Source organism: Colius striatus, chromosome 3 (assembly GCF_028858725.1).
Source record: "Colius striatus isolate bColStr4 chromosome 3, bColStr4.1.hap1, whole genome shotgun sequence".
In the NCBI taxonomy this organism is placed as follows: Eukaryota; Metazoa; Chordata; class Aves; order Coliiformes; family Coliidae; genus Colius; species Colius striatus.
The window spans coordinates 60,556,122-60,628,210 of NC_084761.1; the positions used below are offsets into that span (position 1 = coordinate 60,556,122).

At 36.0% G+C, this 72,089-nt stretch overlaps 1 protein-coding gene across 4 annotated transcripts; it reads right to left on the reverse strand.

Annotated features, from left to right (window-relative positions):
* Positions 1–18,571: 18,571 nt before the first annotated feature.
* Positions 18,572–45,779, reverse strand: HPGD (15-hydroxyprostaglandin dehydrogenase). 4 transcript variants are annotated; one of them, XM_010204510.2, is made up of 7 exons: positions 45,587–45,779; positions 45,292–45,415; positions 41,187–41,293; positions 31,273–31,369; positions 22,261–22,337; positions 20,155–20,318; positions 18,583–19,243 (listed from the first exon to the last, which is right to left on the reverse strand). In XM_010204510.2, exons 1-7 carry the CDS (start codon positions 45,677–45,679, stop codon positions 19,108–19,110), a joined length of 798 nt encoding a protein of 265 aa, XP_010202812.2. In that variant the 5' UTR covers positions 45,680–45,779; the 3' UTR covers positions 18,583–19,107. The 4 variants fall into 4 exon arrangements, with proteins under 4 accessions (XP_061850337.1, XP_061850336.1, XP_061850338.1 ...); XM_061994352.1 differs by having other exon boundaries at positions 18,578–19,243; positions 45,292–45,779; XM_061994354.1 differs by lacking the exons at positions 45,292–45,415; positions 45,587–45,779 and having other exon boundaries at positions 18,581–19,243; positions 31,273–31,397; positions 41,187–41,274.
* Between the last annotated feature and the right edge of the window lie 26,310 nt (positions 45,780–72,089).

Sequence of the window (72,089 nt, forward strand, 5' to 3'; positions counted from 1 at the left end):
AGAACATATTTTCATCATAACTTTTTATTATCTTTGGAAGCTGAAACTTTTTCACAATAAATTGGATTTATGTGACCTCAGATATCAGAGAATAACATTTTTGAAGGTTTTGATGGGGAAAGTTAAATGAGTTTACAAAGTATGGTGTTCTCATACAGCTTATTTAAAAGTATTTTAGTCTGATTTTTCTTTGCAATTTGCCCAGTGGGAAATTCAACACTTGCATTAAAAAAGCTCCTTTTTGAATTTTCTTTTTCAGTTCCCATTTGGTGTTACTTTGAAGAAGACAAGACCTCTTACAGGTAGAGTACCAGAGCTCTGGAAAAGAAGGAAATAATTCTTTTGATAGGTTTCACAGCATGTCTTAAAAATTAAAAGGATTTTATGAAGGTCAGAATGACTTTTGCAAATTGTGTTGTCTGATACTGAGAAGCACAACTAGACTTCATTAAAGGCCTGTTGATAGTCACCGATAGTAGACAGCCATTGATAAAGTAGAGAATACAAGGGAAACTACTTTGATATAGCTAGTACTTACAGCTAGTAGAAAGTTGCACAATAATTTATTCAGAATTTTAATCATGACCAAATGCACTGCATAATTTGAACCTCATTGATCTATGTTGAAGGAGATCATAGAATAGAAACTGTACAATTTGTTTCTGTTTGCTACCATTGGCAATCCTGCGGTAGAAGTGTGTGTGTCTCACTATGTGTGTATGGAAAAAAAATGATCTTCTATTGTTAGGCAATAAAATTGAACAAGAGATGGGATCTTGTGCTGTGATGAAGAAATTAGATTTTTTTTTTTAAATACATCAAGTGGTCAAGAATTTTTATGTATGATCAAAACCAAAAGACTCAAGAACAAGCTTCTACTTTGTAGAAGTAGCAAGATTATTAATATTTTTTACAGTTATTTTGAGGATAGGTATCTTTTAGGCATGAATCAATTTCAGATGATGGAGAAAACTTTCCATATTGACAGCAATATCTCATTACTGTTGCCTACTTTCTTTTGCTAGTGATAGTGACTGCTATCAGAGATGGTATATGGAAGCTTGACAATTCCTCTGTACTCTCATATATGTTCAATGTTTACATAAAGCAGAGGGAAGTACCTTCATCCAACATTACTGTAGTTGTAATGGAGAAGAAAACAGATCCAAAAAGACTAAATGTAAAATCTGTGTGCCAGAGAAGTACATCATAAGACACGCAAGAGGAACTGCATATATTTCAGACATGTAACATTTAAACTAATTTTTCTTTCCTCACCCTGTAGGCTGAAGGAACAGAAATATGTTCCTATGCGACCTGATCTAGGTGAACCTGCTTCTGCAGGGGAGGTTGGACTAGATGATCTCTAAAAATCCCTTCCAACCCCTACCATTCTATGATTCTATGACTATGCTGTCCTGTGTTCTGGGCTTTCAGAACAGTTTTGCTTTCTGTTTTTTTTTCTATATAACAAACAGAACACCATAAACCAGCTACCGAATGTTCACACATCCACCTGACTCTAGTTAGTTCTGGGGTTCGGGATCTACCCTGTTTGCAGTGACTGAAACTGACAGATTTTTCTGGTTTATTTACTTTGTTTCTAACACTGTAAACTAATTATCTTACTTTACATTTCTTTCTTTTTTCTTTAGGTGGAAGTGTTTTAGGAAAAAGAACAAGATTAGGGTAATTATTATACTAGGTGTTCCCAAAAAGCTCAGCAAACAAAAGGAAGCCAAGATTGAGACAGATAAGGAATTACATTACGAACATAGCCCAGGGCTATTGTGACTTGTGTCCATAAATGCAGGAAGTAATTTTCATCCTGAATCCTTTTTAAATATAGGAACAAAATAAAGATCTGTATGGTATGTGGGAGACACTAAAAGGTCATAGAAATGTCTGGGCAACAGGATGGAGATATCCCCATATTTAGGCACAAGAGCTCTTAAAAGGCTGAATGATTTTTGTTTGCATGTATACCAGTTTGTAATCCCTAACTTAATTTTTTTGACATTTCTGCTAATACACTAGTATCTGAGAAGGAATTTCATAACTTCATAACAGCATTTCCTTTCTTAACCATCAAATAATGCAGTAGAATGTCCATGTTCTCATGCTCTGAACAGGATATTCACAGAACTGCTTTGAAAAACTCTTCACTTCTGTTTCCATTATGTCTTTACAAGAAGTACATGCAGAAGCTTTAGGCATTTTAATAATTAACTGGAGATCTGTCTAGATTGATTAAAAACCCCAGACAAACACCATGTATATGAAACAAATTAACCCTACTGAGATAATAAAACAATTTAATCTCCAGAAGTTTACCTTCTTCTTTAGTACAGATCAAATAGAGTATATATTTTCTTCTACGTGTGTTATTTTCTATGATTAGCTTTTTTCCAGCTTTTATTTACATTTCAACCAACAGTACTTTCATTGTTTTCTCAGGAAACTTTATTAATATTTATGTGTGTATACTATACACATGTATATTATGTATAAATATATTCTTTATAAAGACTTTCTTGGTGATAAAGTTTAGCTAAGTATATTGTCATGGGATTTTTGGCTCAACCACATGTTTTTCAAGTTGTATTTCATAGTCGATTCATGCAAATTCAAATTGGTATCATGTTCAGAAAAAAAAGTTTCTTACTTATCTAGCCATCTCATTTTCAAGTTTTGTATTTCCTGCAGTTCACCGTTTTTTCCTGAAATTTTATCTGTAAATATTCTTTACTACTGATTCTGCATATCAGTTAATTCTTCTCCAAATCTGTTTGTCATAAATACTGAGGGCAAACCAATTTCTTTCATTTTAGATTCAGACGAGCAGCTTCCAAAACAAACAGAAATGAAGTTTTGGTGGGATAAACAGAGTTTGTGCATTACAGGAACTCTTCCTTTAAAATGTAATCTGCAAATTGATGCTCTTATAACAGAAAATTACAACACTGGGAGTGAAATAGTCACCTGCGTTGTAGCTGGGAATGGAATTGGAGTTGCTGGTAGTCTTTCAGGTTGTTTCGTATCTCAGTATATCCCAGTGTTTCCCATGTTTTGCTTCCCTCCACTGATGAAAGGCTTACTAGGTGTAAAGTGTGGCATTTGTTTTGGATAAAAAAGATATATCAAGTGGTTAAAGATAGCTACCAGAAGGTTTTTTCAGTGCTCTATATTCATCAAGCACCCATATTAATTTTGCCATACAAAATTCTGTCTCCATGAAAGAAAATTGTAAAAGCCTGTAGACTTTTTGAGGGTACGATGTAATTTTTATCCCTTATTGAAGTCCTGTTGTATAGGTCATAGTCATTCTTTACTACACAATCAAGCATACAATATAAAGAAGCTGCTTTAATGTGAGAATGGGAGCTATAATAAAACTTGAGATAGCAGTACAGAATGTGATTGCAAGACTGGACTTTATATTATGTATTTCTTTTTGCTTAAATTTCTCTCCATCTAGATTCTCAGCAGGATTATGAAAAGTGCAGAGAAAAATTATGAAGTAATCAACATTCCAGAAATCATACTGTGGACTCTGGAGGAAAGCATGCAGGTAAATTAAGTAATGCATATTTCATTTAATTAGTGGTTAGAAATTATGTTGATCAGAATATAAACAAGTTTCTGCCTCAAGGGAAACATAATGTTTAATTTTAAGTTGAAGCACACACATCTTAAAAACTAAACTTAGATTTGTTGAAAGGTTTTAAAACTTACATTCATAACACTTCATCTCAATATTTTTTTCCATGATTTATAAATATTTTTTCCAAAGAAAAAAGCTGAAGGAATTAATGTGTGTTTTACAAGCATTTTTGTGGCAATTTACTAATATTTTACCCCTACCGAGTTCTTTGAAGAAAATTTATTTCATGTCTTGATGTCAAAATGAGATAAGGTAGCTTATAACACAGCCTTAAGTCGAGATTGACTATTGCTATCTATAACAATGTAAATTTAAAGTTGAGATAGTCAAGGTCTTGCAGAAGTAGTAGAGAGTCTTCTAAAACTAGCTCAAGATGCTACCTTTTGGGAAAGTTGCCACAGGATTGTAAAATCATTGCTGCAAGTTTCATCACATTTCTTGAGAAAGGGCTTGGTATTTTGTTGGGAGTTTTTTGGTTTGTTTTTTTCCTTTTCTCTAAGCCCCTTTTCTTACAAGAGACTCACCCACATAACCTATATTCAGCAAAATTAATGTTTCTGAGAGAAATGTTCTTGGTGTTTTGAGAAAGATTTTTTTTTTTGTTTTCTTTTGTTGTGGTCTTAATCATATAAAAGTTTAGAGGCTATGTCAAAACAAGAGCTGATTAAGAGATTTAAAACTGAAAACAATGTGTAATGTTTCTGTTGTATCTTTTTGTGTTTGAAATTTCAGTTCTATTTATTAGGGCTTTCATTATTCACTCTCTACTTTCTAGTTTGGTTTTTAAATCCCTTTGTAAATCTCAGCCAGAAACGCCTGAGTACTGTTAACTTTTCGAAGTTCTTCAGTATGGGCAGTTTGAGAAAGAGGTTTAGCATCCAGGTCAGTGGTTTGGTAGACCCAGGAAAGAGTGAAAGTCTTGAACAAGCTGATTGATGAAGGAGGCACTTGAGTGTGGTCTAGAAAAAACAGGAGACAGAATGAGGTTCAGAATGACCTGCCTCTGTAAAAACAATCCATTTTTCATGTTCTGTCTTTTGCTGAGAAGAACTTGTTGGAAAAAGAGGAAAAATAGGGCAATGTGCTTCTGCCTATACACCACTTAGTACTTAATCAGTTTTCTCTGTTCCACTCCCCTCTTTGCTCCAAGAACAAGGCCATGTCTGCAATCCTTCTTGTGACAGAAAGGGAGGTCTTTGAATGATCTTTTTTTTTTTTTTTCCAGCAAACGTTTCTACATAAATTAGGGCTACTAATTTTACACAGTACTACTACTACTGAGAATCATGTTCATATAGAAATGTCTCAAGTAGGAATTTCAGAAGGCATTTTACTTGCAACGCTTTTCTCCATCTTGTCTTGCTATTTGGGTTATACATCTTTGATATTTTTCTGTAGCATTGGATGGTGCAATGTTTCTAGTGAGAGGGGACATTCCCATTTTTGAAGAAAATGGTTTAATAGCACCTCAGAAATCATAAATTGTTTGGAAACTAAGGACACATGGAATCATGTGATTTAGAGCATACAATTGTAGAGAAATGAAAGAGATTTTTATAAGAAATTAGCAACAAACAGCTAAAAGGCAGAGAAAAAAACTGAAGAGAGAAGAGAAAAAAAAGGGAAAATTATAAAGGTACAATTGAATTAAAAAAAAGAAAAATTCAGCAGCTCTACATTGGCAAGTGCCTTCTGTGGTTTGGAACTTAGATATTTTTAAAAGTTAATCCAACAGGCTTTTCTCATCAGGCCAAGTGTAAGAAAGAAAAACAGAATATGCAAGCCTGGTCATATACTTATAAACATCTTCCTGCTTGTTCAGGATGTGGTCTTTGCTAGTCATCCTCATGCCTTCACGATCTCATACCAATGCTGATGCCTATGCTCCCTAGTGGTATGAACAGTTTCAACCTCTGACAGTTGAGTAACACATATTATGAGGTACAAAAGACTTTGGAGAAGCTCTTGGATTACTTGTGCCACTTTATCAGCAGCTGACTTGTTCCCAGAAACAGCTCATTGAGAAAGCCTGTAACATGATCACATGGGATGAATGTCTGGCAGCGAAGGAATAGGGGCAGCCTGCGTGGGTGCAGTCGGGCTACTGATTCCACTTTCTTTTCCCTGTAAACCAGTTAAGCCTTATCTTTGTATTTAACCACCAACTCCAAAGCTGTAGCTTTTCAATAAGCTTATTTGTATTACTCTTGTATTATGCAAGAAACAGAGGGCTGCATACATTTGTTCCATTATTTTTCTCATAGAGCCTCTGTAGTAATAGTGATAATTTGTAAATGGGAAGAAAACCAACAAGCACAGATGAGCATACCTAAAGTACATTTCCTTTTTTGAAAACTTATAATTACAGAGTCTGTGGTACAGGTCACACGTTACATATCACTTGTTAACTACACATCGCCACATAAGATAATAGAAACATTGCAATTCAGCCTTATTCTGAAGCTTCATCCATAATAATGAAATGGGACCTTCAAAAACCTACCTAGCTACTTTAGGTGTTTACAAGAGAGTAAGGAAGCTCAGAAGCTCTGGTGTGCTTTGTTATGTAAGTTTTAAAAAATATTAATAGAAAGAAGTGATCTTTCAACTCTTTCCCCAACGATTCCTTCTAAAATATATTGTACATTGAAGCCTAATATGTTTGCAGTATAATATATGTATGACAAGTAGTGTTCATGAAAAAGTGGAAATTATATTTCAATATTAGTTGCTAGTTGAAAAAAATGGTACCCCTACAAACTAGGTTAGTCGCATCACTTAGTTATGCAGGGTCAAATGAGTTTCAATCCGTAGAATCAAAGAATTGCAAAATCTTAAGGGTTGGAAGGGACCTTGAAAGATCATCTAGTCCAACCCCTCTGCCAGAGCAGGAGCACCTAGAGTAGGTCATACAGGAGCTCCTCCAGGTGGGTTTTAAATGTCCCCAGAGAAGGTAACTCAAGAATCCATCTGGGCTGCCTGTTCCAGTGCTCCGTCACCTAGATAGGGAAGAAATTATTCCTTGTATTTCTTTGGAACCTCTTGTGTTCCAGCTAATACCCATTGCCCCTTGTCCTGTCACTGGACATCATTGAGAAGAGCCTGGCTCCATCCTCCTGACACCTGCCCTTTACATTTTTGTAAACAATAATGAGATCACTCCTCAGTCTCCTCTTGTCCAAGCTGAAGAGCCCCAGCTCCCTCAGCCGCTCATCATAAGGGAGATGCTCCACTTCATCATCTTTGTGGCCCTGCACTGAACTCTCTTCAGCAGCTTCTTGTCCTTCTTGAACTGAGGGGCTCAAAACTGCACACAATATTCCAGATGTGGTCTCACAAGGGCAGAGTAGAGGAGGAGGAGAACCTCTCTCAACCTCCTGACCACAGCCTTTCTAATACACCCAAGGACGTCATTAGCCTTCTCAGCCATGAGGACACATTGCTGGCTCATGCTCATCCTGCTACCCACCAAGACCCCCAGATCCCTTTCCCCTACACTACTCTCTAAGACTTCATTCCCCAATCTGTACAGGTACATGGAATTATTCTATACTTGCCCTTGTTGAGTTTCATTAGATTTTTCCCTGCTGAACTCTCGCCTGTCCAGATCTTGTTGAATAGCAGAAAACTTGCTGACAGCATCCTCTGTCAAGATCATTAATGAATATGTGGAACATTACTGGTCTCAACACCAACCCCTGAAGGACTCTACTAGATACAGGTCTCCAACTAAACCCTGCCTCATTGGTCACAACTTTCTGCCTTCTTCCCTTCAACCAGTTGACAATCCACCTCACTACCTAATCATCTAGCCCACTCCTTCTCAGTTTTGTTGCGAGGATGCTGTGGGAAATGGTGTCAAATGGTTTACGGAAATCAAGATAAACCACATCCACTGCACCACCACCGTCTATCCATCCAATTACATCTTCATAAAAAGGCTAACAGGTTGGTTCCAAGCAGGTCATGGATTCTTTAGAAGAAATAATATGAGCTCAGCTCAGTAATGCTGGAAATACTTTCTATGATGTAATAGGATACATTATCTTTGAAATACAGTGCTTTGCCCTGAGCTCCCTACCTGTCAGGGAAGATAATGAAGTGCATGTAATACTCCTAGTCTCAAACAGACCAAACAAGTTTAGTATTGTATGTATTACTGACAGTAACATTTTCATATGAAGTATTTTTTATCTTTTTTTTCGATAAAAAGGGACTTCTACCTTTCCTCTTCATGCTAAAAAATACTCAAAACCTTTTGAAAGTGATGCTAGCACAGCCAGCAATCTCTTTTGAGAAATGAGAGATTACAGGGAAAATAGAGGTATGAGAATATTTTACTGATTAAGAATACAACCTTTTTATGTGAGAAAGCCTAAAGTAATCCCATTTAATTTGTCATCCATCTGGAAAATTGTCTGCTTCTGCAAAGTAAAAAAATACTATATCTCAGTAAATGCTGCAGAAGGGGCCTATGAGTGTGTTTCCTCCTTAGCTTTACAGTCTGTTTTGCAGCTTGGTTTCTAAACTTGCAGCTGTGCTTTTTGCCCTGATTTGCAAACTGAAGAATTAGGACTAACCAAGAATGCACTTGTTGCATGTTCCAGGTCAGCTGATCAATTCCTGCTGATGTGTGGGCCAACAGAGGAGGAGGAAGGCAGGTATAATAATGTCTCCAGACCTTCACTTGATGTTGGAAGGATATACAATCATTCCGATTATTCTACTTTATTCCACTGTGCCAAGTCTAGAGTTTCCTTAATGTAGCAGCACACTGCTGCCTAGGAAGTCCTTTGAAATGTTAGATACCTTCTCTTCACAGCTGATTCCAGACCACGTTAGGGAAAAAGGCCCTCCTTTTCTCAGACTGGATTAGATGTGTACTTTCCATTCATCAGGGGTAACTCAGAAACGATGGCGTTCTGCTTAGTGTCCTCAGGCTGCTAGCAGTGCTGAGTTTGTTTCTCCACCATAAACAGAAGTTTCTCTTCCTTCAACTGGATGTGCACATGGAAGTGAAGTGGGACCTGTACTGTTTCAGGCAGTGGCCAACCTTAAAACCATTTTCAGGTTTTTGTGATGTGCTGTGTTTTTCTTTCTTTCCTGTTACACTACAGTTAGCACTGTTGTTGTCGGTTACTTGATACACAATAAAGTCCTGCAGCCCATTCTTTGGTGTATAGTTCCTAAACCTTTGGATCTGGTATGGGAAGTGGAACTTTGCAGCTACACTCAGTGACTCCAAGAGAAACCAAGAACTTTGCATTCAGAAAAGCATTTTGCCCTTTTCTTCCTTTTGACCCAAATCCTAGAATTTCCTTTATTTTAGGAAGGAAATTCCTGTCAATCCCTTCTACAGTGTGTCTGTATGCCATTGCTTGCCACCTTCTGTCATAAACAATTTGTCTGCAGGTTTGAGTTCAGCCTTGTCATGGGGTCCTGTGGTGGTGTCCAAATTAGTAGTTCCAGAAGCACCATAGTGTGGCACATGTAGATACTGTGTACAGAACCATAGAACAGGCCAGGTTGGAAAGGACCTTGAGAGATCCTTAGTATCCTCTTGGGCAGGAGTGTTGATCTGCTTGAGGGCAGGAGGGTTCTATAGAGGGTCCTGGAGAGGCTGGATCAATGGACTGAGGCAAATTGTATGAGGTTCAAGAAGGCCCAGTGCTGGATCCTGCACCTGGGTCACAACAACTCCATGCAGTGCTACAGGCTTGGGGCAGAGTGGCTGGAAAGCTGCCCAGGGGAAAAGGACCTGGAGATGTTTTTTGACAGTGGCTGGATGTGAGCCAGCAGTGTGCCCAGGTGGCCAAGAAGGCCAATGGCATCCTGGCTTGTATCAGGAGTACTGTAGCCACCAGGACTAGGGAAGTGATTTGCCCACTGTACTTGGTGCTGGTGAGGCTGCACCTTGAATGCTGTGTCCAGTTCTGGGCCTCTCACTACAAGAAGGACATTGAGGTACTGGAGAGTTTCTCAGAGATGGGCAATGAAACTGATGAAGGATCTGGAGAACAAGTCTCATGAGCAGTGGCTGAGGGAGCTGGGAATGTTTAGCCTGCAGAAGAGGAGGCTGAGAGGAGACATGATTACTCTCTACAACTGCCTGAAAGGAAGTTGTGGCAAGGTGAGTGTTTGTCTTTTCTACCAAGTTACAAGTGACAGGATGAGAGGAGATGGGCTCAAGCTGTACCAGGGAAGTTTAGATTGGATATTATGAAAAAAATATTTACTGAAAGGGCTGTTAAGTGTTGGATAAGGCTGCCCAGGGCAGTGGTTAATTCACCATCCCTGAGGTATTTAAAAGATGTGTAGATGTGTCACTTAGGGACATAGTTTAGTGGCAGTGAATGTGACAGTGTTAGGTTTGCAATTAGGCTTGATAATCTTAAAGGTCTTCCAACCTAAATGATTCTATGGAGATTATCTGGTCCAATCTCATCTAGGCTCCCTTTCCTATGAAATACTATCTAGATGATTTAGAACATTATAAAGTTCTCTGTCCCAAAGGAGATTGCTCTAACAAGTCTTTCCTGCAGCTTGGTTAGATTTTTGTCTGTCTCCTTACACTTTATTCTCTTCACTGGAACTGAATCATGTTCCTCTCCCGTAGGAATTTTGACACTTTATTTCTCAGACTCTGAACTGATCTCCAGCCAGTGGGTGACAAATTCCTCTTCAGTTTCTAATCTGGTGAATGTGTTTCACCAGAATTCAAATGAAACTAACCCTATAGCAGTCTAATTCCAAATATGTAGGGAAACACTGTGATTCTGTGTCTGCTCAGGTGACACAAGCTACCTTAGCACTTAATGATTACCTTTACTTCATCTTCTCATCATTGGCCATAAGAAACCCTACCTCAAAGTGTAAAAACATGAAATTGTAGGTGTGGAAAGGTCAAACATGAAAAACAATTATGTAATTTAATTTCAGCCTGGCACTGACATGAATTTAAAAACAATGCTTTCTTAGATAAGGAAGAATTGACTGGATGTAGAGAGGCCCCAGTCTTCAACTATCAAATGTTCTATCTGACTCTAACCGGCATCTTTTAGAACAGGAAACCAGAAAAATCTGTTTCCTCCAGATCATGCTGATGTAATGATATACAAGGTAATTAATATTCTGGATTTCAATCTGGCCCACTGGAATCCTCAAAGGCAAAATGAGAGAAGAAAACAAACAAAACACTTCCTTTCTTTTCCAGAGAAAGATAAAGAGGAATAGCTAAGCAAGCCCTGACAAGCTTTAAAATCTGGTAGGAATTGGATTGTATCATACCATCTAAAAATGATGTCGAAGTCATCAAACTGATAAGAGTTGGTTGTTCCACTAAAAAATTCCTCTGTTTTAGGAGGAAAAAAATAATGGTTGGTGATAAGAAACTCTTTTAATCCAGAACTGAAATGCTGACTTAAACTAAAAGCTGATGGTTTGAAAAGCCTAGACATTACATGATGCAAGGCAAATTGCCTGTCAATACATTTATTGTTTCTTGTTCTCGAATCTTTTAGTTAGGAAACAGCTCCAGGAGGTATGAAATGTGAGAGGAAAACAGTGGAACAAATTTATGAATGGTGGAGACAAATTATTTAGTATTGCATCCAACTTTAGCATAAAAAGCAAACAAATACGCTTGAAGCTTAGTATCCTTTCTCTTATTTGGTTAAGTACATGGAGACAGAACATGCTTTATCTCTCTGCATAGAGGTGGCTATTGGTGTGTAGTAGGCTGAAATTGATGGTACTTGTCATTAATTGATCAAATTTGGTCTTTTGGTATAGCACCAAGTTTTGCTATCAGAAAGGGCACAATTTGCTAGTGTATTTTAAAACCGTTCTTTTAAAGAAAAGGCATGATTTATGGCAAGAGATTTGCATTTTACCAAATTCAAGTTTTCCTCCCTTCTTTGGCCACCAAGAGAATGGTGCAAGATGTAAAAAAGTTATACTGCTCTCCACTGGATTTAATGAATACAGTTTTAAAACTATTTTTTTTAAAGGTTTATCACTCAATTTCCTTTTATTTTTTTTGTTTTGAAAATATCTGAGTAGAGTTATGTTTCCAACAACAGATATGCAAACCCCTAAAATGCTGCCAAGGAATACAAGTCAGACAAGCGGGCATGTCACAGGCTGACTTAGTGACTCAAGTCTTGGCAGCTGCCCTATAAACAAAGCTACTGAATTGGTTTGAATCTGTCTAATCATAGAACTTCTTATGCAGCTCACTTTCAAAGATTTGCTTTAAAGAATTACTAGAGAGTGAAAACTTGATTAAAATGCATGAATTACTAATGAGTTGAAAAATTAGAGTAGGCTTAAAAAATCCAATTATAATAGTTGAATATTAGTCTCTGAGTTTTAATCAGACATGAATACATGCTAAATCAAAAGCAAAGATGCACATTCTCATTCTGTATTAACTGTAATTTGCATTTCTGTTTTTCAGCTGGGACTCCAAATCCTGTGCTAAACACCACTGTCAGAACTGCTGATCACCTATACAAACTGATTTTGAGTATCAGGCAAGTACTGAGCATTCAGTGATTTAGGTTGTATTGCAGATGGTTAGGGGCCTGTTCATACATACTGAGTGTTAAAATATACAATAAGTAACATCATGCAAGGGGGAAAAAATGTAAAGTAAATAATTAGAAATGAGTAACTATGATTTGGCAGATCAGAACTTCCTCTAAGTTTTACTGTTATAGAGGTACCTAAATTACAAAAGAGGGTAGTCAAGCTGCTTATTAACTGTGATTTGACAATTTATAAAAGCGTAAAATGTATTTATATTTTGGTGTTTAGTAGCAATATATGTTAGGTATTATAACAAATAAGGCACTAGATTTGCCTCAGCAGGTGGAATTTTAGAGATATATAATATGTCAAAGGATATACACCAGTTAATCTATGAGTCTTCAAATTAAAGAGCAAATCTAATTTTGATCTGCTTCAGGAACTGAGAAGAAAAGTGAAATTGCAAATTAGACTTAGACTGGGTAAAACCAGCTCAATGAAATGTAGTTTTTCCATATTTAAGCATATTCTGTGAACTTCATGGAACAGGTTTGTCAGATGGAAATGTCTGGAAAAAAGTGCTCTGCAACTTTTGGAAAAGTTAATAGCATCAGGTACATGCATAGATAGTGTATGTTGCTCTAGAAAAAAAGATAATTTATATTATATGTGTAATCTCTCAGTTTGAAGATATATAGATATGTATACGTGAAGATGTGTGTGTGCATGTGTGTGTGCATATATATGTAAAAAAATACATGTCACATACAGAGGATGTAAAAATGAAAGTATAGCAGTCTCTATGTGAAGTCAGTATGTATTCTTCCTCTAGAAAAATGTGAGTATTAGATAAAGTACTGGTGTAACCTTGGACATATGTGAATACCTAGTTGCATTTTTCTCTAGTCTTGCAATAATATATACCAGGGAAAGTAACTTGCTTAAATCAAAATAGCAGCAATAGTTTTGATAAGTGTAATTGCCAGGAGGATTTTGTACAAGGAAGCTGATTCACTTTTGTAACAGCTGTTCCAGAATAAGTGACAGAGGTTTCAGTATTCCCTGCCCATCTGTGGGTGTTTCTTGAGAATTGCTGCATTTGTTTGTATGTGAGGTTAACTGTAGTGTTAATTAAAGAAATACATCTTCAAGGTCAAAAGATTCTAAAGTGTTAGTTGTTCATCTGAATAGAAGGGCTAGATGAGCTAAAATGCAACTATTTTTCAGAAGAGTTTTATGTTTGTATGTTCCAAAAATATCTTTATTTCCTCTTCTGTGGGGTTTGTTTGCAGCTGTGAGAAAGTACACTCAAAGTTGTCTTTTTTTTTTTTTTTTTTTTTTTTCTGAAAGAAGGCAGAAGTGTGCTTATTCTCATGTCCTATGGTAAAGAGTTCAAAGCTGTGTAACAGAGCCATATTTCCTATTTTTTTTGTTTAATTTCTCAAGATTATGACTGCTAAGGAAAGCTTTCATTGCAAAGAGAAAAATGCTGCTGAGATACATTGATCCATTTCCTTAGAGTGGAGCATCATGTGAGCTAATAAACTGGCCTTACAATTTGTCTGAAATCAATGAAATGAGTGATGTTTTAAGTTAGTATGTTCTCGGTGACTGCTTCAGAGGTGTAGCCATTTTTCGTTGTAGCTGGAGTATAGATCGCTGCTGAAATGCTTGTGTTTAAGGCAGTCTAACAAAAAGATGCAGAGAAGGAGGTGACAAGGTCTGGGTGATAGATAAGGGATTAGATAGATCTTTTGCATCCTTCTTCGATGTCACTACAATAAATCTCTCCTTCATGATGCTAAATCTAGGACCTTAAACCATCTCCAAATCCAGGATCAGATATCAGATCTGTCATCAGATAATCATCATGTCCTTACTCTCTGATCAAAAGCAAGAAAACTGGAAAAGCAAATAAATGGAGGGAGGATTCATAGCCAGCAAAAGAAAGAGGAACAAGCTTATGTTTGAGAAAGGAAATGCTTCTTAACATGTCATGTGATTACCTAGCAGAATAGTGCTTGAGAATTTAAACAAGCCTGAGATCTTATCAAGAATCGGGGTTATGTTATCAGCAGAAATAAAGTCTTTTTTTCTCTTGGCATCTGGTTGCCTTTGACTGGGAATTACAGTGGTCAGAGGAGGGCCTTAGTTAAAATAGTCTAGAGATTAAAAATCTGTCTCCTATCAGGTTTGGTGGTTGTTGTCAGAGTTAAATACAAGTACTGCTCTTCACTGTGAGGGTGATGGAGCACAGGAACGGGCTGCCCAGATGGGTTGTGGAGTCTCTCTCTGGAGACATTCAAAACCCACCTGGAGGAGTTCCTGTGTGACCTACTCTAGGTGGTACTGCTCTGACAGAGAAATTGGACTAAATGATCTTTTGAGGTCCCTTCCAACCCTTAAGATTCTGTGATTTTGTGTGGCCTCTCTTATGGGTGAAAACAGTAGGACCAGTAATCCTCTAATGACAGTGAAAGCTGAAAAAGTGCAATTCTGTAGCAAGAAAATAATTCATACCTCTGCAGTGGTAATAATCTCTGAAAGGTTTGCTCAACAGTGAAGTAGCACAGTTTCACAGAATCACAGGATGGTAGGGATTGGAAGGGACTTTTAGAGATCATCTAGTCCAACCTCCCTGCAGAGGCAGGTTCACCTACACCAGGTTGCATAGGAACATGTCCAGGCGGGTCTTGAAGACCTCCAAGAAAGGAGACTCCACAACCCCTCAGGGCAGCCTGTGCCACTGCTCCATCACTCTCACAGTGAAATAGTTTTTTTCTTATATTTAAGTGGAACTTTTTGTGTTCCAGCTTCATCCCATTACCCCTTGTCCTGTTACTAGCTACAATAGGAAAAAGGGATGTCCCAACCTCCTGACACCCACCCTTTAGATATTTGTAAATGGTAAAAGGAGTTGAATATGTAACTCTTGCTAATGCTTCATTGCTTAAAGAATGATTGCTCAAAATGGTTTTTTTTTATGAAGGTTATTTTTTTTTCCTGGGAAAATCCTAATTTTATCCTCTGAATCATAGAGAATAGTGTATTAGGCTATCTCTATGCAAGTCAGAAAATGTTAATGTTTAAATTTGGTTAACAATTCATAATACTCGCCTTCCACATAAACAATGGTATTAAATTATCCATTTAAAAAATGTTTTAGGTTTAGCCTTTTTGCACATTATTTTCACTTGACATCTTCTCTTCCTGTTTACTATCCCATTCAGAGTAAGAGCATAACTCTTCTTGTTTACCGTCTCAGTTCAAATTATAAATTTGACCTGACATTAAGCTGTTCCTTTTTGTACTGGAGGGGAAAAAAAAAAAGTCATATGGTATTATAGTTCACTTTCATGAGCCATCTGGACTTCTGGAGCTAGAGCTGAAAACTGTCAGCATCTCTTGATGCAAAGCAAATAGACTTAGCTAAAAGGGAAATTCAAGCTGGAGAATCATCCTGTAGAAAATTTAGACAGTTCAGCACTGGAGGAAGGAAATGATTATTTGTCAGAAGAGTCCCATCCTGCTCAAAAGCCATAGCATTGGATTTCTAATGCTGTTCCTTTAGAGATTACGTTCATATTCAAGTTTTCAGTGGAAACCAGATTTTGGTTTTACTAAAGTTTATTTTTGGTTTACTGTTTGCAAAGCTTGTGTTCCAAGCAAGAGGAAGAAGTCTAGTCTCTCATATTAGGACTTAAGAAAACTACAAGGAGAACTTGTTACTGCATAGACCACTCTCTCAATAATAAAACTAATACACATGATTTTATGATACACATAACAAAAGTGAATTCCAAGTCCTACTAAACTGTACAGGATATAATATGTTATCCATATAATTATGTGTTGACTGTGTCTCTGTACCTTTTTGAAAAGGTATCCTTGAATAAAGGCATCAAAGAATACAAATAATGTTGTCATGTCATAAAATGGCTCAAATACTTAATGATTTGGGGTTTCATGTAGGATCATAAGCACTGAAAAAATTGAGTTCACTGATAATATTTATTTTTCACCCTTAAAAGATTCCTATTTGAAACTGTAAAGACCCACTGAAAAGTAAACTTGTGTCACATAGAGATGAATGTTCATTATAAATAATGTTCATTACATGAGCCTAGATTATTAGTTGTCATTGTGTGTTCTTGGCAATTAGAGTATCTTATTTGAAATATTTTTTTTTGTTTTGGCTATGTTTCTCTATGAAACTGGAACAGTCAACATAAAAGCAATGATCTCTCATGCAAAATAAATTAAGTCTTGGAATTATGTCAGGACTTTTAACTGAAGACAAAGTTTCAAAACAAACTTTGTGAAAAAGGAAACTCACTTTCTCCCTTTAACTCATCTTTCTACCTACTTCTTCTCTGGGTGTTTCCGTCTGTAAATCAAACACATGCTTTTTTTCTTGCTTTCTGGAAGATTTCCAAAGGTTGAGGGGAAGTCTTACAGGAAACCTTTCCAAAACATATTTAGGACTTGTTCTTCCTGTGTAGATAAAGCCCTCAGATGTGTTTTAATGCAGATTAAATGAAACTGAAAAACTGTAATATTTGGTTTGGGGCTTTTTTTTTTTTAATTAAAAGGTAGAAATTTTATGGCTATTTTTCCTGTTAGAATTTGTATGAAGAGTTTTACTTCGTTGTTGCTTCCTTACTTCTTTCAGTCAGTTCCAGATGTGCTAATAAAGTGAGATTTATCTTAGTATAAATGTTTATTTGATCAAAGAGCATGTATTGCATTCTGAGACTTCCTTATAAGATTATCAGATGGAAGTGGGTGCCATATCTGCCTTTCATGAAGTTTTCTATATGTCTTTGATTTGAAAATGTCTGGTTTTGAGTTGCAAAAATAATCCAGAAGAAAAGACCTATACATACAAGGAAGATGGGGCTTTAATTCTTTCCCAGATAGGCTTAGTTTTTCCAAGTGTCATGGAATCTAAGTGTATATTCTATTAGTCCAGTTTTTTCTTGTGTGACTATTAATATACCACATAAATGGAATCCATTCTGACAATACTGCCAATTCACAGAATTACAGTTTCGTACCAGTGCAATACCACAAGGTAATTGTGCAATGTCTAAAGTGATTGGCCCTAATTAACTTCAAATTTCTTCCTCCAAGGAGCATACATCAGACTTCCAGCCTTTTATTACTCTAACTATTAAATTATTTATTCTTTCATTGATCCGTTAGAAAACTCAAACCTGTCCATTTAACAGATTTATTTTTTGGGGGGCAGCAAGGAATAGAGATGAACAAAAGTAGTCAAGGCAACAACATATCAACAATCATATCATCATTTACTGTATTCCCATAGTTATTTGAAGTATGTTATTAAGAGAAGCTACTGAGTTACTAACTTAGTGTGGTGTTTGCTACTTAAATGCTTTGCATATACTCTCATTATTATTAAAGCTCTTGTTTATGAACTACATTCAAATACTGCTTAACAAGGAGAGAAGCAGAAGCACATGATTATCGCTATTAAAATCTAACTAAAGCAGCATACTGACTTTAAGTTTACATCACTTTTTTTACACTAATCTGCCATGTATTATGAAATGCTCTGATACTAAAGAGGCAAAGGCAGAAATTAATGAAATCAAAGCAGATAGTTGTTAGTGTAGAAGGGCATACAGATGCTTTCAGGGATACTGATGGGGTTAGCATCATGTGTGCATTCAAAAATAGTATTAACATAGCTAAAAATCAATGCTGTGGAAGAATAAGGAGTAATTCAAGGTATGTGTCTCTGCATCTTCTACCCACAACCATTACTCCCTGACTTCTGCAGAAGGTAAATATTAGTGTTTTTGCTCTTTCAGTTACAATGCTGAAAAAACCAATGCTTAGCGAAATTAAAGTAGGTGGTTTTAAGGAGGGTAAATATTAACTTTTCCCAGCTTTCTCAGAAGTTATTAAATCTCTTTATGGTATGAGCATAATAAATTACCATGTAAAAATTAATTTTTGTCAGGCATCTATCCCAAGGAATAACAAGGTTTGTTTCATAAATGTAGGTGGGGATTGACTTGGATTCAGAAAGTCTAACTGGTATTCAGAAGGCAGAAAACTAATTTTCAATTTTCACTGCCACCATATGACATGCTCCCTCTAAGAATATACTTTATGATACCAAAATTGACATGTATAAAACAAGAAAAAAATCAAACTAATCAGGATTTGAGGTTTAATCAGTCAAGGCAAGAAAGAAGGTTTAAAGGTTTAGAAAATGATATTTAATGAATAAGTACATATTTCAGTCAATGCCAAAGTATTCATCCTTGTATATACAGAAGGGAAAATTCATATATATATATGTGTGTATATATATATATATATATATATATATATATATATAAAAGAAGACAAAAACATTTCTGAACTATTTTATAAATAGCTAAAATCCAAGAAGATAAAAATCTGTACTTTCTTGTGTCATAAGCAACATATTCAGTTGCATATATAAACGAGGAAAGAGAATTTTGCCTCTTCTTCATTTTTACATTTCACAAGAAAAAGTAAATTCTCAACTCCTTACAGGTTATTTGTGTTCTAGATTCCTGAACTGAATTCCTGGTCTGAAGAATCTGAGATGTAAATAAGTAGACGCTTATGACAGTAAAAGTTATTTGAAGTCAAGTCCAACAAAATACATTTGGGGTACATAGATCAGAACTACCAGAAGGAAAAACTGACCCCTAATATTACATGATCAAAAAGCTTCAGAGCAGTGTATTTATTCTTCTGAATAGATTTTATAGTCCATCTCTTTGTTACTAGGATGCAAAAGTTTGAACATTGTCACTGCTCTTGATACAAGACTAACCTTTTATTCCCCAAATTATTCTTGTTGAAACTGTTTACACATATGAAAACAAAAAATAATTAGCATAAACTAATTATCTCTTTGATGTAAAAGGTGTTTGGTTATATTCTTGAAAATGAATCCCTTGAGATGCTGTAATCTTCATAACTTCTCCGTTTAGAGTATCATCTTCGATTATTGTTATCAGGCCCTGAGCAATTATTGATGGGCTGAAAAAAAACCCCAAATCTGTCATTTGTTTCAGAATCATGATATAATAAAACATGTGAAAAGTACAAGTAAAGAAACTATGTAAATGTGTATTTCCTGAAAGGGGAGCAAATTGCTGTTTGAACAAATGTGTTTTCAAAACAACCAGGGGTGGTATGAGTGTTCTAAAAGAGAAATTCAGTCTCCTCAATCAGGATATACAACATAAAGCAGCAACTGTACAGTTCATCATTTGTTTGCTTCAGTTACTGGTAAATCCCTGTGGACATCCAGCTGACATTAGGCTTCCTATCAAAGTTTTCTCTGTCAGGGCAATGGACAGAAGTAATCCTTACACAGTTCTCTGCAGCTCTTTGCTGTTGATTTATTCTGATTCTGTAGTGGGACTGACATAGAAATTAGCATAAGGAGAATTTGGTGACATCTACTTTGTCATGGTTTATAGCTGGCTTTGTTTTTTCTTTGATCTGCTCCACCATTGTTGCTACTGTGCTCTTATGAACTTGGTCCAGTTTTGTCTGTTCCTGATCTGCTTTATATCTTGGTTCACTTTCAAGTTTTGTGGAAATTCAATACAAATGATATGCTCTGTATCTCAAAAGAAGTTTGATTAAACAAATGTATGGAAGAATACTGAAGGTTATTAAAACTAAACCCACCATCTTTAACTTGGGAATTTGATTTGCACTTTGCTGGGAAATGGGAACACATGAAGTGAAATATCACTGTGTAGGTGATACTCTTAAAATAGCCTTAGATATCTGCCATTTGTTCCTTGTATATAGAATAACACATTTAATCAACTTTTATCTGAGGCAACATTTCCCTTTAATTTTGGTCAAAGTGCCATGGTATGTGCTTGATCTTCATTAAAAAAGGGTAAAATCCCACCGCATCTGATTTGACTTACTCCATCACGCCGTAGAATTGCATCATACTTTTTATCTCATCCTTATATGAATAATATTGTCCCATATTCTCTTCTTTATCTATTGACTGAAGAATTGGTGTGTTGACAAAGCCTGGACAAATTGTGTTGAGTCTCACACCGTAGTTTTCCATACTAGCAGCTAACTAGAAAAGAGAAAAAAGTAGGCATTCATCATAAACATTGCAAAACAATATTGTGTAGGTAAATTTTCAAACAATGAGATTTACCACTAAGTACTTTTCAGCCTGGCCTAGTAAGCAAATTTCATTACTACTAATTGTTTTGTTTCAGCAACTAAGTTTGAGGCATGTTTTCTCTAGCCATCATACTAGATTACCAGAAAAAAAAAATCTATTTTGCTGAGAGAACAATTCTACAAAGAATCAACATTTCTCTTCTCATGCAGATGTTTATTCCTAATATTTTTTTAGTACTGCTCTTGGCTTGTCATTAACAACATTCTAGAGTGATGATCTAACTCTCATAAGCAAAACTACGCAAACAAAAATATCTCTCAAATGTATGTTTCCAAACTTATAATAAATTTCTTATTAAAAGAGAACTATCTGAAATAAAATCAAGATTTAACTCTAAGATTGCTTTAACTTTCCTCATGTAAACAGCGTGACGATTTGGTCTCTACCCCAAAGACTGTAATGTTAAATATTTCCAGCTGCTCTATTGTCCATCTGAAGGGATGAATCTATCACCGAGTGTCTCCACAGCAAAGTCCCAATGAACTCCAGGAAAGAAACAGGAGCTTTTTATGAAGCAGTTCAGGAACATGATGAAAGCAAGCAGCACAAATTGTTCTGAAAATGGTAGCGGTTCTTTGTTTGTGATGCTACCAATACATGCGTATAGCAATGATCAGCATCCAGGCATATGTTAAATGCTGGGTGAACTTTCTTAGTGATGGCAAAGAACTTATAAACTATACAAGACATACAAGATGTAGACAAGAATAAGCATAACTGTTCAACACAGAGTTCTATTTATTTTAACATTTGACAGAAATCCTTTCTGGTGTTATGTAAATCAGGTGTCATCTTTGTTATATAGTAGCCTGCCCTTTTGCAGAAGTAAACAACCAAAGTATTAGGATGTTTTTGATTCCTACATCCCCAACATTATCCTGTAGTAAATTTCCTGGTAAGTATAGTGATTAGCTATGTTTATTACTATTCTTCTCTTCCGCATTCTCATGTTCTAGAGAGACAGCATTTCCTCTAATTTTCTATCAGACCCTTTATTTTTGAACTTACATGGCAATGTTTTCATGAGAAAACAAAAATGGAAAAGCAGGCATCAGATCCATACTGTGACTACTATGTTATTATGCAACACTTAGCCATACAAGAAGTTATTTGTGTGGGGGCTGGGAGTGTAAAATATGGATAAACTATCCATATAATCATTTCACGTGCTTTATTCTGGAAATTAGATTGAAAATATCATATGAATACTCTCTTTACGCTTAGCCTATGAAAATGAAACCGTATATGCTCCCTGCAAGTTATTTTATCCTTGTAGTAACTCATTCAAGTTACCTGGAAAGTTTTGGAGTCAGAGGTTAAGATGATCATATAACATCTAACATGCCCCTCCTTGAATGTGTCATTTTATATTTTCAGCATGTTAAGAGTTGGTAAGAATAAATAACAGTAAACATTTTTTGTGTTCAAGTCACTTTTTGTAGACTTTAGTGCTTAATGATCATAAAAACAAAAGTCTTCAACCTGACTTTCAAATAAGGAAACCAAATTCTTAAATGACTGGGAAGGAGTTGTGAGAAATGTTTTTAAATTTTGGATGAGAAGTTAACTTTTGGGCTCCCTCCACTGTCCTTAAATTACTTTGCAATATCTTTTTTCCATGCTTCCAGAACGTGAAATCTCTCATAAACACACACATGCCTACTTATTCAGTTTTTGTTTTCCCTTTGTGAAAAGGGGGAACCTCCATTGCTTCAGATACTTTGTTTTCTCTAAGAAAATTAGTTTTGGTTCAGTGGCAGTAGAGAGGGACCATGAGAAACTTAGCAGCAAGGAGCTGCTGATACTGTTTTCAAAAACACATACTTACTGCTATTGACCGTGTGAATCCAATTACACCATGCTTTGTAGCACAGTACACAGGTTGGAATGCAGCAGGCATGAGTCCTTTAAAATAAAAAGGTAGCTGGATAAAGATGCGGGGAACTCCTATTTATGATTATCTTAAACACACATAAGGGTCTATAATGTAAAAAATAAGTGATGGATTTATAGAGATGCAATAAAATAATTAGTAAAAATTTGCAAATAATATTTTGCAATTGGAGGTAGGCTGGGAAAAGACACGAGATGGATAAGAACATGAGGAGGTGAAAGAAGGGTAATAAAAAAGTATAACTTTTAAGAGGAAAGGTAATATCTATGAAGTATGGCTTAAAATAGAGGACAGGATCTGAAAGAAAATACTCCAGGATGAGAATTTTGACCTGCTTTCTATGAATATGTGAAGTATTCAAAGTATATAAAGGATGTAAAGTATTTTAGATAAACTTTGATTGCTGCTACCCTAGCTGCTGAGTGTGCTGCACAGCTGACTGTAGTGCAGTCAGCCAATAAATATGTCTGCCCATGCAATATTGTTACTGCTTATTTTTTTGACAGTGTGGTTAGTACTGTAACAAATACTTTGCATAGTAGTTGTGCTGAAAGGAATAACTACAAAAAAAAAGTAATTCAAACTTGATGTATCATCTGAGGCCTTGTAAAATTTATTTTGCTTTCAATACTACTCTGGTAACATTTTATAAGTGATAATTTTTTAAAAGAGTTTTAAATAGAGAAGGCATTTTGCAGGAAGCAAATTGCTAAAGCATTGCAAAGTCAATGCAGGACTAAGTAAAGAGAGAGTATAGAGATAAGTGAGCAATCACTGTGAATATATAAGATGAAGACCTCTGTGAGCAAAATAAATGAAAGGAGAGATGTGTATAGAAAAGCTTTTTGAAGCACTTTCTATATTGAGTTAGAGTGGCAGAAAAAGATTTCTTGGTATGGTACCTTCTACAGTGGGCCCTGTTCTTGGAATGAAAAGCCAGATTGAAGATTTTCAGAAGGGAACAGGAGAAAGAGGTTAACATCCTGGGTAATATCATTGCAATCTTTAGTTAGAAGAAGAAGTTAGGAGAAGAAAAAATAAAAATTACTCTTAACATTATGAACCTTTACGGTGGAAGAGCATAAAATCACTATTTATAGTAGAGAAAGAAGAGAGAACAGAGGTTTTGAAGGAAAATTAAGAACTTAATTCCAGTAAGACAGAGTTTGATGACAAAAACCTGGTGAAGAAGATATGCCTGACCATCAGAGTACATATATATATATCTGCCCATTATGACAGCATTTCCACTTTTGAATGAGATCTGAACTGGACCACATAGATACTGTAGTTCTACTAGAAAGCTAGGATTTTGTGAATAGCAAACCACAGCCTGTCCTAGAGAGTAACATTTGTTTGTATTCCTGAATAAGGTGTTGTAAAACTAGATAGTGATTTTGATACTTAGTGTTTGATTCTAGTGGAAATCATTGTAGTTAATATCTCAGATATGGTTTTTATTTTTTCATATTTCATATCTTTAAGAAGGGGTGTAACATCTCAGTGGAGATGAAGTATATACTACCCAGCTTTAAGTATGGATTTGCCAGAAAAATAATGTGCACAGAGACTTGCATGGGCTTATTGCTCTGGAATCCATTTTGTCTGAAAGAAAAAATGAGATTTCTCAGATGGCATGAAGCTCTAATTAACAGCCCCACAGCTTCAAGCTTGGTTTAAATGTTGTATTGGTGACGTAGTGAAAGCAACACTGTTATTGGTATTGTTCACTGGTGTGAAATAAAGAACTTAATCTAGTGGCTGGTTGTTCTTTTAAACTTGTATTTATCTGCTTAGCTTGGATTCATGTGTTATGCTTCTGGTTGAGAACTTGCTTTATGAAAAATGGCTTTTGTGTAGTCTCTTGTGGGTTGTGGTTGCAACACAGGCTTACTATTCCTCTGGTGAGTTTTGAGGATCATCACCATTTTTCAAATATTTGGAAACACTGGAATATTAGCACATTAGAAATACTTTTATACATTTTAAAAAACTAAAAACCAAAAACCCATCCTGAGTAGTTTGACATGTTTTAAAGAAAAAAAATCCCAATAAGACTGCGAGTAACAGGCACACAAAAGACAAAATCTACCAGGAAACACAGCAGAGGAATTCTGAGGTCAATTTTTTTTAAACACAAGAAGACAAATTACTTGTTACTAGCAAGAGAAGAGAAACAAAGTAAAGAAACAAACAAAGGAAGGGCCAAGCTCGCAATAATGAAGTGGAATAAGGTTCAAAGACTTACTTAAATATCAAAAAACAGCAGGAACAAGAAGTCAGGAAGGAATACTTTTTGAATCAAAGCATTAAACCCAGTTCTCTTCTAATGGAAATTATAATTTTTTGCTAAAAACCAAAGAAGTAATCAATTGACTCACTTTCAGCCAAAGCAGTGACACAAAGACTAGTCCTTGCATCCCTTTCTCAAAACAATGACATTCTTGTCTCATTTTTGTACCCGAGTTCAGTACAGTGTGAGATTTCCAGCTCTGAGACACTTCAGGAGGAATCAAACCTCGGCTTGCTAGCAGTATGTCCTAGGGACTCTGCTAGCAAGTATTTTGGGATGAACCACTGTGTGACACTGAGCCTCCTCTGCCTGAGTGTTTATTCAACAAATGAGAGAAGAATTCAGAGCATATTGTTTAGGGCATACCTTTGTTAGAAAATCTGTATTGTATTTGCTGCTCCCATGAATATTTAATTATCTTATGCAAAGTGGAACAGTAGTGAAATGGACTGAAGAACATTATGCACAAAAAAATGGAGTAGAGAAAGTGAAGGGTTTTCAAAGGGATGGTGGTGGGAAAGTGCACTCATGGAAAGTGTTGCATGTGGTTTTCAACCAATGAGAGTTGCCTCAATGGGAGGCAACTATGCCTAGATTTTCCTCTCTCTGGATGTTGCACTGTTAATCTATTATATGAAAGGGATCAGGGAACTTCCTTCTCCTCTCAAATGATTTCTGTTGAAATCTAGTTAGTAAATTGCAAATGATTTAATGAGTTGAAAATGCTCTTTGATTTAACAAAACCAGTTCAGGCGGACCAGCATTACGGAATCACAGAATCTTAAGGGTTGGAAGGGACCTCGAAAGATTGTGTAGTCCAACCCCACTGCCAGAGCAGCACCACCTAGAGATGGTCACACAGGAGCTCCTCCAGGTGGGTTTTGAATGTCCCCAGAGAAGGAGATTCAACAACCCATCTGGGCAGCCTCTTCCCGTGCTCCATCACTCTCATACTGAAAAAACTCTTCTGTTTTGGAACCTCTTGTGTTCGAATTTATACCCATTGCCCTATCATTGGATGCCATTGAGAAGAGCCTGGCTCCATCCTCTTGACACCTACCCTTTACATATTAATGTAAACATTAATAATATTAATGTAAACATTAATGAGGTTACCTCTCAGTCTCCTCTTGTCCAAGCTAAAGAGCCCCAGCTTCCTTAGCCACTCATCATAAGGGAGATGCTCCACTCCATCATCTTTGTGGCTCTGTGCTGAACTCTCTCCAGCAGCTCCCTGTCCTTCTTGAACTGTGGGGCTCAGAACTGGACAAAATATTCCAGATGTGGTCTGAAGAGGGCAGAGTAGAGGGGATGAAGAACCTCTCTCAACCTACTAACCACAGCCCTTCTAATACACCCAAGGATGCCATTAGCCTTCTTGGCCATGAGGGCACATTGCTGGCTCATGCTTATCCTGCTGTGCACCAAGACCCCCTGGTCCCTTTTCCCTACACTACTCTCTGAGAGTTCATTCCCCAGCCTGTACTGGTACATGGGGTTATTCTTTCCCAGATCCAAGACTCTATACTTGCCCTTGTTGAATTTCATTAGATTACTCCCCACTCAACACTCCAGCCTGTCCAGGTCTCGTTGAATGGCAGCACAGCCTTCTGGTGTGTCAGCCACTCTCTTCAGTTCAGTATCACCAACAAACTTGCTGACAGTGCCCCCTGTTCCCTCATCAAAGTTATTAATGAATATATTGAACAGTAGTGGTCCCAGCACCGATCCCTGAGGGACTCCACTAGACCCAGGCCTCCAACTAGACCCTGCCCCATTGATCACAACCCTCTGCCTTCTTCCTTTCATCCAGTTGACAATCTACCTCACTACCTGATCATCCAGCCCATGCTTTCTCAATTTTGCTGCCAGGATGCTGTAGGAGACAGTGTCAAATGCTTTACTGAAATCAAGATAAACCACATTTACTGCACTACCACCATCTATCCACCTGGTTACGTCTTCATAAAAGGCTGTCAGCTTGGTAACACATTAATCCTGTACCTCAGTGTTAACTGCTCTGTTTTTGTTGTTTTCTCAGTTTCTACTGGGCTGACAGAGACAGCACTTGTCATAGGTTTTACACTAGTCCTCTTGTTGTTAGTGTCAAACCACTCACTACCATTTGAGACATGGTGTCAGGCTTCTCACTACAACTGCTCATTTATCATAGTCAATAGTTTCAAAATCCACATCTTCAGAAATTAGTATTGGAGATCAGGGATTGTATCATTCAGCTTGAATTGCATCAGTAAGCTTTGCTGAGGTCAGTATCTCTTTTCAGTCTATTGAAGAGCTTTGATGAATACAGAATTAAGTATTTTCCCCCAGTTATGCTTTCCCACTGAACACACCGTGCCATTAGAAATTTGAACAAGTTTCTTCCTTGATTTATTTCTTCCTAAGATAGGTTAGTTTTTAGATATCCTTTCTGACCCGTTTGCTCCATGGATGCACTGTTAGGCAGCCTGACACAAACTTAATTTCACTTGATAGTATCTTTAGGTTTCATTAATTATTGGAAGAGCGCACTTCAAGTTTAGATATGTGACACAAAGAATAAAGAACTGTAGTCTGTTTTCTAACATGGTTGTTCATCTCATCGGAGCTTTGGGTCCATCAGAAAGCATTGTTTCTACACAGTGGTTATGCAATGATGAAACTCTATTCCCAGTTATACTTTAGACATATATATTAACAGTTACAATGTTTAAATATTTCATTTAAATATTTCTTTTTTCTCTCACTAATGTGATAACCACAGTAGTGTGGATTCCTAAAATTCTGAACATGTAGTTGTTTATGAAAGAGATATGTTAAAAAGGCTGAAAGGTAAGTTTTGGCAAAGCAATAGAACCTGTTTAAAAGAAAACCAAAAGTGCACTTCTCTACGTGCTGGAAAATATTGCCAAAGTAATTTGTTTTCCTTTCTGTATTAGATTTGTTTTATAAAATATACTTATCAAAGCTATTGCAAAGCATATAATACTTATAAATAGCTATATTTATTTAAATCAAACGTCTTTCCAAACCACATTACAGAGATCTCCTTTGTCGCCCTTAGGCATAAGTCTGGATAAAGATTATGGAATATGCTTACAATGTTCTTTGAAGATGAAAGTCTCTTTTGAAGAAGTGGATACATAACCAGAGAAATAAGCTAGGGGCACTCCTATAGAATTATGAGACAATTTATTGAAAGGTTTTATATAATATCCTGTTCTCAAGAATATTGAGGGATACAAGATCACATTAATTACATCAATTACAGTGTTGTGATCTGGGTCAAAATGAATCACAGAAATCCTAGCAAAAAATCTAAGCTGTATAATTTCTGTGATTTTTTTCAAAAATGAAATCTCAAGGGAATAGCTTCTAAAATTTTTAGCCTCATTCCCGTGGGTTCTGCTCAGAGTCCTTCTTTGTATAAAGGGGAAGGAAAAAGACCAGAAGCTCTTTCATGATGCCGAACTGAAGACCCCAGCTGTACAGCTGTTTACACCTTTGCTCCACTGTATCACTGTGATAATGTTTTGCCTTTACTCAGTGAACTTAACCATATGTTTAGCTTTGTTCTTGTAACATATATGTAGTGACATCAGATCCTTAAAGAAGCCTGTTTGCCATGGTGGTACCTCAACTACTTTGTGCCAAAGCTTTCTATAAGAGGACAAACTGACTGCCTGTGGAGCCTGAGTGCTTGAAGTTGATGGCAAACCACAGATATACATTGAACAATCTCTTGAAAAACTAGCATCATCTTATGCTAAATATTTTGCTATTTTTTAAGCCTTTTATGGATACTTAGTTTGTTTTTTTTTTAATTTGCTAGAATAGGGACAGATACAAATTCAGTTTTACAGAATACCTTCTTGAAAGTATGAAAGCTATCAAAACAAAAGTGCATACATATACATGAACTCTTTTTCCCATTTACTTACTAAAAGTGTACAGGTGTCAAGCCATCAAAAGGTAAGAGAGAGTAATAAATTTAATCCTGTAAATAATCTCAGGAGTTTGGTTTTACATGTTTTTTCTATTGCTTGTAAATATTCTGTTGAAATTAAACTTAATATGCATTGTTTTCTACAGAAAAAAAAATAGTTTCAAATTCAAAGTGTAAAATGTTGTAAGTTTATTACAATCCAAAAACCTGCAGTCACTGGCATTCACTTTTATGGGGATGACTTGGCTGTGAAACATGTCTTATTATCTCAGCTGTTTAGTGTCATTACTTCCTCTTGATACAAATGCACAAATCCCATAAAATTAGAAAAGTTTTATGCCTTTGAGATTCAGTGGCTTAGGAGTTGGGTGCTTGCCTCATGTGCTCACACATTTCTCTCTGTTTCTTACTGAGTCCTGTCTTGCGGAAATACTAAAGAAAGCAAGATTTGAGACTGGAAAGATGGAGCAGGCACTGGCTTTCACCCAGCTGAATGAATACTTTAAGCATCCACTTCATAGGAAGAATTTAAGTAGTTCCGTGGGTGTTTGGAAATATAGAACGGTAAGTCTTGGTTTTGTCCCTAGTTCAACTCACTGGCAAAATTCCCATAGTGAAGAACTGGAAACTAATTAATGTGTAAAGCAAATATTATTGAATGTTAAGTAAGTACTAAATGTAATTCTTCTTTCTGCTCAGAAAGACACAAGAATATTTGCTTTCTGCAGAGCATATCTGATAAAATCTTATGGAGAACTTGAATGGGGGGATGTCAAAACCACTCAAAAGTTTAATCATCAACAGAAAGTAGCACTGAGAATGTTAAGCAAGCCAATGGCAGTTTGCCTTTTGTATACAGAGTAAAATGCAGGACTCAGACCTTCAGACTGAAAAGAAGAAACAGAGTCACAAAGCACAAATAGTAGTAAATAAATAAATAAACGATAAATATAAGTGTACAGCAACTTTTATGATGTGTTATTTCTTATGACCTTGGAAACAATTGCTCAATACAAGCCATGTAACAGCAAACAAAACAAAGCACACTTTTTTTGACAGATACCCACAATCATTATGGCACAATATTAATGTTAACAATGTAAGTAAATGCAAATTTTAATAAAATAATTAAAATGGCGCTTATAAGCTCTTGACAAACTGTCAACGGACAAGGACTTGGGTCTTTAAATAATTTTGTGTTCATTTCAGACTAAAAGAATCATATTACTTGCTACCTCTGCCGTTTCTTAAGCACTGTGTAGGCATCAGCACTTCTGTGAAAACATTTAATCTTTTACTTGTGTTGATGAACCCTTGTACTGCAATAGCAATTTAATTTGGGTTAATTTGGTCCCCATAGAATGTCCATTTGAGCCAACAAATATAAACTTACTGGCATCAGTATTGCAAGTGGAGACTTTAAGATACACAGAGACTTTTAATAAAGAACCTTTCACTGTGCATTGAGTCAGATCCTCAAGATCCACATGCATTATAGTGTTAACTGAACCTCTCATAAAAACTGAAGTTTATTCTAACAATTCTCAGACTATTCACATCTATGCACAATCAGGAATGATGGCCATTGCTATATTACTGGCTTTTCATTGTTAAAACACATAGGAATTCTCTGGAATAAAATTACTATAATTTATTATTCTGCATAGATTACAAAGAAAGCACTGACAATCTAAGTATAAACTGTTATATGTATTCTTTCCCACACAGTATGTCAGTAATAACAGAAAACAAGCTCTTCAAACAAACGAGAGAATGCAAGTATTCTCCCACATTTTTTTTTGAGGAAGAGTGTCAGGTAACATCATTCTCTGTTTAATGTCTCCTGTTCAGTTGTGCTTTTTTTGCTGTGAGCCCAGCCACTGCAACACTGCACTTGCCTACAGGAAAGGGGACAGAATTCTGCCACACAACTAAGCAGCAATTATCCTAACTGACATAGAAGCCATATAATTCTATTTTCATGTCAATACATTGAAATACAGTTCCAGCATAGATAAGTAGTGAGCAGAGAATGTGCTTGCTTAAAGCTCAGTGAAATGAGTGTTAATTTTATGACTTGTGAAGCAGAGGTAGATCACATCTGAGAGCACTTGGAACACAGAGTTGATGAGTGACAATCTTCATTTATAAGTCTAATCTTAAATACTTCTACAGTTGTACTCCTGTGGAGTTGAATGACCTGCCACTACTACCACACTTAAGTTTATCTTATTTTCCATATTTGATACCTAAGAAATTCTTTACAATGTAAAAAATAATGAGATTTAGAAAACTCTGAATTCAAATTATGTCTATACATTAGACTTTGTTTTTTTACACACATTGTAGTGTACATTATCTTTTAATTCAGCAATGTTATTGAATAGCGTTGAATAAGCATAATGAATTGAAACTAGTGAGGTTCTCCTCAATGTGTAGCAGTGTTGAAACCTGGAAAAAAACATTTACAGCATGCTCAAGATTTTTAAATACGAGACAGATAAATTAAGTAAATTACTGATTTTTTCATTGAACTGAGTTTAAAAAAGCAAATATAAGTAGTGGTTCTTTGATTTCCTTTTGTTGCTATGATGAAAACCAGGGAAGAGCCATAAGAAAGAAGAAAAAATATAATTGATCAGTATGATTCATTTATGTTAGAAATAAAACAGTGAGTAGAAATTCTTTATACAGAAAACATTCTCACCTGCCAAGGATGAAATATTAATGATTACTCCTCCATCACCTCCATTTCCTTTTCTCATGTATTCTAGGCCGAGGTAGGTTCCTCTAATTACAGATGTCTGATATAGGGGGGAAAGGGATAAGTATCTGCAAAAGATATTTCTTTTATGCTCCTAAAAACTGAAACTTGCTTTTTTTATGGTGCCTAGAGACTGTATTGCTTCACCAGTGATCTTATTTCTACTTGGAAGATTATAAACACAGAAGGCACTCCACAGTAATGCAACTCAGTAACTTCATAAGCACAACTACAATGGATAGAAAAAATAGCAGCTTAATGATTCTTATTAAGATATAAATAATCAAACTAAAATATTACAATGTGAAATAAGAGCTGTGAAGAAAAAGAAATAAAGAATAAGTAATTTATAAACGAATATTTTATCTAAGGATATATATAGTGGGTGAACTGATCAAAATCCCAGCATTTTTATTGAGACACTGCTTTACATTATAAAAAATCTACAGATTGAATCTGAAAATAACACTAATACTCTGTACACTCTGTCCCCTCATCCAGGTTGTTGATAAAGATGTTGAACAAGACTGGCCTCAGAACCAATCCCTGTGGAGCTCCACTGGCCACAGGCCTCCAACTTGGCTCCATTGATGACCACCCTCTGGGCTCTGTCATTCAGCCAGTTCTCCATCCACCTCACCATCCACTCATCCAAGCCACACTGTCCGAGCTTTTTGATGAGGATGTTATGGAAGACAGTGTCAAAAGCCTTGTTGAAGTCAAGGTAGACACATGCTATAAAACATAAAGCTCCTAATTCAATTTTAGTTTTCCTTCATGCTTGGTGATTTCAACAGGAATCAGGTTTGGAAGACTGCATGTCCTGCTGTATTAATATTGCTTGTTCATTTTCCAAGCTGCCAATTGTCAGAGATAAAACAACTTGAGGCCACATAACCAAGTTTGTTTTGGAATTTTGATAATGGATGAAGTTTTTTTTCATTTTCCATAGTTGCAGCATTTTATGTGATATTTTCAGCAGTAATATAATTTCAGTGTATTTATTTTTTGGAACAGTGTAAAAAAAAAAGAATATTTAAAAATATGAATATTTAAAAATTCTGAAGTAGCATTTTAAATTTTTCTTTTAAAAAAATTCTTATAAAAAGCTTTTTTTGTTTCTCTCCTGGAAAGTTAGTTTCAAGTAACATGCCATTAATTTTTTTATTACTATCAAAATAATGTTATTGATTAAATACTTTAACAGAAACTTTCCAAAGAACTATGTTCAGTGGCTTGAAAACTACCAAACCAAATCTGATATGCATGTCTTAGAAAGGTGTAGAGTCCTTATAAATGTAATCTAGTACTGTTTAACATTGATTGGCATATGTAAATTTTAAAGGATTGGTTGAAAATCAAGATTGTTAATGTCCAGTACAGTTGCTGTAAAGTATACTTATTCTGAATCTCAGCTCATTCTCAACTCAACTAAAATCAGACTTGGACTTGAGGGTATGTGGTATTTTTAAATATATAAAATGCCATTTAAAACATTTTAGAAAGGAAGGGGTTAATGCTGTCTGTGGAGAGCAGGTGCAGGTCCTATCATGCCCTGGAGCAGTGGCTCAGCCTGCTGAACAGAAAAAGAGAATTCCACTTAGCATGATTAGAGGAAATAAATCAATTGGAGAAGGAAGTAGCTTGGAGCTCCTTGAGGATTTTTCTGTTCCTCTAGTTTTTGAATTCAAAGAGATCATGGAACTAGATGAGCCTTTTTCGAAACGACAGTCGTAAAACAAAAATAAGGAGAGTAGCTTGACTCTCATATCAAAATCACTGTACTACTCTCTTTTCTTTCTAGAATCTAGCCTTTCTTCAAGTGGCTAGGGAAGCCTTCTCATTTTTGTAGGTATTGTGAGAGGTTGTCTTCAGAATAAATGCAGACCTTCATTTGGATACTGCCCTTAAACCTGCTGTTATCCTTGATACAAACTTACCATTGAATGTGGCTGATCTCAGGTGACATGGCTATTTCTGATGTTTGAGCTGATAAAGAATTAATCTGGAGAGAAACTCTGAACCAAATATATAGGGTGAGAAAAATCTGTTTTGTCTCTTCTCACTTTTTTCTTGTATTTTAATTGTGGTATAGCCAAGGACTCACCTAGCTCTATTCTTTCTAGGAATTAAAAGGCTATAGGAACAGAAAAATCCTCAAGGAGCCCCAAGCTGCTTTCTTCTTCAACTGATTTATTTCATCTAATCATCCTAAGTGAGAAAGAAGATGGCTGGATACAGTAGGTGGCACTTCAGAGGAAAGGCATTGAGTGATAAAGCTCCCATTCTTTTGCCAGAATCTTTCTCTTTCCAGGAGAGAAAGTCCATTTAATAGTTTTCCAAGGAAGAATAGCAGTGGCTGAACTTAGTGTAGTACAAAAGCCATATAATGTATGCTTAGAAGTCTTAGTATTACTTTCCAATTGAGCCTGTTCCAGCTAGGTTAGCTGGCTTTCACATCTGGGTGCCAAACACTCTGATGGAAAAGAAATTTTCCAAAAAGCAATAGTTTTTTGAACTATTGTTTTCCAAAGAATGATAGTGTATTCGGTCTTGTTTTTTTTTTTTTTTTAATAAATATCTCTTTGCAAGAGCCTTGGGCTTCCTCTAATACAAAATGTGCCCTTGGATCCCTATTTGTTAATGTCAGAATACTTAGTCTGAATGTGAGATGAGAACTTTTTAGCTATTACTTCACTATATCATTAAATACACAATAGAAAGTAAGGCAGGTAAAGAATGATGCATTTTGTGCAGCCTAGTTTCCTGGCTTTGTGATATGCTGAAAAATGTCTGTGATATGCCTTTCAATAAACAGAAACTAAAGGTGTCTTCAGATTGTGTAGTTCTCCATGCATAATTTAAAAAGTAATATTTTAACGCCATGCTCTTAACCAACAGTAACTTGTAATTTGTCTATTACAAACAGAAATTTTGGGAAAGTTAAATTTAAGATTATCTAGTTTAAAAAAAAAAAAATCTGACTTGTTTTAAGATGAAAATATGGTGGGAGACTTAATTTTGTACAAGAAAGTGTTGCATCAGAATTTAATTTTTTACAATTCCTTTGCATAGAACTGAATTTAGCTGCATGGATATTATGATACTCCTGTTTGTTTTCTCACCAAAGTGCAGTGTTTTACTATAACACATAATGAAGATGGACTGTCAAGGTGCATGGCAAGTCTGAGCGTATTCCTAAGAGAAATAATTTTACTCTTCAGCTGCTAGCAGAGAATTTAGGGTTCTTTCCAATGAAGTTATAATGGTGATTGTGTGAATATCTCCTGGTATTACCTTCCATAAATTATAGATTTAAATCAGAAGACATCAGACACTCTGAAGCACCATACAGTAATAAACCCAAAGCTTAGTATCTGACAGCATGGTAAACTTTATAAAATAATTGTGAAAATACTCAAAACATTTGCAGTTGCTTTTGGAAGTATTATTAATAGTAATCAGTAACTTATTTAACAAACCATTATATGGCAATTTAGGTATGTCTCAAAATCATAAAAAAAACTTGCAAAACCTATGATTTTTTAAATTTCTGTGTATCCCACAGCTGTATAGTTTTAATATGCGTTGTTCTAAAAGAAACAAAAAATTGAAGCTCTAATTCTAATAAAGCTTCAAGACTTCTACAGAGACTTAATTAATTTTTTTCTGGGGTTAGGAACCAGTGTTAGTCAATGTTGTAAAGTGGTCTTGTGTTCCAACACCTGTAAGTCAATTTTCTTACTCTGTGGTTCATTTTATCTTGCTCTCTTGATCAATTAAAAAAAAAAACCCAAACCAAACAGCCAAAACTAGTAATGGTGCCCAGAACATCATTAATCATCATCCTTTGCAAATGGCAATTGCTTTGAAAGTAATCTAGTACACAGTGTTTTATTTCTAGTGTTTCCAGGCAGATGTTTCAACTGACATAATTTCTTATACCTATTTATTAAGGTTTCCCTTGACACCTCTTGTCTGATAGTTCTTTATGCATACTAATATTTTATGCTGAGGAACTGTATTTGCATTCCTTCAGTGCTTAAGATGACTATTTTTATCAAGGTAATGAGACAATATGAATTCCTTTGAGAGAACAAAATGGTAATCAATATCATTCCTAACATTTTATGTATGTTTCTGAGCTAATTAGTTCAGTGTTAGGGATACTGGAGAAAAAACAAATGGAAGAGCCATTGACTTGTGGTTTCATAAAGCAGGTTAGCACAGAGCTGGAATTTGACCCAAGATCATTTGACATTCATACTGTGATGTTGTGAATTGATGGCTATCTATAAGGAAACATTTTTCAGTACTTATGAACTGTGTAAGATTAACTTCAAAAGTCTGAAACTAAGTTCTCCCAGAGATATCCATGGAAAATTTTTAGCATTTTACCATTGGACAAGGAGGTGGGACTGATTTTGTTGTTAATGTAGATTTTCTAGGAAGCAGACAGGTTGTAGCAAGCATGTAAGTACCTTGGCATTCCTACATACAAGTTAGTTTACTTGCTGTATGAAATTAAATTGCAGGCTCTTGACTTTGAATTTCCAGCTCAGACTGTGGAAAACAAGAAGCATAGGGAGAGAGGCAGAAAGGAAAAGGGAATGTGCAGTAGGATTTGATTATTTGGTGGTAATCAGTAGCTTTTGTACAGTGTGGGAGCAAAACTCTATGGGTTTGTTTTTTTTTTTTTTTTAATGTGCGGTTTTCCTTAGTTCCTTCTCCCCCACCCTCCATTCCTGAAAAAAATAGGAATAGTATTGCATTTTGAGTTGCTGGGCTTAAGTAGTTCCTGGTTCAAATAAATTTATTCTTCATTGTACTTCAACATTGATTACTATAAACATACATTAAAATTGTAAGCTAAGAAGTTTCTTGGCTTATTGTGCAATAAAGGTAAATCTGTATCCTTCCTTCCAACATGAGCAACAAGGATAATTATACACACAGGCTTCTTTATGTTCTTAGAGGACTGACCCTCATGTCACTGATTTCAAAGTAAGTGGTACTTCTCACTGTTGAGTGGCCAGATCTCTCCTTAGTCACTTAAACCTCTCTTTCTGACATCCGCTTATGCTAAAGAATAAGCAACTAAGCTGTTGAACAATGGTTACTCTATATCTAGTTTAGATGCAAGCTTGGTAAGCTAGCTACCTGTACCATTTTGTCTTCTAGAGATAGCACTGTCTTGTTTCTATATTGGTAGCATTAAGAAACAGTTTTTGCCTCTATACTGTGGGACCTGGTGGAAAGTCCCAACTGCTGAAATGTGTCCAGTATTTTTGTGATGAAAGTTCAGTCCTTGTTATTTCTTGTAATATAGTGGGAAAGGCAAGTAACATGTATGGACCAGAAGAGTGTTGTAGCATACTCCCAAGGCATCTCTTTTACAGCTTGCACAATGTAACAAACTTGTTATGATCATGAAATTTTATCTCAAAAATAAATAAAATTAGTCACTGCTGAAGTTTGTCTAGTTATCCTTCTGTTTTCTTCTAAGGCATTAATTTGCCTTCTGAGGAATGAATTGATTTTGAATGAATTGGATATTAAATGAGCCAGGAATGGCTCCACATAAACCTGTGACACAAGCTTTGCTACTTGCTCGAACTTTTTTTCACCATGAACTATAATAAGCTGAGCCACACATACATATGCAGTATTACATTCTCTTCTCTGAAGTAGACAAACCTTGAGTTAGACAGACTTTATTTTAGGAAAGGACTTTTCTAAATGCACATAAAATTGTTACCTTTGTAATTTATGGAAATAAGTTACACAAACCCATGAAAAGGCTAAAAACTTGAAATTCTTGGGTACTGCTACATTTTGCCTAGTAATAAAAGGTGAGACTATCACGCATCTGAACAAATTTTGCATGTGTATTTGAATTCCACTTCGCTCTGGGAAACATCACAATATTTTTTGGCATACACAAGTTGAGTCCTGCAATTTAAAGTTTTACCAGAAGAATGTGTTAAAATGTGAAAAATCATCACATAAACAGCAGATAATTGTGATTTTGAGGTCAAATACTTTCATACGTCTATTTTGTTTCATTTGGAGAATCACTTTATATATACTTGCAAAATAATCTGTTGGCATTAAAAACCCAATAAGATAGTAAAGTTTTATGTAATGTGCTTCTGTACTTTTGATTCAGATAATAGTTAAAATGTACTCATGTAATACCATGCTACGTTTAACTGTATACTGTAACCTATGTCAGTTTTCAGAAATCTCTGATATGAACACAAAAAAGGGAATCTCCAAATAAATTTTGGGATTGTCTTAGTAAAAAATGTGCTAAGTACATTTAAAAAGTGAAAGGATACCATAATTATAGCAGCCAGTGTAATTACAGTGATTCCAGAAAGCCTGCATCATCAACACAAGACAAAATTAGGGAAACTTCTTAGAACAGCACTTTGTGTTTAACTAGCTTATATATTCAAGCCTCATAAAAATGTGGGCACTTTCTTTAAGGACTTGAAGAGGAAGAACTCAGATTATAGAATTTCTGGATTCTCTAGGCACAAGTTCTTATGAAGTTGAATGCAAGAAACACTGTGCTTGTCATGGTGGAAGACCATAGGTAGGATTTGTGATAGGAAGGTACGTGTAGTATGTCGTTATGCTATTCTATGCATGGGTATGAGTGTGTGTGATGGGACTGTTGAAACTACACTGGTAATATCCCCTTGAAACAGAGATACTGTATGGTTTCAAGATCTTTTTTCATATATCATAACAGGAGTGTAACTAGGATAAGTATGAGTGATTGAATCTGCCATTGATCAAGCTGATACAGATCAAGACAGCACTATCAGCTTTGGAGATTTAAGGTGAGAAATGGATGGCACTGCTGAAATACTTAACTAAAAATGTTGATAGAAATATTAACAAAGTAATGAAAAGGGGGATGTTGTTTAGCACAAAATATAGCAGAATCGTGGAAAGCACTGCAATTTAAATCTCTAACAGTTGATACTGTTCCCCTCTCCACTCATCTTTATCAAACTTCTTTTGCTCTCTGGAAACTGTAATGGATACAACTGGGAATTGTGTTTTATTCCCTCTTTTTCTTTCCAAATTGAGTCTCACTCTTTGAACGTGCTGCTACTTTTCTGTTCCTCATGCTTTCTCAGGAAGTGCTATCACACTCCTTTAAAAACATTCCTGAAGGCCAATTGGTTCTGTGCACTTTTAGCCATAAAGAACACACCCCATATGTGTTTGTTCTGATTTATCTTGTTCTGTTCTACTTCTGTACTTTGTACTTTAAACTAGGGCAGGGAATATTTGTTGTATCACTATATAAATGATACCACTAAGATGAAGACTGGCATGTAGAGGGGGTTTTCCCCCTTTTTAAAAAACAGAACATATGTCCATAACCTGTATCAAAATATGTGGCCTAAAGTTACTCCTGTTTTTAAGGGATAATACAAAGAACACTTAAAATGTGTTATGTTGGGGAAATGGGGACATTTTAAAATCGTGTATTACATACATATTTGGCTCCTTTCTCTACAAGAAGTGAAAAATATTTTATGGAACTACCCAATATAACATATTACAATAGCTGCTATTCTTCCATTGTTACAATTACAAAAACCCAAAAAGTACAGAAAATTTTATCTTGTTTTATGGAAATTAAAACAACTAGATAGAAATGTCCTATGGAAATAACCTAGTTTGTTGACTCAAAGTTAGAGTGGTTAAGAATATTCAAATCAAAAGATATATGAGGATATTTGGATCTCAGAGTATCCTTGATTTAAGCCATGTGGCTGTACTTCTACTCTGATTGATCATTTTAGATGTTCTTATTCCAGTCACCAGCACATATTGATGACATTTTTCAAATATGTATAAAGTCATTAGGACATTTATGGTGAGCTTGTCTATATAATAATGTATGAACTATATAGTCTTCCCTATATTTGAAAAAAAAAAAAAAAATTAAATGCAGTAGCTTGATATTTGAACATATAGACTTCTAAGACCTGGATTCCAGTTGTTCTGCTAATTGAGATGGTCCAAAACTGCCTGTTGTCTGCTTCAACCCTGTCACTGATGACAAGACAAAAAGAATAGTAGAAGGAGGTTCTCAATCTCTTGTCATTGAAAAATTGTTTGGACAGCACTCTAAGCTAAGATAGTTACCTGGACATTAAATATCTTTATCATTAAATAGCAAGATTTGCTGATCAGAAATGCCTCCAATTTTTGAGCTAAATTTAAAGATGGATCACAGCCAAGTGTGTTTCTCACATGTACTTCAATTTTTCCATTGATAACTAACTATTTGTCCTTGTAAATTTGACAGGTGGATGGCTGTCTACAGTAACTTGTATCCTGTATTAAACCAGGCATAAAAATAAACAAGTAATCTCGAACACGAGCAAAGCCATCCTTCAAATTCAAGCAATCTGTACTAATAGATATTGATGTTGCATAGCAATGAGGATATCACACTCCTGTAACTTCACAGTATGAAGTTTCCTGATGTTTAATTTGTCTGAATATTTTAGAAATGAAAGAGACAAAGAAATATGTGTAGCTAAGTCTTAAAGAAGATATAAAGAAAAAGCAAAGGAAATCAAACAAATTTATTGTGGAAATTTTAACCTATGGTCTCAGATTAAATCTTGCTCCATTCCAAGAATATGCAAATCAGACCTTGGATAGATATAAAAGATCAAGAATAAGTAATGTTCAATACATATTTTTCTTCCCAAATAAATATTTTTCAATATTTTTTTTTCCTAGAACTTTTCTCATATACAGTTTCTGTTACTTGTCCTGGAGTGGTGGGGTTTTTTTGTTTGTTCATGGAAGTATTACTATTCAAATACTCAGATACCTTAATCTTTAAAACTTTTGGCAAAAAAATCTCAAACTTTTAACTTTCTTATCCTGAGCTTTCTTGTGTTGACAAATTCCAAATGATCAAGTGAAGCAAACTGCACATTGCACTCTTCTAAGCGTCCTTTTGCTACCTGTTTTGCAGATATAGGTTATAACACATTGTCAAATTTTCTTCATAGGGGTGACTTGATCAATCATTACCAAATGGTAACTTCAGAAGTGGCAGAACACAAGCTGGTCAGAATTTTATTAACTGACGTAGAAAGTTTATCTTTCCCTTGGAGCTTAAGTCTCCTGGCAATGTAGTCTAAATTAAAAAGCTTTCAACTGGGAAACAGATATTGTGATGTCACCTAGTGAGATACCACATAATATCAAAGAACTGGTGTGAGTTTAAAAACAAATTCTACAGGCTCATTGAATACACTGTGTTTTAGCAAGGAAGTGGTCTTAAGTGGTGAACTTCTGCCACTAACAATGGCAAAATAGCTGATATTAAAAGCTCAGATTTTATGCTTGCTTCATTGGTAAAGAAAATGTGGAGGTCTCAGTTGAATAAGTTTTCTTGTAATACCAACAAATAGCAATTTACTCCTGATGCAGGCTAGCTGAGTCTCACAAGTAAATGAAATGTTTATGTAAACAGACTGGCTTCCTGTAGGTGCAACTCTACTGCTTCATGCACTAAATTGTTACAACTACCTGGGATTTCAATGGGCTTTATAGAAAGAGAATGTTGTCTGGTGTTAGCCTGAGTACCATGACACAGTGTTGTATGCCTTAGACAACTTAAAAGACCCACCATACACGTTTATTGGTTAGTACATATGCAGTTACATGATTACTGTTTCAATAGCTGTGTTTACCAACTCAACAATGTTCTGTCATACGACGGAATCCATGCAAGACTAGGGCTGTTAAGTGCATTTCAGTGTTAAGCACTGAAGAATGAACATGTGAAAGGAGATAACACTTACCAAGTTAATTTGTATAGTGCTCTCCCAGTCCTTCTCATTGTTCACTCCAGCATTATTAACCACAATATCCAGCCGTCCAAAATGTTCAATTACTTTTTTGAAAGCACCTACAGCAAGATCCAAGAGTAAAATTTCTTAACACTGATGGAAAGCAAGACATAAAAATATAATGCATACACAGAAATTAACGTTTCATTAGTCTGCCAAAATATCTTCACTGTTTTCTCAGCCACTAATGACCAATATGCAATTAAATTATTTATCTAACCATTCACCAATATTAAACATATTGAGGAAAAGCGAAAGGACTAAAATACTGTAGTCACCTTTTTGTTCAGTTTTATAATACCTAATAACAGAAGCTAATGGAAGTTCTTAGCACCTACACATTTTGTGAGAGATAGGCTGTCTGGCAAAATAAAATAAATTAAACATTTTTAACTTGATTGGTAATGGTTTCATATAGATACTAGATTCAAGATTTGGCACTACTTTAAATAAAATCTCCATGTGTTCAGAAAAATATTCTTTGTTGAGTCTGAATTTAACCTAAGAACGTAATTATTATTCAGTGATACTACTAATATGAATCTTTCAACTACAAATAATTAATCATAGCTCTTCACTAAATGTATCTATTTATGAATAAATTGTTTTACATTCTATTTGGCAGGTAACTCTAATAATGTGTTACTCTAAGTCCTCTTTCTTCTGTTGATTAAAATAGTCATCTGTCTTCCAAAGAATTTCTAAACAAGGAACTGGTAAATTTCCACAATGACATTGTGTTCTCCCAGGTGACTGTTCAAACTAAGATGAAATATGTGTATGGAAAAACATATGATGATGTCACAGTGATGAGGCAACTCATCTAGATTGGCCTTGCTTTGACAGGATAGTTGGATGAGATGATGTCCAGATGTTCATTCCAGACTAAGATTTTCCATGACTGCAGACATTATCTGACATGTATACAGCTTGTTCATTTTTCCCTCCAAATATTGTTTCTCATCACTAAATACTTATTATCATGTAAATCAAGACGCCACCCCCCTCCCAAACGCTTTTTTTTCCCAAAGCATTTAGTGACTGACTAAAGTCTAGAGAATTTCAGGTATACTGAAATTATGCTTGACAGGCCCTAGTGAAACCACTCACTAAAAGGTGACCAGGACTATTTTAATTTCTGATCTCTAGTCTTTGGCTATTAGTGTTAATCAAGAGCAGCAACTTTGAGACATCTACCTTTTCAGCAGCTGCAGGGGTTTACAAAGTTTTTTTTCTTGCACCAGATGGTTGGCACTATTACAGACTTTGCCTGAATGCTGCAGGTCCATCACAGTCATCATCTTTCCATCAGAACTAGAGTTGGGCAACATATGTGAAAGGTTTTATTTGTCCAAGATTTTTCTAATATTCCTATGATGTACCAGAATATTTTAATATTACTAAAGCCTCTATTTTTGGCTGTCTGCCTTTTTGACTTTTGATGTGTTTCTTTTGTTGCTAATTCACTCTCTGATTTCTCATCTTAACTCTTCAATTACTTCTCGTCGCTCCAATCTTGCATTAATGAAGGCAAAATAAAACCTTTGTCTTTTTTGAGAGCAGAGTTGATAATTTAACTTTGCTTCAAGGGGTAGAATAAATACAATTTGGGTCCTCAATTAGTTTCCAAATTTTGGAAACTAGCCATTTTAAGCCTTCTCTGAATAGCATCTTTCATTAACCCAATTCCTAATAGAATCATAGAGTCATAGAATGGTAGGGTTGGAAGAGATCATCTAGTCCAACCCTGCCTTCAAAAACAATACAGATAATAGTACTTTTGGCAATTATTTGTTTATTAAAATCACAGAATTACCTAATTGTAGTTTTTGTATTTACACATTGAGAAAAGAACCAAATGGTTTTCAGCTGTTTGAGTATCTGTGTTCGAGGAAAGAATGATTACCAAATTTTGACTATTTCTGATAAAATTTTACCTACCTACAGTAATCGATCTATTATTTAGCCACAAAAAGAAGAATCTCATTTTAAATTCTTTGTAAAGTTATCACCCATATGTCAGTGTAAATTGACTGTTTTTTCCTTTTTTAAATGTAAAACGATTATGTCTTTAGATCTCGCACTGGTTAGTGCTTATGAAATCATAAAAATTATAAGCAGGTATCACATGATATATTGAACAAAGAAAAATGAGGAGGAGAATCCATTTTAAAGGAGACATGAGAAAAACAGTAGACAGTAAATACAAACATCAGTTATGTGTGAACATTCTAAATATTCATGGAAAGTAAAAGTGAAGCTATATTAATATTTCAAAAGTGAGACACGATAGAAATTTTTTGAAGGAGACTTGCTTGAAAGAGCCACCAGAAAAAAAAAAAAAAGCACAGGGAAGACTTGAGCGCAGACGAAGCAACTGATTTCCTATCTGTAAGAAGTATGTACCTACAGACAGTAGTTCTAGTACTGTAGCTTGTTTCGTATTGAAAGGGCTGAAGTGAAAATAAGAGGAACTTTGTTCATGCACATGACCTTTAACGTAAAAAGTAAGTACAGAACTTTACTAGGAGTTCATTCACTTGGAACTTTAAACACGAAGAGTGAAATTAATCAAAGTTTAATTACAAGGGGGAGAACGGGAAAATAAAGCAGTAGTAAAAAAAAAAAAAACCCTCAGCCAAAAAACCTACTAAAAGTATCCCAGAAACCCCATAGGGATGTAAGACATGATTGCAAATTTATGCTGAGGAATAATGCAATAACAGAGAAGCATAAACAGCAGCTGTCCCTTCTTGTTTACGCTCTAAGAGCCTATTCTGATGCTACTCTAACTGTTCTCTTCCTACGAACTTGTTTCCAAAATCTACCTTACTGACCAGTCCTGGTTACCCCAGCTCCACACCTTGTTGGTCCTGCACTAGCCTGGCACTAAAGAGGAGAGGACTCATGGGAGAGAAAGCACACTGAGACAACACCCATGCCGCAGCACATTCTATTCCTACCCCTAGGATGCTTTTTCTTGCTCTCAGATTACTCCTCTCACTTGGGGAAAAAGTCAATAATCAACCTAGCTGATAAAAACTGTGTTTGCTGATTATAGCAGATCTCAAATTTCAAGTTCAGCATCCCACTTACAGACAAGGTAAACCTTAGGAATTAGTGAATGGTGTTGCTAAATTCTGGACTAGCTGCAACATTTTGTGAAAGAGGAATGGATACATTCAATCACTGCTATTGAGAAAGTGGCCACTGAAGTGTAGAGAATAAAAGCACAACTTAAAATGTTCACATCTGGCCTGATACAAATAGGGAGATGGCGCTAAGAAAAGCATTATCAAAATCTGAATCTGAGTCACTGCCTACAAATGTATAATTTAATAATGATGCTTTGATGAAGTGATGAGCCTGTTGTGAAATATTGTGAAGGGTACATCAACATTATACGATACTCTAAGAACTCAGTAGAGTACACGGTTTAGTCACTAAGTGAAAATTTAAGTGCAAATTATACAGAAGAGGAGCTCTTTGCCATTCCCCACATCTTCAAAACATGTGGAACGCTATCGAGCTATATTTAACACCATGAGAAAGCAACATGCCATCTTTTACCAATGCTGCTTTCAGCTACAGCAGCACAGGTTGAATGTATGGAAAAAGGTATGGAAAAAGCACTGCAACTCGGAGCAAAATTTATCACTCCCGTGACAATGGAATGCAGCTTGGAGTCTGTACTGAAGCCTCATAAAAAGCAAGTCTGTGCATTAAAGTTTACATATATATTACTCATAAAATAACAATTATATTCTGCAGAGACTTTCATGCAAAAATATCACACACGGCACTTAATGGCAACGATTTCTTTGGCTTTTCTTTACGGTGTGCCAAGCAACACGATGAAATACGCACACACTGGTAGTAATATTTCACATCTAGAGGTTCAGAAACAAATCCTTTTTGAGTCACTGTCAGAAGCTATTGGGAGTAGGCTGTCCTCCAGAAACCTTAATTGCACACTTATTGGTGCAGCAGCCTAGGCTCTTTCTTTCAGGTTGCTGCATGTTAAGCCGGAGCACAGCACTGTCAATTTCCTTCTTACCTTTCAGCTGCTCCTGATCCGTAACGTCGCACTGGATGAACACCGTCCTCTGCGCTTCAAACTGCTCGTCCAGGGCTGCTTTGCTCTGCTGCCCGGCCTCGGAGTTGCGGTCTAGCAGAGCCACCTGAGCGCGGGAAGGGAGGGGAAAGCCTGAGCTGCGGGCGGGCGGACGGAGGAGCGGACGGAGGGCTCCCTCGCAGAGTCGAACCCGGCGGGCTGCCGTCACCCAAGCCCACGGGACGCTGCTGAAGGTGAGGGCGGGAGGCAAAGGGCCGGGGCTTTCCCGGGGGCTTACCTTCGCGCCCTTGCCCAGCAGCGCCTGGACAAAAGCCCTGCCGATGCCCTGAGCCCCGCCGGTCACTAGAGCCACCTTCCCATTGACGTGCATGGTTGCCGCGCTGCTGCCGCAGACCCTGCGCCCGCCGAGCCGGAGCAACCTAGCACCGTGTCACCTGCCCGGTTTCCTCCCTCTTTCGCTCCCTCCCTCCTGCCCTCCCTCTTGCCGCCCTCCTCCTCCTCCTGCCGCCGCTCCCCTTCCCCCCCCGCTCCCCTCTCTTGTGACCGAGAGCCGCCCTGAGCAGAGAGGAGGGAACAGGGACGGAGTAGGTCGTCAGATCGTGTTCCCGAGTGCCTGGATGAACCCTAGAGATCAAGGGCTAGAGAGGAGACCGACTTCATCTCCTTCAGCTCCCCAGGCTTTTCAGCAATGAGCGACTCCCGCCCAGCGGTCCCTGAGGAAGGGGTCCTGGGACAGATACAGCTCTCCTCGGAGGGGTCAGGAAGGGGGAAAAGCATTTGCGCCTCCATAAATCGCGTGCGAAGCAGCTACAAGAATTGATAAAGGCTCTTGGCAGCTCCTAAGGCTGTGTGCGTTTTGGTTGGCCCAAGTTGTGTAAGCAGCAGGGTGAGGAATTGAAAGAAAGTTCAGCCTCGAAAAAACCCCAAACATACAGCCAATTTTTTTCCACACTTCAAGCCACCTCACTGTCTCTTGCTCTCAGTAAGCAGAATCTGTTTGTATGAAAAAGCAGACATTAAACTTTACTGATATTAGGCATATCAGAACAAGTGCTTTCTAGAAATTTTCAGTTCTGTGGATGATGTAACTTGTACCTTATAAAATGCTTAACTGCTTTTACAGCTTATAAGCCAGGTTCTGCTACCTGATGTGAATTGTATGATACTAAGACATATCACTATACAGTGAAAATAAGAGCTCTTTAATGATCTGAAAGCTTAAATCAACTTTCTTACTCATTAGCCTGTTACAAAATTCACAAATATTATCCCATAGAAAATACAATGTTGTGGAGTGTTGGGTAGATGGAAAAATCCATTGTTCTGGCCCTAAGCTCTATAAACATATGCACATCATGTATGTGCATGTGTGCATTAAGACACACTTGTCTTTTGGGTTCTCTGTTTTGCTCTGTCTAGTGTATCAGGTTTAAACTTTTTGCTTGTGCTTTCAAGGCCTTGAATGACTCTGACTCAGACCTCATCTCTGTCATTAATGTTTGATGTCCTCCGCCCCCCCAAACTTTATCAGCAACAATGTGCCTATTTGCCCCATCTCTTACCCCAGATGCTAGTTTTCTACTAGGCTCCTCTTACCCAGGGAATTCCTTGCTTTTGTATTACCTAGAAGAAACAAATTATATCACTCCTAATACCAGCAAACTGTTACAGAACCATTAAGGTAACTATGTTACCTAATTGAGTAACACAAGATCTTGTTATTATAACCTTTGTCCTTAAAAATGTGAACTAATATAATCCAGCTGCTAAATTGGATGGCAGCCACTTAGTTTTCCTAAAGATCATGATTCACAGTACTTCATAAAAGCAGTCAGAGCTGGCCTCTGGGATTAACGATTTGTTTGAATATGATACCTGTATTTCTGGGAGGGCTCCAGTCGCTTTGGAGCTGTGAAATTTGTGCCACCTAAACTGCCATACCTAATGAGCTCTTTCCCAACCAGCTGAGCCAGCTTCCCTAATTTGTTGAGAGACAAGCACAGTGCCAGGTCAAAGGCACATCAAGAGAGCAGTATTACCACACAGGAACCTAACAATAGCATTACAGTGGAGTCTCACCCTCAACCCAACCCTGATAACCACCTCCTCTCCCAACCTTTGGCAAAGTCATGATCAATGTATGTCATAGTCTTTATTTCCACAATGTCTTAATGTTTTTAAAAAAGTGTTAAGCAAAGGAAAAGATCAATAAACCCTCTGAGGTTTCAAGCAGCTGTAGTTGGAATGACCTTTGGCAACTGTGTTCTAAATTGTTGATAACTTGGCATGAATGTTAAGAACAATCTGGTCCTTCCAGAGATGCTGGAATGTTATAAGATCTGACTGTACACACTGCTTCCATAAAAGAAATCTTGAAAATCTGTGTCTCAAAGATCAGCTTGTTTGAATATAATCCTGGGTATCATAGCTTGAAATCATTTAAAAGTTTAGTGATAAACTAACCTAGGGTTTCTGATTGGCTGAATGGACCCTTTCCATTTTTCCATTCAAGAATCTAAATGATACATCTTACAAGATGGCTTAAAAGGCCTTCATGTCAATACCTATAACCTTGGCAAAATGTATTTGAAACTAGAGACAGTGTTTTTAGCTAGAACAGTATGTATCAATCCTCTCAATCCACAGGGAAGTAGTAGAAGGATGGCTCTGGGATTTAACTCTGGAGCTGGCAGAGATTGCTCAGCTGTGATGGATATTGTGTACATTTACCTTGTTAAACATCCAGAGTTAGCATCTCAGTATTCTTACTGAAACTTGGGTGGGCAGTTATGAAATATTTTTTTTCTTTATGATTCATAAATTGTTGAGTTTTGAGCCTTGACTTCAATTTTCGTGAAAGCTTTCATAGAAGCATGAGGTCCTCAACTTTTTAAATGTTTTAGTGGTCCACTTTTTCAGATAATATATCCTTAAGGAAAATCAATGCTCCACAGAAAAAGTTGTAAGAGCTGTCACAAAAGACAGTAACATACAAAAAAGGATCTATCTTCCTACGTGGCCAGTTTACAGAAGTATACACATTGGGTCTCTTATTCTGTGTGTAAGAGAAGATTATATGCTCCTTTCAGAAAATGCAAGACCGTTGAAAATGTTGCATTATTCAGTGGTGGAGCTGAACCAAATCATATTGAATTTATGATTTTTTTTTTTTTAATAACTGAAATGTTCAATAACACTTACCTCTTGTTGTTTGTTATCCAATTTTAGCTAGACTCAAAAAATATCACAGATAACTATTATCTGAAATCACAGGCATGAAAGGATATTAAATGACTCCATGAATGTTTGATTTGAGTGCTCTGAGAGATAAATAATTCCATACAGGCAATCTACACTTTCTGTGCAAAGTTAAGAAAAAACAATAACACTAATGACTTAAATTCAGAAGCTGTTTAGATTAAATCTTCCACACATCCCCTTCCCTTTCACACCTCCTACCCTCCCAACAGTGCAATGTCGATTGCATATAAACATTTGCATGTTGTGTGCAGAATGTGATTTCCTTTGTCATTTTCTAGCACACCTTTTGGCTGGGAATGCAATGTCTTTTTTTGCTTTCCTTTTCTGGCTGTGGTGGTTCATCTTCCGTTTCCTTCCATTTACCTGCATTTATTCTTTAACAGGGCCCATTGCTTTTGCTCTACTGTTTCACACAGAGTCCAGTGGCATCAAAGTATGAAGAGATTCCAGGTGCTTTTAATCTGTTTTTAAAATGGAGACAGGAATATGACCTCTCTCTGATGTATGGCACCTGTTCATTCAAAAATAGTTTTTCAAAAAGCAAACCATGCCTCATTTTTGTTACAATCTCTTCATTCTCTGCAAGTTTCTATTCAAGTTTCTATGAAAACTGAATAAGCAGAATGACTCCTGTGAATGGGTGATTAGGTAATGCATTTAGGAGGGCATCCAAACACAACTACACAGCATGTCTAATTTGGTATGGTATGTAGTTTAGTGCATTTCTCTAACTTCTCCTGAAAAGAATGGGTGGAATACAAAGCTAGGGAATTGTCCCAAATGTCTAGCTTTGCATTGCGTGGTTAAAAGACAGATTTCAGCTCACATATTTAATGTGGTGTGGCCAAACATTCCTTAACAAGAAAATTAAGTGTTCAGCAAGTATAAGACAGTTTTTCATATCCAAGAGTTTTTTTTAATAATGTGATTCCTGTATTATCTCTCTGTATGCACTAAATTTAAAAGGCAGTAATTACTGCATAAGAAGATGAGGTTAAGCAGTTATGCTTTATTTCAGATATTTTACCTAGTTTTTTATACAAAATATCTCAAGACAGATAGTCTGGTTGCCTGAAATGTCAAATTAATTTAGAGGGTAAGAAACTGAATGAAGATCAGAGTCACATAGTTGCCAAAAAGCGGCATTTTTACAGCACAACATCACATCAGATCGTGCTAAGTCAGTGGCTAGAGTATTTCGTTCACAGGGACAAAAATGTCATGTACTCGTGGGAACTAAGATAACACAGGATACATCAAAGCAAAGTATAAGAAGAGAGGTATAAGAAATCTATTACCAGGACTCGTAGTGTATGAGTTGTTCAAGATGTCAAGACTTCTGTGGTAAAAGCTGGAGGAAGACACTAAACCAAACAGTCCTGTGGTTTTCTGTCTTTTCAAAAATAGCAGGCAGGGTAGGAGAAAGCATAGTGTGTTTTCTGAAAATATGAAAAATAGCAATTGAAGTTAGTGGCAATGTCAGAATAGATACGGAACTTACTGCCTTAGCAGTGTATGAGAATAAGGAGGTTTGGTTTAGTAGCTTGGTTTGGTTTAGTAGCTTGAGGAGGGTCATAAAGTGAAGACTAGACCACTTTGCTTTATACAGTAGAAAAGGGAAGTCACTGGAGACATTTAAAAAGGGAATGAGAAATTTGTCCAGTGCAATCTCCTGATTTGTAAGAATGCCTAGAAAGTATGCAGTTTTTGTGAAAAGTTTTGTCAGAATATGTGGGAGGATGTTACAGTAAATGATGCGAGACGGTGACTGGGTTTTAGATTGTCTTTAACTGGCATTGGAGAAGAAGGAATGGTAAGAGTTAGAGAGTTTCTGTCGCTTTGGAAACATGTACTGATGAATGAGAAAAAGGTTTTGGAGTAAAGAAATTTATATAGTGGAAAATATCTAGTGAAGAGAGGTAGAATATAGCTGCTTAGGAAGCTAAAGACATGAAGATTTAGGAATCCAGTCTTGGATACCTATTCAGAGAGGCTTTCTGTCTCCTCCATCAATTTCCTACTGTCACGCTCAACATTACACAGCCTGTATATTAGGCATCACAGTGTAGAGTTTTTCAATCCATTGTCCTGCATATAGGTCAAATAACTGTGAAACAATAAGATGCTAGTATTTCACCTTAGGTATTTAATGCTTTTAAACAACAACAACAAAAAACCCTCAAAACAATTAAGGTGCTCAATGACGAGATAAGTATTATTATATAAACATCACTTTAAAAGTCACTAGATAACTAAAGAATATGGGGTTAATTCCCTGCCTGAGAACCAATGACCTATTTAAAAAAAATATATTGTCTATTGGAAGAATGAGAACATATGCATGAGTGTGTATGGCAAGTGTAGCACAAGCCTTGCTAAGAAGGCAGTTCTGCAAGGTGTTAAACTTCTCAAGGCTCAAGCCAGGCTCTAAATGAATAAGGAAGGATTCAATGTTAAAGCATGCCTTGCCCTTTCTCTATCTGCTATAATTATAGGAGAACCATTAAAACCCTGTATTTGGCACAGTCTTTAAACACCACAGCAGTATGGCAGCTGGCAGTAAGAACAAAACAAAAATATGTGAACCCCTCCCATGCCTCTTTGGCAACACTATATGAAGGGCTGACTGTCAACCTTATTCATCTGATTATCAACTTAGTGCAAATATCTATACATTTAGAAACTAATTGTTGTGGACTTATGCTTAAAGAGTAAAAAGCTTCTTAAAATACTATTGTGATCAATTAAAATCACACTAGGCACCCAGTAAAGTAACTTGTGCTTCTTAGAACTGTAAAATTCTAGCACAATTGAATTGCTGTCTACTTCCTTAAAGGATTGTAACAACTGAGATAAAACCCATTCTTTTTGATATTTCTTTAATTGCTGGAGTCCTATTAATTATCATATTTGATAATTGCTACTGATGTGCTTTCTTTGACTAATATCCAGTTGAAAAGAGAAGGAAGAGGGGGCTAATGGCATCCTGGGATGCATCAAGAAAAGTGTGGCCAGTAGGCCAAGGGAGGTTCTTCTCCCTCTCTCTTCTGCCCTGGTGAGGCCTCATCTGGAGTACTGTGTCCAGTTCTGGGCTCCTCAGCTCAAGAGGGACAGGGAAGTGCTGGAGAGAGTCCAGCGCAGGGCCACCAAGATGATCAGGGGACTGGAACATCTTTCATATGAGGAAAGACTTCAGGAACTGGGGCTGTTTAGTCTGGAGAAGACTTAGGATGGGGGGATCTTATTAACATTTATACATATCTAAAGGGTGGGTGTCAGGAGATTGGGACATCCCTTTTATAGTAGATAGCAACAGGACAAGGGGTAATGGGATGAAGCTGGAACACAAAAAGTTCCATTTAAAAATAAGCAAAAACTATTTCAGTGTGATGGTGATGAAGCCCTGGCACAGGCTGTCCAGGGAGGGTGTGGAGTCTCCTCTGGAGGTTTTCAAAACCTGCCTGGATGTATTCCTGTGTGACCTGATCAAGATGGTCCTGTTTTGGCAAGGGGGTTGGACTAGATGATCTCTAAAGGTCCCTTCCAACCCCTACTATTCTATGATTCTATGATTCTATGATTCTAGGAATATGTTTTTGATTGTTTTGTCTTTTAAAAAGTAAGAACCTAAAAAAGAAGAGATATGGTGACAATCAGAAATAACTTGAAAAAATAAACCAAAACTCAAAGAAAAGATCTGGAAATGGAAGCAAAAGAACTGCTAAGTGGTGTACTTACTAGAAGTAATGCTTCTTGCTTAAGAAAAAATTAAGCAATGAGTTGAAAATCCCAAATGTCAACACCATGGCGCTTTTGCTTATAAGAAATTAAGGCTTTTAATTTATTGCTTATGCTTAGCGTTATGAAATAAATGAAATTTAATCAGAAACCGAATAAAAATAACAACAAATTGCATAAAAGTGGCAGAATCTTAGTTTCTTAAGAAAATGTAACTGCTGATATTAGTTGGAAAGAATACAAAACTAAAGCATAAATCTTTATTTCAGACATGCCAATGTAACCTTAAATGTAAATATTTAAAAAGTAAACATGATTATTGAGAAAAATCTATTAAAAAGTTTAATAAAGTAACTATTATAAATTTACAGTAATTTTCTAGATGATCTTTCTTATCATTTAAAATGAATCATAGAATCATAGAATGATAGGGGTTGGAAGGGAACTTTAGAGGTCATGTAGTCCAACTCCCCTGTAGAAGCAGGTTCACCTAGATCAGGTCGAGTAGGAATGTGTCCAGGCGACTCTTGAAGACCTCCAAGGAAGGAGACTCCACACCCTCCCTGGGCAGCCTATGTCAGTGCTCCGTCACTCTCACAGTGAAATAAAATTTTTACAGAATAAACTGCATTTGCTAGTCAATTGAGAAGACTATATAATGAGCTTTCTAGTTGAGACCTTTAAACAAATCTTGACTTACAAAGGAACAGTCAAGGTTTTAAGGAACCTGTCTGTGTAGCTTGGTAAAAAGACATTTTATGCTGCTATAAGCACTTTTATTTTCTATGAATGCAGCCACATTCTCCCTTCTGACCATATAAAAATCTCTAACCAAGCTATATAGGACAAATTCATCTGCACATGCTGAATTAATTTGCTGAGCCCTACAAATTAGTCTCTATTTATGTGGTTGTATTTACTTCATATTGCCATTAGGAAGAAACCAAAATCCTCAAAGTAATTATTAAGCTATGTTCAACTTGGCCATTATATTCCAGGATATCTGGGAATCTTACATGTAAGTATATTCCTCTAACAGAATGTAAATAACTAGCTATCTCTCTTTCATTTTAGATTTCTGCTATTCAAACATGATGAAGTAAACATACCTATTTTCATAATTAAAGACATCTGAAAGCTTTTTTTTCTTTTTATTGCTGCTGGAAAAATTAATTCTTTGACTACATTATGAAACTCAAAACCTCCTGGCATAGCTTTGTTAGGATAGTAAACCCATAATGCATTGGAAAAAAAATTATATGAAGCCATATAAATAAGTCTTCCAAGACATTTCAGACATCATATAAAACCAGAATCCACACCCACATCAAATATAGTAACATACTTAGGTATTCAATAAGGTCACCAGTATGTCATTTAAAATGATGACACAGAAAATCTAATAAATAATTACTGTGAAATAAATAAGGGCCTGGAATTTTAGAATGTCATATACAAAGAGAAATGCATAATGCACCATTAAGAATGTGGTCTCAAGTACACTGAACAGTTTATTTAAGATCTTAAGAAGAGATTCAATCTAATATGAAGTTCCATGCAGTTGACCATGAGACTGTTTTTTCACAATGATTTTAATAATGGTGGACAAAAAACTGAGCATGTGTCAGCACTGTGCCCTTGCAGCAAAGAAGGCAAACAGCTTCCTGAGCTACATTAGGCAGAGTATCACCAGTAGATCAAGGGAGGTGAGCCTTCCCCTCTGTGCAGCCCTAGTGAGATGCATCTGGCATGAGAAGTCCAGCTGTGGATTCCCCAGTGCAAGAGAGACGTAGATATACTGGTCCAGGTTCAGTAAAGAGCTATAAAATGATTAAGGGATTGAAGCATCTAACACATGGAGAGAGACTGTGAGAGCTGGGATTGTTCAGGCTGGAGAAGAGAAGGCTGAGAGGGATCTCATCAATATGTATAAATCTCTGATAAGATAAAGATTAGGCATCTCATTTGTATTTACAAACATCTAAATGGCGGATATCAGAAGATTGGGGTATCACTTTTTTCTCTTTTATCAGGACAAGGGGTAATGGAAAGAAGCTGGAACACAAAAAGTTCCAATTAAAAATAAGCAAAACCTATTTCAGTGTGATGGTGAGGGAGCCCTGGCACAGGCTGCCCAGGGCGGGTGTGGAGTCTCCTCTGGAGGTTTTCAAAACCCACCTGGATGTATTCCTATGTGACCTGATCTAGGTGGTCCTGCTTTGGCAGGGAGATTGGACTAGATGATCTCCAAAGGTCCCTTCCAACCCTTACCATTCTATGATTCTGTGAAAGTCAGTGGTGCTCAGCCACAGTACAACTGGCAATTGGCAAACAGTTAAACACTAGACAAACTTATTTTTCTGTGAATGAGCACTGCAGCATGTTGCCCATAGAGCTTGTGGAGGCTCCATTCTGGAATATAGCCAAAAGTTAAATAGACGCAGTGTTGAACAATCTGCTCTAGGTGACCCTGCTTTGAGCAGAGAGGTTGGATTGGTGATTTCCAAAGGTCACTGCCAAGGTATCATTTTGTGATCCTGAAAATGTCATAAAGACAGATTCCACTTCTAAATTTATCAAGATAAATGACTGGCCAGGAGACTATAATACAAGTAAATACCTTTTGTTTATTGCTCAATGTTTAATATGACTATAGGCATGGTTTACAATGTGTGCATTGTCCAGATACGTGCCTGAGACTTACTGTACACCTCCATGGAAGTCAAGTCAGACAGTTACTGTTTTCCCTGTTTTCATATTTTCCAAATAGTAGCTACAGTACAGAACTAATAAAAATTCTCAACAATTATTGGATCAATTCCATCTTGAGGTAAATCAGAGATTGGACAGCAGCAAAAATAGTTTAACCTTATTTCATGACACAGATGCACCTTATTCACTAAATGAATGGTATGAAAAGATTAAGGTCATATATCTCTATGAATAGGAGATAACAATAAGATTTCCAGAAAATACTTGATTTTGTACATGTGTGGAAATTACTACAGTGCACAAACTATTTTCTTTATTTAAAAAAAAAAATACATATTTTAGCTTTCACAGTTGTAGATCTTCATGAAAGAGAACATGCACCATGCTTAGAAATTATTATGTGGATAACTATAAACAGGGTTGATAGCACAATCTAAGAAATTGTCTCACTTTTCTTAAATGAATTAGTCCTGTTAAAATTATTCATAATTCTACCATGCCAAAAGTAAAAAAAAAAACCAAATAAAAAAACATATCAAATGATTTTTTTCAAATTGAAAAACTGCAGGCAAAGCCAAGTAAGTACAAACTGAGATTAGTAAGATTTGTTTCATTAAGTCAGTCGAATGATAGTCCAAGAATTTGAATTAGCTCTCACCTGCCAATGAGTTCTCACAAGAAAGGAAGGGAAGCCTTGGAAGTTTCATAGTCCACATTGTTTCATTGTTTTGGAATAATTAACGAGTCATTACCTTCTTCTGCAAAACACAGACTCAACTTTCCTGCACATTCCTTCTTCTAAGCCCCAGTACTGGCTATATCCTTCCATGCTTAAGCAGCTGTGTGAAGAAGTTCTACAGTGACACTTTACAAAGGAAATATTCTCCCTGATACCAGTGTGTGTTTTGTGACAGCTAACTAAATTTTCAAATTTATTACATTTGATAAAAATATTTAATTTTCTAATACAGCATTGATAACCATTTTGTGTTTTCCAGTCTGCTATTTTTTTTGGTTAATGTTTCACTCCAGCATTAAGAAATCTAGTGAATCTCAACAAACAAATAAGGAAACTCTCTTTTGGGGATAAAATGCGTGACCTCTAAAACTGCAAATGTAGGAAGTGTGTTAGAAGGTTGAGGGTGAAAATTAAAAAAAAATATTTATAAAGTGAAAATCCAACTAATGTACATAAAGACGTTTGATTGGCCATTTAAACCCAAACCCATTTGTTTTGATGGTGGGATTAAGCAAGGAATATATCAATGTTGAGGTTATAAAGCAGTGGTTGCCTTGGAGAAGGCAAGCATACATGAACAAGTAAAGACATTGCTAGTAATGTTTATATGGATTAAATGTGCTATTTGATATACTCAAACAATTAATGCAGTGTAAGATGAGATGATTAAGAAGAATTCCTAATTCTTGTGGCCCTTTGTAGATCTAATTACAGAAACATGTGGTATTTGTCCCTCTGTTGCTTTCATAGTGTACTTTGACTGGCCATAGTATGCAGAGCTACATCTGCAAGAGGATTTCAGTAGTTTTCAAACACATGCTCAGCAGCTGTACCCTTGGAATGTTTTTGTTTTTACCAGGAAATCTGTTTCACTTACAGTGTTAATGTGTAAAGTGTAAACTAGGTGTTAATCTTTGTCTAATACATGCATAAAATCTTCCATTCTCCTGACCATTCAGTCCTATATGCTGCAACATAAGCTGTGGACGCAGATAAGATTTGGGCTTTGTACATAATACCATAGCAACGCCTCTCTATCTAGATTATGTTGTAGTGCAACTCCTGCTTTTCAAAATAATTCTATAGCAAAAATATTTGCCTAGTCTCTGGTTCATTTTCCTATCAAGAAGAAGAGAAGGTTCAAATCATTATCTCTGTCTTTTGAGAGGTGTTCTTTACCCACTTAAGTTTAAGCTGCTTTTGGACTGAAGTGCTTCCAACCTTCTTGTGATTTGAGGCAACAATGAAATTTTATTAGGCCAGCTATGAAGTGAAATATAAAGGCAGGGACACAGCAAATACCTTTCTATTACTGTTTCTTCCTTATGGCCTTTGAACATTTTTAGAAATGTGTACAGTGACTGAGATAAAGAGTCTTGTATTCAGCTGGGCAGAGTGTTTATTGGGATACTAAATTTCACTTCTGTATTACATAGTGCACCACTGTTGATAGAGTTGATAGGTCTACAGAAATGATGCATATATAAACCTACTGAGATACAGTCATATTTTTATGAATCTAGACCTTCAGCCTTATGTGACTGAATTTCCTTTCTTGGAATGGTATTTTTCAATACCTCTAATATTATGCTATCAAACAAAATTTTCTAAATTTGTGAAATGCTTTATCAATTAAGAGAAAAATATTGCTTCTGTCTGAACTATTCAATGCCCTGTACCATTACTGAATAACAGCATGGTTGATACTTTAAGGGTAATTTCTTAGTTTAAAAAACAAACAAACAAAATGACCCGAAAATTGAGAAGTTAAAAAACCAAAATAAGAATATAAGAGTGAACATAAGGAAATACTCTAACAAAAACCTGTGAACTCTCTAAGACTACCTAGTGACAACCTAAGTATTTTTGTAAATGTGGAATATATCATGGATCATTCCATCTTTCTAACTCTCTGTACTGTATCATGTTTCAGGTCACTTTTTCTGTAAGAAGGGATGTTCAATGTTTCAGTATTAAGAAAGATCAAATCTCTTATGGTAACACATTTATTTTGACAAGTTTCAAAGGAAAACATAATTATAATGGGACTATCCTTGTTTCATTAGTAAATATAAGATTTCTTTTGACAAAATTAATGTGTTTCATTCTAAGCTTGTTTTGTCATTGTTTATTCGAGCTTTTATATTCTATTAGTTGTGTTATACAATAGTGTAGTTTCTGTTATATATTTCTTGACAAGTTTCAATTTCCTAGCATTTTTTTATTTCCCCCAGACGTTCCAATTTCATATCCCATAAATAGCTGTGAAATTTCCTGACTGAATTCCATTGTAGTGATAAGAATAGTAGTGGAATGTGAGAATTTTCCATAAAATTGAACTTCAAATTCTCAACTGTTCTAGTCAGGGGCTTTTAAGGCTCATTAGACAAATGTGTTTAGACTGATTGCCTGCCTGGACAACAAATAAAGGTAATACTACTAGATTACATTTCTATGTGTGAAACTGTCTATTCAATTAATCCGTAATTTTTAATGTCTTCCAAATGTTTCTTTTTCTTTTGCTTTAAATCATGAAGCTCTCACAAGATACTGAAGTCTGTTCTGTACAAACATTTATTAAATATATCAGTATATGATAAAAGCATCATCCTCTCACTTTCGGAGGGAAATTTTGTGTTGTCTTGTGAATTACAGCCTAAGTGTGAAGAGCTACATGATCCATTTCTAAGCAGTTGAGACAGATAAATCTGTAAAGTAATTTACAGTATTACAACAGACATCTTCAACAGAGTTTAATTAACATGATCTGGTCATCTGAAAACATTCACAATCCAGCTCTGAAATTAAATAAGTCCACATCAACTTTAGAATGTTTTCTGAGGCTTATGATGCCAGTTGGCACAGCTATACATATATATGTATCACGTGTGTAAATCTTTAGAGTTAATAACCAAAGTGCAGAGTGGTTGTTCAACCACCTCCAAGTAGTTGAAGCAATATCAAGATAGGCAGCTAGTCCAAGATGGTTGATTAAGATCACTTAAGTGAAGCATTCTATACATAAGCTTTCTATACAGTTCATGGAGAGAATGAGGTACATGACGTAAAGGGACACTTCTGATGAACTGCTTAGAGCTTGTGAGTGAGAATGTTAGACATCCTATAGGGCTGAGTCCTGCTCTTTGGGTGTCTGTTCATTTGGCTCCCCTTTGCAGTATCAGTGTCTATCTAGAAAGGAATATTTAACTGGTTAAAAGACAGAGGTTGATGGTGATGGAATCATTAAGACGTGGACAAATGACTTAGACAGTGAGACCCATTGTCATAGGATGTGACAGTAATTTTACCTGGATTCAAAAAGTTATCAAACAAGTTTAGGTTAATTAGACACCAAATTACAATCACTGAAGGTGGGATAGTCAAATATGAATGAATTACAATATACAGGTTCTATCATGTTCTGATTACCGTCAAAGACAAGATTTTAGAACTTATTGATGTTTTTTGAGAACAAATACCATCCTGTTTCCAGTATTATGGCAGTACTATTCCTCACATTTTTCAAATATTTTTTTTGAGAGAGAACAGCTTATTTTTAAAGAACAATTGATTTTTTTCTAAACTTGATTTAGGTATATTTCATTCTGTCCTTCCCTCTATATCAATATGCTTTAGTAATAAAAATATATTTGCATGTGTGTGTACACACATACATAGCCTGCATAACTTTCTATACCTAGTAAATACTCCGGTTCTCCATGTCACTAATTTCTATTTGAAAGATAAATTAGCCCATTAAGAACTCCCCAAACTGGTACAACCTGGCAAAAGGCAACAGTATTTACAGAGTGAGTTTATGTTTTTCTTCCTGGCTTAGGTGACTTTAGGCGGGGCAGATAGAGTTCAGTGCCAAGAGAAGTATATCTGTATCTCTGAGTACCTTTTACTGAACATATCTGCTTCTATATCCCATTTAAATTAGAAGAAAAGGAATTTTGATAGATTATATTTTTAGCACTTTTACAGTAAGAGAATTTGTTCTTTCTCTTCTGGATTGTGTAAGATTAAGATCGAGCCTACATATCCAGTTTCTCTCTGATTCTAAATTAATTTTGGACAAGCTAAAGGTATTTAGTGGCTCTTAGGCTTCTAAGGACTGAGAATCTGGTATGGTCATCATCTCAAACACTAAAGACGACTCAGCCACAACAGACAACTAATATTTAATAGAGGATGAAGGAAGAAAATAGCAGTGTTTATAACAGACTTTCATAAATGTGTTATTTTTACATATTATAGGCTTACAAGACATTAAAGATATACTAAAAATATTTTGTGTAGCACCTTTGACCTACCTGAATTATAGAAAAGAATGAGTGTTCTTCAGAAAGAATGCAGCAAATAGCACAATGTCTGTTATTATCACTGAATAGTCTGTTCCTGAATATATTTAATTTTGAACTTTTTGCTTTTACAAATAAACCTGATTGTTCCTTTTTATTTTATTCTGTCTATCTTCTATAGACTAGAAACATTCTCCTGAAATTGGTTGTGTAGCTGCTTCCCAGGTATAAAGCACAAAAGTCAACTTTTTATGTGTTGAATTGGAGGTGGTTAGTAAGTACAAATCATACTGCTAGGCTGAAGCTTTCAGATTTCATTTTGGCAGTTTTTCTGAGATAATTTTTTTTTGTCACACTGGACTTGTGGATGAAGCAGAATACCTTCTACACATGAAAAGTGAGGGTGGATCTTTGCATTGCTTTAAGTTCTTTTTCCATATCTATTTTAGCCTTTTTTTAGTTTCTGGGCTCTAGCTCAATGTTACTAATCACATCTGGCATCTGGAGCAGAGAAAATTCAAAGCAGGGTATCTCAACAGCCAGCAAACATCTCCAAAATTCTAGAGAGTAATTGTGCAAATTCAAAATCATACACTAGGAATCAAGACAAATCAAATATTGCATGAGTAAATGTAATCCAATGCAGCTGAGACACACGAGAATTATTTCACGCTGATTCACTTATTTCTATGACTAATCAGGCAGAGCTAACATAGTAGCAAACTCAAAAGAGAGAGATGGAGAAATGAGCAAAGTTGTGGAAAATATCAGTAATCAGGAAAACACTTTACTTAATACTTTGCTTAAATTTATTGCACAAATTCATTGCAAAGCTTCCTTCTATTGCTCTGAGAACAGATGATCAGCCTAAACAATCAGAGATGTGTCTATACTAGCCTTTTGCTTTACATCTTTCAGCCATGATTATTAGCTAGGACAGAGTCCTCATGGTAGCTCATGAAGTACTACTAACATCAGCAACTCTTGGCATGCCTAACTGCACGTAGTGTGAAGCTCCATGGTAGTGGTAATTTTTCCATAGTAGACTTCTACAATTTCTCACAGTACTAGACTTATTCTAGTTAAAATTAAGGCTTACGGAATTTCAGGCCAAGATCCAAAAATATAGTTAAGTTCCAAAAGTGCATGTGTAGATGGTTTAAGCATCTAAATCCAAGACTGATTCTCAAAAGTCCTGCTGACAGCGTTATTGACTATATTTTTGGGAGTAAAACTGCCCTAACAATGAAGACTTTACCCTATTCAGTGGCTGCCATCTTGTTAGGATTAATTGGTAGTCTGCAAACTGATATTTCTCTGCCCAAATGTTTACTTGATCTGCTTTACATTACCTTCAGATAAAGCATGATTGTTCTGGCCACTTTCTTTGAATTTACAGGGTAAATAGGATGAGTTGTCTTCTGTTTTGTGGAATATCTGAATGTTTAGATCATTCCCATAGAATGTGGGACTAAAAGGTTTGAGACTTTCCACAAAGTGAAATTAATTGAAATCCCCATGTCCCTACAAAGTGTCTTAACCACAAGGCTGTGAGGCTATACAATTATACCTTTTTGGTTTGGAAGAGTGCCCTTCTTTTGAAACTAGAGCACTTTAGTGCTTCCTGAAGTATGCCTGTGTTTTTTAAACTAAATAATTATTTTATGTAGCTGCAAAAACAGGCAGGCTTAGGTGAGGTACTTTCATTTTTGGTTTTTTTTAAGCTTTAAGTTAAAATATATGTCACCATGATTCATTTAAACTCTAAACAATTCCTTGCAAAAACTACGTTTTCATCCTGTGAGAAATAAAACAAACTTTGAAACTATCAGCTCTAATTAGAAAATCCACATTGTCATAACTGGGGATTAATTATTGCATCTAGATATCACTAAAATAATTTTCAAAAAGAGTAGAGAATGAAATAAGAAGGATAGATGCAGAAGTAGAAAGATCTGTGTGTCTGTTGAATTCTTATTTGGGATTATTACTCATTTATCTCAGAAGTTGTATCAAGAGCAGATGTCTGTTATTATGGCATTAACTGGTTGTGACTAGTGTTTAAGCAATTGGCAGTCTTTTTAAAATAAAAAATAGACAAATAGATACGACTCAGTATCAGCCTGCTTTGAGACAACTGTTCTCTGTGTTTGTTTTTCTGCACTCAGACAGTATTTTTTGGGCACAGAATCCAACTGAATTTTCAATGCTGTAATTATGAAATGCATATGGAGTCATAATTAATGTAGAATAAGAAAACCAGAACTAGAGACAAAGAGACAGAAAATGGCAAAAAGGAAATAAACACACAGTATGTGGTAGCCACAATTTAGCAAATTATAAAGGGGAAATACACATGGATTACCCTGTGATATAGAAGTTGCAGCTAAATATGTTTCTTCCAAATTTCCAGAGAAAAATAGATACGTGTCTTATGCTTAGATGTTTAAGAAACTAGACTATCCAAATATGTTCAGAAAATGTCAACATCTTCAAATTGCAAGAACTTAGTTTGTAAATTTACAGATTGCCTTTAGTACAGTCATAGTCAAATAAACAGCCACAAAAACACAGATTTACCCCTTATGACCATTTTTTTCCCTGTAGTTCTGAAACAAGACAAAGTTTGTCAAGGGTTTTATCTATATATAATAATAAAGAACACCAATATCCTTACTTTTTAACGGTGGCTATTCTGGCTATAGACAAAAAGCATCAAAACAGTTATTGTTCAAAGGTCAAGTACTGAACTAAATCTTTGACTCACACTCTACTCCATAATATACTTCAATTCAGAGACAATAGGAAGGATTCCGCTGCTTAAACATAGCATCTACATCATTTACATGCTTTAAAGAATCTTCAATACCCATTGAAAAATATGACATAAAGCATTCAAGAAATCCAGATTTTCTAGGGCAGCAGTGAAAACATAACTAAGAATGTAACAAGCTTGCCCTAATGAAACAAGTGGAGATTTTCTGTAACTAGATGAGTTTCTCCTTGATATAAAGACTGTTATAACCCATTGATAGTCTTAACAATCCCAAGATTCTTAACAATCCTGATATCCAAGAAATACGCTGAGGTGACAGTATATATGTGCGTGTGTTTGCGTGTCATACATATGCGTAAGTGGAGTCAGGGAGTTAATGAGTTCACAGTAGTAGGAAATGTTTGAGATCACATAAATGATTAATTGTCAATTCATTGTGAAGTAATTTTAGATTAAGCCTAGTTCTCTCTCACCTCAGCAACTCATGCTAAAGGCATCCCAGCCATGGAATAATATAAGGTGATAAATCAAAAATGATTTAAATATTTTGTCTGTCATACCAGGATGTTTACAACTACAGAGTATGAAATGAATTATTACCTCAGGATGACTCCAGGAAGATATATTTGTATTTGGAAGATGGAATATTTAAAAAAAAATGTTGCTTCTGGCACATGAGAATCTGTTATTCATTTCAGTTTACTTAATGGATTTATTAGTACCATTTAATTTAGCTATGGTGAATATATGCCAATGGCTGCAATATAGATTCATTACTGCACAAGTAGAATCATGTGACTATTTATTTATGTGTCTTTAGTATGATTTTATCTCGTCTATTTGTTCCTAAATGCTAGCACGTTTATATCCCTCCTGAGTAGAGGGTAGATTTTTCAGACAGTCAGAGAATACTCTGAAGATCAGGTCTCTAAGTTTTTATGATTCTTTGCAGGAAGTTTTCACTCAAGTTGGTCCAAATTTTTCATGAATGACATTTTTTCTACAGAAAATACTGGTAAACCAAAGTAATATAATTTCTGCTGGCATCAGAAAAACTTCCAGTAGCATACTAAAGTTAATTTAAAAATGTGTTGTCTATTTGGTACCATTGTGGCTTAACTATTTCTTTCTGGTTTGATTTCAGGAAGTTCTGCTTCTGTTACATGTTATTGCATGTGTCTGTTGGCTGTGTAAGTTCACATTGATGAAACACGTGGTTCACAGTTACAAACTGAAGTAACACTTGGAGTCTACCCTTTATTGTTGTTGTAAATTTGTCCATTTGAAACTGTCTCTTTATATTTGTGCAGGCAAAGGACTGCCCAGAAGAACAGAAGTAGAAGCAGTCACTGAACTGGATTCTCTAGAAGAGAAGGCTGATTGCATACAGAAGTATACTTTTTGAATGACGAAAAATAGGATAAGCAGTTAGCAATTTTCCTAGTCTAAAGAAAGCAGGGGAACTAGCTCTGATAATGCAATATTCCTGCTTGATCTGGCAACCTCACAGTTCCCAAAGCCACAAGCTATGTTTATAGTTCTAGGAACAGCAGTACAGGCTGTTCATAGGTGGCATTCCTCTGAGTAGTACTTCAGAAGGAGAAACAGAAAGAGGTCCTCTGCTTCTGGAAGCTTGTTAAGTAGAACAGCTAATCTGGAAGTTTTGCAACATGACCCCAAGAACCAGTGACTACAATTAACCTGAGCCTAACTCTGACCTTGAGGCACAGCCCATCACTTTGAGAACATCAATGATACGGAAGAAAAGCATCTCTAATCAGTCTAGGACCTCCTGTGGTAACTTCTCCAAAGTCTGAAAAGTTGCTAGCTGTTTCTCAGACGTAACTATCTAATTCCATAACAATGATCTGATTTCAGTTCTGATAATTTTTGGTTTGATTTTGTTTTGTTTTCACAGTATCTAGCTAGAGGAGTTCCTTACTAGGAGATCAAGTGACATATTACTTGCTAGAGACCATCTCTACTACTATTTGTTAAATTCTGTCAGCTTTTGAACCCAACACCATTAAACGGCACAGTGGCCATTTGCCAGCTGTGTGGATGTTTTGGCTGTGATCCCAAAGGAGAAGGAACATTAGGCATGATAAAACAAATTAAAAACAATCACAGAAAAAATATGCCCCAGAAGGTAACTTTAGGTGAAAATAACGGAAGCACTGTGTCTGCTAGAAATCTGAAGAAAATTCTTGCTGTTGCTTCTCATTATTTCACTAGCACATTCCAGCAGTGTGGTTCAACTATCTTAACAAGTCTTTTCAGAGGCAACAAAAATATCATTGCAAACACCCCAGAGCCATGAACTTAGCCAAGTAAGCAAGTGTGGATGCTTGCCACATTTATGCTTTCTTCTTGGGAACAGCAGAGCCATTAGATGCTTTGCTCCTGCTGCTTATAGTGTCAAGTTCCCTATAGTGTCTTTTTTTAAAAAGGGCAGTTGCCAGGTTCTGCGCACTACTGTATCAAGATGATGTTGGCAGAGTATAATGGATCACCTACTATTCCAACAACTGACTGTAGGATTGTACTGCCCTTTGGATCAAATAAATAAAAACAAGGAAATGAGAACAGGACCTAAAATTTTAGCAGGTGGTTAGTTTCTAACAGATGAAGAACAAAAAGCTCCCAAAAACATCTGTGGAAAAACACAGTGTAATGAACGAGCCATTCTGAGAAGTTTCTTCTGAGGTTTTGGAATATGAGAGTAAAACTTCATAGGCAGTACAAAATAGTAACTTTTAGCATGACAAATGACAATTTTCCTAAACTGTATGTAAACCTATTTCCATATGGGTGATATCACTTTAAAACACAGAGTGAGTCATATTATTTACTCTTCTAGTAAGCTGGCATTTCTGTGCACTCGGGAGCCAAAATACTGATGGATCAGGTGCTACTTCCTTTCCTTCATAAGTAGCAATGCAAGGGAAAAAAAAAAAGTCAAAAAAACCCCAGCAGATGTCACTAAAATCTATTTGTGTTCAAGACAGTATCCACTTGAGACGAAATTTTCCTACAAAACCCACACTGAAATTTTTTTGCTTGTATCTTGAGCAACACATGCCTCTTCTTCTTAATTGTGTGAATGAGACCATGAAAATGGCCTATAAATATGCTCCTCTAACTCTTTTAACCTAGCAACTCTTTCTGGTTTTGATACAATCATACACATGATTATATGCACTACATCATGTAATTGCATGCTGTCAAGTCAAAGTAAATCCATGCACCACTCTTTAATTGTGAAAATGAAAATAACAACCACAATTATAAAAAATATTTCAGGAAATAGAAATCTGAGATAAATCAAATTATGATTAAAAAACAACTATAAAATCACTGCTGAATGGTGTAACTGGAAACTCTTCCTCATACACTGTTCTTATACAAAGCAAAGGAACAAAAAAGTTAATATTGTGAAACATTCATTATGAAATTTGAACTTTCTGTTAATATGAATTTAGTTACTACTCTGATGAGCTGACATTATTGTTTTGAGAGTTCAAACGTAATATGCAATGTAAAAGAATTTAAAAATTGTATACCCTCTTTTTTAAAAAAAAGGCTGAACTGACTACAGCTTTACTGCCCTAGACATATCTACTTGCTTACAAAAGCACATTGTCTAAAAAGGACAGATGACCTTGAAGACCTTACAGAACTGTACAGAAAACAATAGGAACTAAACTGTCTAATGTTGAAAACAGAATTCTTACTGCTTGAGAAAATGTTCATAAGGAACACTTCAATAAAGAAAGCAGTGTCCCTCTTTGAGGAGTTAGGATTGTGTTTCTTTGGGGAGTATCTGATACTGGAAGACATTGTTTTGGGTTGAAGGCATCCCAGACCACAACCAAAGTGACTGAGAGGTTGCACAATAAAGCAGCGTGACACATTGATGCGACAGTTCTGAACAAAGAGGTTTTGAACAAAGGATGAAAACAGAAAATGCCTTTGAACAAAGGATGAACACATAAAAAAGCCAGAAGGTGTGCTCAATGTAAATGCAGAATGTTTCTTCAGTGATGTGGGGAAACTGAGGAAAAGATCCAGGATTTGATTTGTGAATCTAAAGTACAAAACTTCATCTGGTATCAACTATAAAAAGCAGTTATCCTTGTGTGGTATATTTTTTGGCCTTAAATTTGCATGAATGCACAAGGAAAGCCAGTCTTCTTGTTTTTAGAATGCTGTTGCTGGGCAAATTCTACCTGATCAGGTGCAGTTTTTGAAAAAGCTGAAGGCAGTGACTGATGTCTGTGTCTGTAATAGATGACAGCATAATAACAAAAGTTATTACAGAATCAGATCAAAAGGCCAGTATTCCCTGGTGGTAGCAAGGAGAATTTTGATATATGAAACAAGACACTGCAGAATGGTTCTTTCCCTGCTATACACATCTAAAAAGTGAGGGAAAACATAGCTCAGGCTCAATCTTGGAGTTCCCCTTTAAAAAGTAGTCATACATCTCCATGCCTCAGACAAGACTTCCAAGTGAGAGAGTCATTCCTTGGCCATTGGGCAGATATGGAAGTTTCTGTTAAAGTGTCAAAACATGCAGCTGCAAGAAGCTGTGGTGACTAAGATATGGAAAAGTATGCAAAAAATAAGTTCTCTGTATTAGCTGTTGAACCAGAAAAATGGAAGGAAAAAAATGTTTTCTATTGAATCCAGATATGTTGAACCATACCTTCCTCTCCCAGTTCTTAGCAAAACACTTTGTTCAAAAGGAATGTTTTCCAGGTTTTGTTAGAAAACCAAAAGAAAGAAAGGAGTGTATTAAAAAAAAAAATAGTGAAAGATCATATTTCCTCTTGCCAGGTGTCTAGGGTACTCAGACATACACTCAGAGGTCTGGTGTTCTGGCAGAGAATTCTAAATCATGTCCTTTACCTCCTGAAAGAACATCCTGACTACCTTTGTGCTGAAATGCTGTCTTAACTATGGTTTCTCTTATAGAAACAGCAGAAAGAAAAGTGTTAGACACAAAAAGCAGGAAAGAGAAAACATTGGGACATTCACTATAGAAATTAGGCACCTTGATGCCCATTTCACTGCAGTGTTTTGATTACTATTTGCAAGGGTAGTTTAAGTGCACATCCCACTGCTAAGAATGTTCACTTAAGAGGTGTGAGATACAAAATAGTCATCGGGCTGTAAAGCAGTTTTTCACAACTTTCATCTCAGTCTCCCTTTTCTACACAAACTGGTGCTTGTTATTTGTATGTCCAAATTTGGGGAAGAACAAATGGTATTTCTCTTTGTCCTTTCCTTATTTCTAAGATATAAAAGTATGAAGAATTTTTAAAAAGCTCACTATTTTCAGTATTTTGGTGTTTAACAGAAACCCTACCAAACTTAAAACATTTTACCAGAAAAAAACCACATCTAACTGCTGTGGGTTGATTTATAGCATTTGTTTATATTTCTCTGCACTGATTATATTTCTCTCTTGTTGTGAAATCAAAAGATTTAGCAATTTCATACCATACTTTCATCCGTAACTGTTCTTACCCATGCATGCATGTCTCTTGCTACTGTTTGATGTATCCCGAAGAAATCTGGACCAGAACATCATCTATATGGACTCGGATCAAGGGTTATGAGCATGTGATTTGGTGGCTGATAATAGAAAGTTTTGCTGTAAATTTGCAACTTCTTAGTTGGAAATAATTAAGGAGGACGAATACAAGGCACTATTGATGATCATGGCATGGATGTAGATTGCTATTGACTTGGAGCCATGGAAAAAGGCAGTGTGGCTTTGAAAAATTCCCCAGTAGGAGATTTCTAGAAGGAGAGCCAAGGAATGAGTTGATGCTGTTAGGTCTTGGTGTGCAGTCATCTGGGATAGTCAAAACTCCACTCATAGACATGCAAAAAAATTAACTGAAACTACTTCATTTGCAGAGGAGTCTACTAGAGTGACTGAAAGAATGGAGAACCTGGCTAATGAGAGGAGGAAGGGTGTGACTACTTTAACTTTGCAAAAGGAAGGTTGAGAGGAGATGCAATTCCTCTCCTCAGGGATAAACAGCACAAGGGAACAGATCTGTTTAAGTTAAAGAACAATGCTGGCACAAGAACAAATAGATATAGGCTAACCCTGAAAAATCTTGGACTGGATGTTAAAAGAATATCGCTACTATGAATAAATGTTCTTAAAGTAATCATAGCCATCCTGCAAGGATGATCAATATACACCTGCACTTGAAGCAAGGAGATTTACATCTCTGAGTGAGGATGGATAGCCCAAAAGAAACAGCAAGCCTAGCCCTGAAAGTATATTTCTTTAGCACCATCTTTTTTTTCCCCAGCATTTACTGTATGAGTCTGATGTTGTGTTTCTTGTATTAACAAGGGTTCAGATAATAAAGACTCTCTTCCAAGGTCTCTTCCAGCATATATTTCCAGCACATGTTGTCATTAAGCTCCTAAATTGTAACTGATAGAAGTTGAATTCTTCTGTACAGCAACTTCAAGAGCAAGTTGCTAATTTGATGCAGCATTTACTGATCTACTACCAATCTGCCATGTCATATCAGGTCATACCAAATGATTTTAGTAGTCCCTTCTAGCTTAAAAGCCCATTAATCTGTGGGTGACCTGACCATAAGTTCACTATAATGCAGCGTTTCATTGGTATTCATATATATTAAGTACATTCTTAACAGCAAATTATTTTTGACAACAGGGATTTTGTGAAGTGTCAGCTATAAAAGGTGACATAATTTTTTTTTTACAAAATTTGCAAAGAGAAAGTAAAGAGACTTTGAAAATTACATCACTTCCAATAGATTATTTACTTTAAGCTGTCACTAATAAAAGATTTAGAGCTCTGCCCAAGTTATAAAGCAGAACAACATTCGGGGTTATGAACTTGAAAGCCCCTTTTTTATGTAGTAAACTAATATGAGATATGTTGTCATATGCTGTAATGTTTTCCTTGCAGGCAAAACTTCTGCTCTGCTAATAGGATTATACTGCAGAAACATAAATCCAGCAATTGAAGACTTTTTCCAAGATATCTTCACTTTTGTAGGGAACAGAGATATAGGTGTAAACATTTGGCATTAAAAAAGTTAAGGTGTATTGAGAGTAGTATAAAGCAGATAAAATAAAATGTCTTTCTGGAAGAATATATAGATTAAAGCCTTTTAGTTACCAGATTTTTCTGAATTAATGGACCATTGAGATCTTAGTACTTTTTTTCAGCTTGGAGCTTAATAGCACTGTCTAAAATTTAAATTACATCCTTGTCCTAGATGATTTACAATCCAGTGAATCAAACCTGCAAACATTAGGTTAGGCATGAAGCAATGTTTAAAGAAGCAAAACAAATTTAGATTCTTAAAAGGATCAACATAGTATTTAGAATGACAGCAAGTAATAACACTTGATTTTAAAAAAAGCCTGTTTTCACAAAAAAAACCAGTAGATATTTTTACTTTCTTTCAAAAATATTGTGGTTTCTTGGTCCAGATAGCTCAATGATCACTAGGAGTAGCCTGTTTTACTAAAAATGTGTGCCTCACATTTGACTTGTTTTGGATTCTAAAAATGACATCAACTTTTCCTATGGAAAGTATATTTATAAGATGTCTCTCTCATGTGGATTTGTTCATGTTTAATAACACACAAACTGGCTCTGTATCTTTTCTCAATGTTTAAAAACCAGAATTGGTCTGGATTTTCTCCCTGGCCATCTATTTTCATGGAAACCACCTCCACTCTTCTATAAGCCATCCAAGACTTATTAGGAGAAACCAAACAGTCAGAAAAAAAATAAAGTAACAATATATTCACATTAAGTCTTCTTTCCATGCAACACTGTATTAAAAACTAAAAGAAACACATTGAAAGTATTGTCTCTTGTCCTGCTTTCTTTCTTACAACATGAGTTGTTTTGATAGCTGTTTTAATAGCCTTCTATAGATATTTTGAAAATGTAAATGTCAACTCAACAGCATAAGTTATCTGTAATTTTTGAAATGGAAAATCTTAGAGCTTTAAACACTTTTGATCATGCTTTATCACCTAACTAAATGTTTTTCTCACGGAAATTGGGAGCCAGAATTGGAGAGTGAAAGAGAGGAAGCAAAGAAAAGATGGTAAATGTAAATCAGTTTGAATTGCTCCATTTTGATTGAATGAGAATTTGCTGAGCAATAAATTGAAAAAAAAAAAGGAAAAAAGGAAAAAGAAAAAAGAAAAAAATCCTGTAGGAGTTTGGAGTTTCTAGTACACATAGGCACAGATGTGCATTTACTGAGGAGGGAGGAGACCATTTCCCTAAGACACAGAGCCATCAATTTTCCTGCTGCAGAGATGACACCTGAAGTAATTCCAGTGCTACACTGTGAATTCTGTCTGAAGCTTGACCCTCAAACAAAGATAAATGGAGCAAAGATGGGACCTTGACAGTTTGTAGGTAATATTTATCTTTACTGTAGACTGGTTAGCATCATCCAGCATAAATCATGGAACAGTTTCCAGTCATGTAACTCTCTCCACTCTTTACTTCAAGGCTGTAGATATCCTTGAAGTCATAAATGCCTTGATTTTTTTTTTCCTGTGTTTTATTTACTTTTTTCTTTTTGTATGTGATTTAAAAGATTTAGTAAAAATATGTAAGAGTGTGACCAGAGTCCTCTGAGAAGAGCTCTGAGAGATTTCACATGACCTGGCAGCATTTGTTGGTTTCAAGAGCCTAAAAGAAGTGAGATACTTGAAGTCACACTAGCTTGAGTTTCCCTTCTCATGTGCCTTTATGCTTTGTCACATGAGAAGTGTGAAGCTTCATAGGGAAACTAAAATACAGAACTTAATCCGAAAAGCATCAGGTCTGAGTTTTGTCATGCAGACAATTTCACCACGTGGCCTGAAAATTATATTCAGTTAAGTCAGTAAAAGGCAGCATCCGCTTTAAAACTCATCCCAATCATCCTGATTCACACAGTAATTTATTGCTAGGGGCTATGCTGAAAGGTGTTTATTGGCAGAGGCAAATACAAAACAAATATGTAGAATAAGTGTGCTAATACAGGACATGTCAGAAAGACAAATTTCTAAGAGCTTTCTGTTCTTCTCTGAGATCTGGAAGAACAAGCTGTAAATACAGCACTTGACTTGTGGACTGTGTATCATCTTGGCAAACGTGTCATCTGTTAAGCTCTGATGCAGAGAAAAAGCTGTTTTCAGACCTGCATCACTCTTTAGGAGGCTGCTTAGC

Bases quoted from the DNA above. Each gene is read 5' to 3' on its own strand.
- HPGD (XM_061994352.1), bottom strand. From the start codon at position 45,679: ATGCACGTCAATGGGAAGGTGGCTCTAGTGACCGGCGGGGCTCAGGGC. The intron at 20,319-22,260 runs GTAAGTATGTGT...TCTCTTTTCTAG, and splicing joins GATTCACACGGTCAATAGCA to TTAGCTGCTAGTATGGAAAA. The intron at 19,244-20,154 runs GTAAGTCAAATC...GTTTTTTTTCAG, and splicing joins CAATTCTACGGCGTGATGGA to CCCATCAATAATTGCTCAGG.